The following is a 58,095-nucleotide window of genomic DNA, read 5'->3' on the forward strand; positions in this document are numbered from 1 at the left end:
CAGATTTAAGTGAACAGAATAAATGATACAGAAACTGTATCACAAAAGGAAGGTCTCAAATAGTTATCTCCAAAGAGGAAGAGAAAAACATTTTGAAGTTGGAGTAAAGGGACTGGAGTAAGTAAGGGAAGAGATTTTTAATACTTTCATTCAATGAGTATAATTGAAAGAGGCCACAATGCTTATGACTACTCAAATGCTTCTATAGTTTTACATTTAATTTTTTAAAAAATTTAGTCATGCTAAGATGACAGGAAAAGATGATGATAAATGTTGGAGAGGATATGGGAAAACTGGGATACAAATGCATTGTTAGTGGAGTTGTGAAATGATCCAACCATTCTGGAAAGCAATCTGGAATTGTACCAGAAGAGCTACCAAACCGTGCTTACCCTTTGACCCATCAGTGCCATTATTGAGTCTGTATCCCAAGAAAATCATAAAGGAGGAAAAAGATCTCATAGGTGCAATTTTTGTGGTAGCAAAGGATTGGAAAAGGAGTAGATGTCCATTAATTGGGAAATGGCTGAACAAGTTGTGGTACATGAAAGTAATGGAATATAAAAAATGATGAACAAGCTGATTATAGAAAGGCCTAGAAAGACTTACATGAACTGATGCTGAGCAAAACAAGCAGAACCAGGAATACATTGTACACAATAACAACAAGACTGTGCAATGATCAACAATGAAAGGCTTATTTTTCTCAGTAGTCCAGTGATCCAAAGAAATCCCAATAGACTTTGGATAGAAAATGCTATCTGCAACCAGAAAAAGAACTAAGGAGACGAAAGCTTTTTCATAAACTTATTTATTCTAAGATTCTGCATTTTTTTTATAATCTCTTAAAAAAAATACCTATGGAAAGAATTTAGATGGCTATCCTAATGAATTAATTCATCAGTATATTTTCTTGGGAAAATATTATAAATGGACAATCAATCAGGCTTGTGGCCCTACAATTGATGAGAAAGATAAAATCGACTGGATTGCATTTGGGAAATTATTGCAATTCTTTTAGTAATCCCAAACTGTTTCCTGGGGAAATCTTAAAGTTTTGAGAATTAAAAAACATTTTTTTTTTTTAGTGGGATGAGAAACCTGGCCACTGTTGATGAAATGATAAATTCTAATAAAATAAATTCTAAAAATAAATATGACAAAGCAGAATTATTCTAGAATTATAGAAAATTTTGAATAGAGATGAACTGTTGCAACATGAACATACAGTGCCAAATATCATAAAAAATTAAAAACATTATTGAAATGATCCAGCAATACCACTACTAGGTCTATATCTCAAAAATAACATAAAAAAAGGAAAAAAAGATTTACATATGCAAAAATATTGTCTTAGTTTCTATGTGGCATTTTCCTTATTTTCAAATATCCCATTACCATTGAATGAGAGCATATCTCAGTTGGATCCTAAGGTTTTTCTTTAGAATCTTGATTATAGGCTGTCTGGCTATTAAATCTAGCATGGACTTTGCTCTTAAACCTTCTTGTGGCTCACTCTCCCGATCCTTTAAACCTCACAAACTCATAGACTTCCAATCTTTTATCTAAAATGAGAAGAAAAAACTTCAGAATTAAGAACTAAAGTATATATTCATAAGATTCATGTTGACTTTAATTAAGAAGGTCCCAAGGCCTCTCTGCTTATAGCATTGTCTTTCTTCTCTCACTAAAAGACAGTACTGTCAAGGAGTCAGACCCTCTCAAATTAATTTTTAATTCTTTTTTCAATGTTTCTTATTACATATACTTTTAATACTGTAGTCAGTAAAGATTTTATTAATATTTGTGCTTTTCTGCATTTGTCTGTGAGATTTTTAATGTCCTAATTTCTAGTCAATTTTTATAGAAGTGCCATCAGTGCTGACAGGAATGTATATTTGTTCCATTCAGTAATCACGAAAAGCTATCATATTTAATTTTTCTTTTTTTAAAACATTTTATTAGAAAAAAAAAAAAAGAAAAACAGAAAAGGAATACAAAACAAAATAAAGTAAAACAAAAGAGAACATTGTCATATACCCAACAGAACAATCAAGGAGGATTCAAAATATATAGCAATAAATTACCAGATTAAGAAATATATATTAGTAGAAGAAATTATATTCATGAATGTCCATTTTTTTCTTTACTTCCTTATGAGTTTTTGGTTCTCTGTTTCGTACCTTATTTACTTTATTCTTTTCCCGCCTTTTATCTTCCCCACTCCCAAGCAAGTTGCAGTTAAGAAAAGATGTGTTTATGTATATATGTGTAGATATATACATACATAGACACACACTCTCTTTCGTAATCCCTCCCCCCCACACACATACACACATCTTTCCTATCCCTGCTGACTTTTTAATTAAATTTTGCTCCATCACTTGCCTTGGTTTTACTTACTCTCCCCTTACCCAGGGATCTTTTCATTGTCTTCTTCCCTCTTCCTTTGCTTCCCCATTCACCCATCCCTCCCTTATTTCTTTATAGAATTTGTAGAGTGCTATACCCTTCATGGTATATGTGTAGTGTTGCCTATTTAATCCATTCCTGATGTGAGCAGGTTTTCAGAACTACAAGTCCTCCTCCCCCCTCTAATGCTTCTATGTCTATTCTTCCTCAGCATCTCATTTATATAACATGATTATTATTTTTACCTTAACTCTGCCAATCTTTTGAGCTACCCTATTGTTGATGTGAATCTTAAATATGTAATATATATTTCTCATGTAAAAAAAAATTTGTCCATGTTTAAACAGTTAGTCCATGTTGCGTTCCTTAAAACTGATCTTTCATAAAAAAGCGGCATCACCAGAGGCATGAGGAGTTAAGTGAGGATGAAGGGCCTGATGATTTTTGCTCTCACAAAGCAGCTTCAACCTCACCTACACCGGAACTGGTTCTTGACACACCCCCATCAACTTCACCTTCCAGGAGAGAGGGGGAGGAGTAGTGAGAGAGGCAGTGACACCACCAGCACTGTCCCCCACCCCAAATTACCTACTCCTCTGACTAGATTGCAAAAGGCAGTAGTTAAAGCCAGGGGAAAAGGCCAGAATTTAAGTGATTTGCAACTGGAAATGTGTCCAGTGATTCAAGAGTTTGACTCTTCAGGTCCAGAAAGTAGAAGATCCCCACTTCCCTTTGGTGCTTTTCATTTCCTTTCCTGAGAAGGGAGGGGAGGGCATGATCATCTCCTTTTTAGTGCTTTCACCTCCCTTCCTGAGAAGTCAGGGAGGGCGTGACTACCTGTGTTCTAAAACAAAAGAAAGTGGGAGATGTAGAGGGTTGAAACTGTTGGGTTGATGCACTGAGGTCAGGACTGCTGAGCTCTTGAGATTAACTACTGATTGGACAATATTCTGTGGGCATATGCTTGGAAAATGGTCCTTTCCACTATCCGTACTGGCTCAATGATTGGTATATAGAGGATTGTAGGAGGGACTAGGGGGTGGAGTAAGACGAGTGAGGGATACACTCTTGGCGGTAGACAAGGGAGAAAGAAGGTGGTCGAGGACATTCTGCTTTCATACTGTTCAATCCTGCATCTGGGGACCAAGAATAAAGACGGACTTTTGCTTATCCTGACTCCTGCTGATTCTGGAGTGTGCTGAGTACTAGTGCGGTCATTACAGGCTAACTCTTTTTTCATAATCTTCTAGTTTTTCTTGAATGGTTTTTATTTTATTTTATTTTTTAAGTTTCTCTCAATGTCTCTCATTTGATTTTTAAATTCTTTTTTGAGTTCTTCTATAAATTCTCTCTGGGCAGGGAGCCATTTCACATTAAATCCATTTGGGGTAGATGCGTTTTTTGTTTGTTTGTTTGTTTGTTTTTTTACTAAAGTGTCCTTCTCTGAAAATGAACCCATCTTCCCTGTTCCCAGAATGTTTCATTAGTGGGGTTCTTCTTTGCTGGTTCATTTTTTATTTTCAAATGAGAGGTAGTAGTGTAATTACCTCAAATTATGGGGTAGGAGAATGTGTGCCTCAAGCTTCCCTTCTGAGAAGGTCAGAGCTTCCACTCTGACCAGGAACCCCAAACCAAAAGTCCACCCTCCTGCAAGTCCCCACAGCCAACAGTACCAGTTACCCTGCCTCTGCACTCACCAGATGCTTGTTCCTTTCAAGTTCAGGGTGGCATCTCAGAAGCATAGCTGGGCCTGGCATTCCTAATCAATTGAGGTTCACTAGTCTTAAATTCTGACTCAACAATCTCAGAGGTGAGAGTCTCTGTGGTTCCTGCTGAGGCTCTAACCACAACCAGCTAGCCCCAGGTGTCTCCATTTGGTGTTTTTGTGGAACTAGCCTGGAGGTGTTTGCCCTTCAGACAGGTTAATCCTGGCCTCAGGGTTCTTTCTTCAGATTTTCTCAGGTGGCATCAAGAATACTTCTGTTTTGCCTCAAGTCTTCTTGATTTTTCACTAGTTTATGTTCGCCTTGAGGCACAAATTTTCTCTATTTGTGGAGGAAATCTGGAGAGCTTGAAATTTACCTACCTATTCTGCCAGCTTCCCAGAATTCTCCCATATCTAACTTTTCTAAAATTCAATTTAGATTCTTAAATTTTTTCTTGTTTATTTTTTTGTTAGATTTGTTTAGGTGAGATCCCAACTATTATAGTTTAAATGTCTGTTTCTTATGACAAATTTAGTTTTTTCCATTATGCATTTAGAGTATGTCCATACATATATGTTAAGTATTGATATTAATTCATTGATAGATTTAAGCATAAAGTAGTTTTGTAACTCTATTTTTTCACTATTGCCCTGAGATCATGATTACTACAATTAAAAAAAAAGCATAATAGATTTTGTTCCAGTCCCTTATTCTTATTCTAATAATTTATAAATAATTATTTCAAATATGCTTCTTGTAAACAATTTCTTGTTGTATTTGGTTTTCTTTCTTTCTTTCTTTCTTTTTTAAATGGTCATATTTATTCCATATGTGGTCAAAACTAACATTCTGCCAAAAAAATCATCAATGGAAATTTGTATTGATATAAATACTTGTACATGATCTGTACTTCTGCTGTGAGATTTCCTAGTGTCAAAATTAAATCAATAAAATGAAACATTTGTCTAAATATAAGTTTGTCCTTTTTTTTTGAATGAAGACAATGTACACCAGATGGTAATTTGTGCCAGGAGACTTTAAATACCAGACTCTTTTCTGTGATACCTTCTAAGAATGTGTGCAAATTTCAGCCAGTCTTTGATCATTTCGAAATAGCATTTGCCATCTTAGACCTTGATTAGTCAAGCTCTTGACTTTTTTCCATAATTGTAGAACCCAACAGCTAATTTTTAAATTTTTTTCATTTTCAACACGTTTTATAAAGGTATTTAGCTTGAGGGCTTGAAAATTCATTTCCTTTTGCATGTACAGGATTCATAACTCATCATGGAAATAAAGAAAATCAGCCCCTACAAGTTTTAACACACACATGTATCTACATAGCTTATTTTTTTTTATAACTTTTTATTGACAGAGCCCATGCCTGGGTAATTTTTTTACATTTTTACAACATTATCCCTTGCACTCACTTCTGTTCCTACTTTTCCCCTTCCTCCCTTCAACCCCTCCCCAAGATGGCAAGCAGTCTTATACAAGTTAAATATGTCACAGTGTATCCTAGATACAATATATGTCTGCAGAACCAATCAGTTCTCTTGTTGCACAGAAAAAATTGGATTCAGAAGGTAAAAACCTGGGAAGAAAAACAAAAATGCAAGCAGTTTACATTCATTTCCCAGTGTTCTTTCTTTGGATGTAGCTGCATCCACAATCTATCATTGATCAATTGAAACTGAGTTAGATCTCTTTCTCAAAGAAATCCACTTCCATCAGAATACATACAGTATCGTTGTTGAGGTATATAATGATCTCCTGGTTCTGCTCATTTCACTTAGCATCAGTTCATGTAAATCTCATCAATCCTCTCTGTATTCATCCTGCTGGTCATTTCTTACAGAACAATAATATTCCATAACATTCATATACCACAATTTGCTCAATCATTCTCCAATTGATGGGCATCCATTCATTTTCCAGTCTCTAGCCACTACAAACAGGGCTGCCACAAACATTTTGGCACATACAGATCCCTTTGCCTTCTTTAGTATCTCTTTGGGGTATAAGCCCAGTAGAAACATTGCTGGATCAAAGGGTATGCACAGTTTGATAACTTTTTGAGCATAGTTCCAAATCGCTCTCCAGAATGGCTGGATGTATTTACAATTCCACCAACAATGTATCAGTGTCCCAGTTTTCCCACATCCCTTCCAACATTCCGCATTATCTTTCCCTGTCATTCTAGCCAATCTGACAGGTGTGTAGTGGTATCTCAGAGTTGTTTGAATTTGCATTTCTCTGATTAATAATGACTTGGAGCATATTTTCATATGGCTAGAAATAGTTTCAATTTCTTCATCTGAGAATTGTCTGTTCATATCCTTTGACGATTTATCAATTGGAGAATGGCTTGATTTCTTATAAATTAGAGTCAATTCTCAATATATTTTGGAAATGAGGCCTTTATCAGAACCTTTGACTGTAAAAATGTTTTCCAATTTATTGTTTCCTTTCTAATCTTGCCTGCATTAGTTTTGTTTGTACAAAAACTTTTCAATTTGATATAATCACAATTTTCTATTTTGTAGTCAATAGTGATCTCTAGTTCTTCTTTGGTCATAAATTCCTTCCTCTTCCACAGGTCTGAGAGGTAAACTATACTATGCTCTTCCAATTTATTTATAATCTCATTCTTTATGCCTAGGTCATGAACCCATTTTGACCTTATCTTGGTGTACGGTGTTAAATGTGGGTCAATGCCTAGTTTCTGCATACTAATTAACAATTTTCCCAGCAATTTTTGTCAAATAATGAGTTCTTATCCCAAATACTGGGGTCTTTGGGTTTGTCAAAAACTAAATTATTAAAGTTATTGGCTGTTTTGTCCTTTGAACCTAACCTATTCCCTGATCAACTAGTCTATTTCTTAGCCAATACAAGATGGTTTTGGTAACTGCTGATTTGTAATATAATTTTAGATCTGGTACAGCTAGGCCACCTTCATTTGATTTTTTTGTCATTAATTCCCTTGAAATTCTTGACCTTTTGTTTTTCCATAGGAACTTTGTTGTTATTTTTTCTAAGTCATTAAAATAGTTTTTTGGGAGTCGGATTGGTATAGCACTAAATAAATAGATTAGTTTAGGTAGTACTGTCATCTTTATTATATTTGCTTGCCCAATCCAAGAGCATTTAATATTTTTCCAGTTGGTTAGATCAGACCTAATTTGTGTGGAAAGTGTTTTGTAGTTTTGCTCATAAAGTTTCTGATTTTCCCTTGGCAGATAGATTCCTAAATATTTTATACAATCAATAGTTACTTTAAATGGAATTTCTCTTTGTAACTCTAACTGTTGGGTTTTGTTAGTGATATATAAGAATGCTGACTTAGGTGGGTTTATTTTGTATCCTGCAACTTTGCTAAAGGTGTGGATTGTTTCTAATAACTTTTTAGTAGAATCTCTGGGGTTCTCTAAGTATATCATCATATCATCCGCAGAGTGATAATTTGGTTTCCTCATTGCCTATTCTTATTTCTTTAATCTCTTTCTCAACTCTTATTGCCAAAGCTAGCATTTCTAATTCAATATTGAATAGTAGTGATGATAGTGGGCAACCTCCAACAGTGTAATTTTTGATCAATCTTAACTTTCTGAAGATTGTACCCTAACTATATAATACTACCTTTATGTCATAAGGTTCCAAGGCATAGGACAGAATCTAAGCCTGTACAGTACTGTGCTCCTGAGAAATGATTTACAAATATATATATATATTCTGATTTTTAATCTATTCAGCTTTGCTCTTTCTCTTTTAGGGAAATAGCCTAGTATCATAGTAGATAGGGTTTTAGGCCTGGAGTCAGAAAGAACTGAGTTCAAACATAGTCTTAGATTAGCTATGTGATCCTGAATGAGTCATTTTTTGCTTCTATTTCCTCACCTGTCAAATGAGTTGGAGAAGGAAATGGTGACCCACTCTAGTATCTTTGCCAAGGAAACCCCAGAGTTAGGAAAAGTTAGACACAACTGAAACAACTGAAGAAAAATGACAAGTTCCAGTTAATTTGTACATCACTATATGTCTTTAACAAAGGTACCCACATATGCCATGCAGAATATTCTGCCCAAAATCCAAATGAAAGACAGATTCCCTGTAGTAGGTGAGTTTCTCCAAGTGTTTCTATTTGTAGATGTTATTGTATCAGTCATATTATCCTCCTCATTAAGATCCATAATCAAAGATAGTAGCAATCTACAAAAGGAAGACCAAATAGATGAAGAATATATTCTACCAATGATATTATATATCTTTGGATCATAGAATAGCACCAGAGAAATCCAAAGTACAGATGATCCAAATGACAGTGGAATAACAAATGTGAGAGATAAGTAGCCTGCAGGATATTATCAGTGGTGACTTGCATGAAAGAACTGGCATAAAATACATCATTAGGGCCACTGATGATACTGATGAAGAGGAAGGTAGAAGGAAATTAGTGTTCATTAAGTACCTAGTATGTGTCAGGCACTATAGCACAATGCTTTACAAATATTATTTCATTTAGTCCTCATAACTGAGCTAGATGCTATTATTGCCATTTTCAGCTGAGAAAACTGAGGCAGACAGAAATTAAGCGACTATGCTAGGGTCACAGAGCTAGTCATGTGACTGAGGCTGCATTTAAATTCAGATTATTTCTGATTCTAGATTGCATCCTCTGTTCACTGTACCATCTAGCTGTCCAGTCAAATATCAACAACTAGGGGTAACAGATAAACAATTCGGTGACTTCATAGGTATGCACAAATATTGAAAAAGCATGCTGGGTACATCATCTAGGAAGGATTCTGTTCATTAAATTATTCAATCCCTATGTTAGATAAATCAAATTTCTCTCCTAGAATTTTTTTATCATGAGTTACTGCACTAAGTAACCAGAAGATAGGCTTAGGAAAGTTTGCCTAGCAAATCTAATGCAGAGAACTTGACATGCAATTGTATTGATTCAGCAAATACAAACTCACCTAGAGTACAAAGTTTGCATATAATAATAACTGACATCACTTTAAGATCAATTGTTGTTCAGTCATGTCCAACTTTTCCAGATCTCATTTGGGATTTTCTTGGCAAATATATCCGAGTGGTTTGCCAGTAACTTCTCCAGTTCATTTTACAGATGAAGTGACTGAGGCAAACCACTTCTCCAAGGTCACACAGTAAATATCTCAAGCTACATGTTAATTTAGGGAGACAAGTCTTCCTGACTCCAGACCAGAAGCTCTATCCACTTTGCTACCTAGCTCACTTTAAGTACTACAAACCACTTTTTATGTAGCATCTCATTTTGTCACAATTATTAGGTTAAGTGCTACAAGTATTATCCCCATTATACAAATAACAAAACTGAGACTCAGAGAGGTTGAAAGCCTTTCCTGGAATCACACAGCTATTGGGTATTTGAAATAAGATTTCCATGAATTCCAGACTTCAAGTTAAGCCCTCTATCCACTTTTCAGCAGCAAAGGAAAAAATTTGCATAATGATTTCATATATATTATCTCATTTGATCTTGATGATAACCCTATTTGGAAAGAAGAGTAGCTATGATCTTCATTTTATAAATGGGGGGAGGGAAGAAGTTTGGAGAAAGCCAGCCACACAACAAATAAATGGCAGGGCTGTTGATAAAATGAATATCTCCACAAGATGACATCATAGGTAGCAATAGGAGAGTGGAACATGTCTTGTTTTTTTTCCTATATATACCCTCTACCCCATATTAATATATCTATGGTCACATTTATTTTTTCCACATAAGTTATATGACCAAATTATCTTCTGTGGTTCCCCATTGCCTATGAGTAAAATATCAACTCTTCAGGCTGGTATTCAAGGACTTCTACATGCTCACATTTTCTTTTTGGAAACTTTACACAGGTGCCTACCCAGAAGTATCTTCCATTTTCCTTCCCCCTTCCCCTAGATATCTCCCTGAAACTCCCTTAGTTTTGGAAAAACTCTAAGTTCCCTTAGGTACTTTTTAAAACTTGTATCATACTTAGATTATAAGGTTCATACATCCCTATTCGACCAGAGTCTTAAACTGTTTAGCGTTAAAGATATTCTATCTCTCTTTTATCTTTGTTATTTCCATCCAAGAGCACAGTGCTTTGCATATGATAGATACTTAATAAATGATTGTTACATTGACTTCTAGTTTTAGGATACTGATTTCAAAGTACTTTGTTAACAACTCTATATAGTGAGCCTTATAAGTTTTATCCTTTATTATTATATTTTTTATTGGTGGATAGAAGTAACTAAGAATTTAAATGATTGTTTTCCTTCATGCTCAAAGGGGAACAAAATGACATCACTATATTAGAATCAAGATTGTCTGACTGTGGCTGAGGAGACCAAGAGATCTTCGAATGCTCTACCATAGTGGGCACAAATAATCCACGTGTGGGGGGAGGAATTTAAACAACTTCCTAAAGGAATGGCTACAGAGTGAATGGGTTGAGGATTTCTACTCAGGTTTCCCAATTCCAGAAGCAGCTAGATGGCTCAGTGGACAGAGGGGTAGGCCTGGAGTCAGGAAGTCGAGTATAAATCTGACCTCAGATACTTATTATTTGACTGGGCAAGCCGTTTAACTTCTGTTTGCTTTAATCTACTGGAGATTAACTGGAAAATCACTCTAATACTTCTACCCATGGGCTAGTATGGTCTACAGTATCATGAAGAGTAGGCCATGACTGAACAACAAATTCTCAAGTTATGTTTTTAACAGTGCCACAAGTTAACATCTCTACTGGCAGTTTTTCACATACATATTTTAAATAGATTTTTGATTTTGATATCACTTTTAATAAAATAAAATTTTATTTTTTCAATCAATGACAATCTGCCTTCTCTTCCTATCTCCTCTCTACTCTACTCTCTCCTCAGGAAAGCTCTGACACATAGTCAAGCACAACAAATACTTGCATTGGTCATGGCCAAAAAATCGTTTGTTTCAACTTGCTCCTCTCTTACTTAAGGACTGGGCAACATGTTTCATCATGAGTTTTCTGGAAGCATGGTTGCCTATTCCTATTGATAATATCCCTTCTGATTTGTGAAGACCTTTTTTTTCATATTAATTTCCCCTTTTTACAAATAGCCTATTCAGAGGATTTAAGAGTTCAAAAGGGCTTTAGAATTTATTTAGTAAAACTTCATTTCACGATACATCCAACCATTCTGGAGAGCAATTTGGAACTATGCTCAAAAAGTTATCAAACTGTGCATACCCTTTGATCCAGCAATGTTACTACTGGGCTTATATCCCAAAGAGATCATAAAGAAGGGAAAGGGACCTGTATGTGCACGAATGTTTGTGGCAGCCCTCTTTGTAGTGGCTGGAAACTGGAAACTGAGTGGATGCCCATCAGTTGGAGAATGGCTGAATAAATTGTGGTATATGAATATTATGGAATATTATTGTTCTGTAAGAAATGACCAACAGGATGATTTCAGAAAGGCCTGGATGCCTCGGCCGGCGAGGCAGAGTATGTGGACCCTGGAAGAAAAGAGATAAGGGCAAGAGAGAGGGGACGAGCAAAATGGAGGCAAGTCAAATCCATCTGATCAAGTCTCATTTTAATGGGTGCAATAGTACAGATATATAGAGCAGTAGAAAAGAAGGCAGGGTTATTCAAACACAGTACAGGGTGAGGGTCCTAGACAAAGGGTTGGTATCCCGCCCAAGGATGGGCTGCTCAGATGTTTCTGGTGACAGGAAGCTCTATGATGTGATTAGGGGATGCCTAGATATCTGCCTATTCAAAGTTAGGATGGGATTAGGAGATTCCTATTCAGGAAATCTTTGGTATAATGTGATTAGGAGATTCAGCCTATTCAAGGTTGGCCTTATGTGGCTGTAGATTAGTGCCGGCTCCCCACACCTGGAGAGACTTACACGAACTGATGCTGAGTTGAAATGAGCAGGGCCAAGAGATCATTATACACTTCAACAACAATACTATATGATGACCAATTCTGATGGACCTGGCCATCCTCAGCAATGAGATCAACCAAATCATTTCCAATGGAGCAGTAATGAACTGAACCAGCTACGCCCAGAGAAAGAACTCTGGGAGATGACTAAAAACCATTACATTGAATTCCCAATCCCTATATTTTTGCCCACCTGCATTTTTGATTTCCTTCAATATTTCAGAGTCTGATTCTTTTTGTACAGCAAAATAACGATTTGGTCATGTATACTTATTGGGCATCTAATTTATATTTTAATATATTTAACATCTACTGGTCATCCTGCCACCTGGGGGAGTGGGTGGGGAAAAACTGGAACAAGAGGTCTGGCAATTGTCAGTGCTGTAAAGTTACCCATACATATAATCTGTAAATAAAACCTATTAAATAATAATAATAAAGTAAATACATTACTATGATAATTTCTGCAAAACAAAAAACACAGATGAGGAAAATGAAGCTGAGAAATGAGGACCCAAAGTCATGTTATAAACAGCAAGGCCAAAATTTCAATTTGGGTATTTGATGTTAAGCTTATTCTTTCCATCAGAGTATTTGTTTCAGTCACATGTGACTAACTTTCTGTGACCTCAATTGGGTTTGTCTTGAAGCTGTCAGTCATGCCTTCTGGGTACTCTAGTTTTGATGTTAAAAGACTTGTGTTTGAGTCAGTTAGTTACAAGCTCTGTAACCATGTTATTCAACTTCTCTAAGTCTGCTTCCTTATCTTCTAAAGGTAGATGTGATAGTAGAGAAAAATAAATTCAGCCTCTTAAAATGTAAATATAACTACTTTGGTAAATCAAAAATTGGCTTTTGTTCACAACACTTAATGTCTTTTTTTGCTGAGGCAATTGGGGTTAAGTGACTTGCTCAGGGTCACACAGCTAGGAAGTGTTAAATATCTGAAGCCAGATTTGAACTTGGATCCTCCAGTCTTCAAGGCTAGTGCTCTATCCACTGGGCCATCTAGCTGCCCCTACTTAATGTCTTTTCTAGGTGATTTGCTCCTACTATTATCTGCATTTTACTTTCTAATCTTTATTAATTCATTGTTATTTACAAACATGCCCATCTTCCTTCATCCTTAAAAAACTCTGATAAAACCCTAACAATTCCCTTACGCTGTTCCACACTTCCCCTCCATATCACAACTAAACCCTAGAAAAAGCTGTTAGAATCTATTGCTTCTGCTTCCTTTCTCCTCTTGTTTCTCAACCTTTTGTAATCTGAACTCGACACTCAATGAAACTGTTATGCCCAAAGTTACCAATCATCTCACAATTGCCAAATCTGATAATTCTTTTTTCTAGCACACTTTCTTGTAGATATTGCCTTCCCTAGATTTCCCTAACATGGCTTTTTTTCTATGTCTGTTATTTTAATCACTGTCAGTAGTTCATCATCCATATATCATTCTCTGATGGTGGTTGTATTCTCAAGACTGTTCCATTGACAAAGCAAACATATCCAAAATTGAATTATATTTTTTCCAAAGTCAACCCTCTTTGTAACTTTTCCATTTCTGTCCAGGGCACCAACATCCTTCTAGTTTCTCAAATTTGAAATCTTGGTATTATTGAAATCTTTGGTATTATTGATTTTGGACCATTCATCAGTTTAACATAATCAAGTAGTTATCAAATCTTGTTATTTCTACATTCATAACATTGTTGGAAGTATTAGAATTTCTGCTCATTGTCAGTGCTATATTGTCCCTCTACCTCCCTCACTAAACAATCTCTCATGTTTTGAGTTTCATTCAATCCATATTCATTACTCAATTAAGATTCTGGTACCTACTTTTTTCTGACTTCTAGGACACTCTTTTCTTCCTCAATGAGTTCAGTGTCTGGGTTAGAAAACAACCATTTGTTAAATGCTTTAAACAGATACTATATAAGGAGAAAGTTCCTGTTCTCCAGTTTACACTACACTAGGGGAATACAATGTATAAAAAGTTAACTGAAAAAGTAGGAAAGGGGGAATCACAGTAGCCATCAGGGGGCATGGTAGAGAAGGCAGTGGATAGTGTTGGACCAGAAAACAGAACTCAAATTTCCACATTTCAAATATGAACACTAATGGCTGTGTGACCCTGGGAAAATCACAAACCCTATTTACCTCAATTTCTTCTTTTGTAAAATAAGCTGGAGAAGAAACTGGCAAACTACTCAAACATATTAACCAAGAAAACTCCAAATGGGGACACAAAGAGTTAACTGAACAAGTTAATAGTCGTAATGTTTAGTGTATTTTTGGCTCTATCAGTTCATATAGATCTTTCCATGCTTCTCACATGTTCTCTGGCTGTGCTCCAATGTTTGGAATTCTCTCCCTCCTTACTTTTCGCTTACCCTAAGTCCCAACTAAAATCCTACTTGTTTTCCCCCAATCCTCATTTCTAATATTGTCCCCTTATTTACAACTTATTTGTATTTGTCTGTTTGCTCATCTCTCCCTCATTAGATTGTGAACTCCTTGAGGTCAGGGACCATCTTTTTGCCTTTTTTTATTCTTAGCAAAGGCATATAGCAGGGATATAGTGTTTGACTAACTGACATGAAAATAGCTAACATATAATATCTACTATGTATCAGGCACTATAATAAGCAGTTTATAATTCTCATTTTATGCTTGCAACAAACCTCAGGGATAACGCTTTTTTATCAAACTCATTCTAGAGATAGGGAAACTGAGGTAAACACAGACTGACTTGTTTAAGGTTATGTACTGGCAAGTGACTGAGGCTAAATTTGAATCTTCCTAACTCCTAATCTTCACTATTATTACCTAGCAACCCATATTGAAAATATATGAACTTTCCAAAGCAAACAGTTGACATTTATTTAAAGCTTTAAACTTAATAAGCACTTTACATACACACAAAATTCACAATGTATATTACATATAACTGTATTAAGGCTTTTGGGGTACCCCATCTTCTCACTTCATGAGTTGGATAGTACATACATGTTGACAAGCATAACACCCTACTTTATAAAGAAAAATAATATATATATGGATATTTTACAAGTTCTGGTTTCCTTCATTTTTAAATGTTCAGTTCCAAATTCCATCCTATCCCCTCTTCCAAGAAAACCAAAATCTATTACAAAATATCAGTCATGTAAAAAAAATTCTAAGTATTAACCACGATCCCCTGTGCCAATATCCCTCCCTCCCACCTCAGAAAACCCAAACGAAAACATGCTTTCATTTGTAATAGTTTATCAGCTCTCCACATGGAGGTGAACATACTGTACCATGCTAACATTTTGGGGTTTGTAGTCATTGTTACTCAATTACTAATTCTTTACAAATTCATTATTCTAGCATTCAAAATTACTGAAATGGCTACTTCCCACATTTTACCGAGTGACCAGTTGCTTAAAGGGACTTCCCATCTATTTTCATTTGTATTTTTCCAAATGGTAGCCAAGATCCTTGAGAGAAAAGATCTTTCCTTTGCCAAATTACTGCTTTGATTTATACAAATTATCTACAGCCAAGCAATTTTTCATCTGTAAAATCGAATACCACCAAAGTTGGCATGAAGTGCTAAGTAAGATGTCTTATGGTAGTTAGATATTCCCGAGATGAAAAAATAAACTTATTCCACCTCCAATAATTACCAGGTGTGACCAGATGGGCAAGTCATGTTACTAGCCTTATTGCCATACTTATACTTGGCTTTCTTCAAAAGGTAGTTTTGCAATAACATTCCCAATACTTTGTCCTTCTGAACTCTAGTAAGCAATGTATAATAATTCAAGTCTCCTTTCCCCTGAAATTCAAGGAACCCATTCTAGTATTTAAACTTCCACATAATCAATTAAATAAAATACATATTTTGTAAACTTTCCAAATATATTCTTAATATAGAAGCCATTTGTCTGAAACAAGGTTGATATACCATCCTAAAAATGGAGTACAAACACTATGTACCCACGTACAGGTATTTGGAACGAGACAGGAATTGCAGATGAACTAACATACTCCAGAATGTTGTAAAAGATGAAAGGAAATGGTAGAGCTGGAAAAAAAAAAAAAAAAGCCCAGATTCCAAATGTACTACTTTCTATTATGCCTTCACCTTTCCAATTTAAGCTTTGCTAGAACAATCCAAGCTAATTTAGAGCTGTGAAAACACCTTTGATTCTTCTTGCCAGATATCAATCAAGCTGCTTTGCTAAACAGCAGAGTTCAGTTACTAATTCAGTCTGATATTTAAGGGCCTGTAACAAATTTGTATACATTATCCTCACAACTCCATAACGTAGGCACTATGTGTGGCAGATTTAATCCTTTATAACCCAACTTTTCTTTTTAAGCCATACACACAATTATATATATATTTAAAATCAGATCATATTACTAAATAAGTCTATTTAGAAGCTAGAACCCATCAAAGTAGACAAAAACTTACTAATTCAAATTAGGTGATCAATGGATCAAAAGAAACTGACCACAATTACTTTTTTGATTCAGGACATTTATTTTAACAAAACAGTTGAATCCTTAAGATGAACTAGATGCTGCAACAGCTGCTCTCTTGGGCTTAGGTGTTGTTCCTTCACGGAATCCATTCCTATGGTATTTGAAAGGAGAAAAAAAGGCAAGAAAAGACTTTTTAGTTTTTCAGGGTGCATTTTTAAAAAGTAGTGTACTCTAAAAATATCTTACTCAGCTTATCTCAGTTAAATGCTGAAATCACTATTTATTCATATGTTCAGACATTTTTTAAAAGTGCATCACTGACAAGCTGCAAACAATTCCTAGTTTTCTCTAGTTAAGGACACAAACTCCCAATTGGTATACTAGTTATTCTTTAAAAAGGAAAGGTGGAATATTTTAGGAATACTGTGTTGGATAATAATAACGTACTTTAAAAAATCCAATGACCATCAAAATGCTGTAATGTTAGAATTAATATGAATTAATTTCTATTTCTGAATTATATTGTCAAATTCTTTTAAAATAAGTTAAAATAACCATGCCTGTGATGTTAGCATCCAACATTTTATCAAAAATTCAAGAGACCAGAAATCACAAAGACAAGTTTTATATTAAATAAAACAAAAAGGTGAAGAAAAGCTGCTGAATTCAACCACTTGTCAGATCAAACATCAAACAAAAAAACCCCACATCTTAGTTACCTGTCTTAAGTGAAAGGAATAACTTTTCTTTAAAATAGTCTAGAGTACAGGGTTTTTTGAAAATGTAACCCTGACATTAACAATTTTCAAAAACCCACACTGAATTAACAGATCATGGCTATAACCAGGCATCATTTTGATCCAACATATAAAAACAATTTAAGTGAGACTTAGTTTATACATAACCCTAAATAAATCTTTTTCCATACCCACCTTGATAACTATACCAGTTTTTAGGTGACTCAGTCCTTAACACTGAATACTGAAATTCAAGAATTTGTCTTATATTTATCTAACACTTTAGTGTAACACATTAAGTGGTCTGTGAAGTGCCAGAAACTCATAACAAGGAGACCCATATAGGAAGTTCCTCTTAAGATACCCCCCCACATTCTGGCAAATGCTGTGTTGACAGTTCAAACACAAGTTCTCTGCTTTTCACTGGATATCCTTATTTCATGCAGCTTGGAGGAAAAGCAAAACAAAAACATTTTTAACACTTCACAAATTATACTAAAAGCTACTCCAAAAGCCGTATACCATTGTTGGAGACAATACCCTTAAAATGATTCTACATACAAGATTCTTCATACATACAAGAGAACTAGTCATGATTTTGTTGCTTTTAAAGCTCAGTAACAAAATATAAAATTGTACCTGAATCGGCGATAGACAATCTTTAGGTGCCTCATTCGACCAGTACCAGTGGTGTTTCGTCGCTTAGCCTTTGCACTCCAATTATCTAGGGCAAGCACCCACAAAAATCAAAATTTAAGTCTTCAAGTCTCCAAATAGTCTTATTTCCCTAGTATTATTTTCAATGACATCTAGCTGTAATCAAGTTTTCATCAATACCTTTTTAAAGTTAATAGTCTTAAAGGTAATCTTAGTAATCATTAACGAACCCATCAGATTTATTGACCATTCTATTTTCATTACATTGGTTAATTAAGACAGGAATTCAAATTCTGATTTGTTCACCTTAAAAAAAAAAATCACATTCTTTTGTATTTTTCACATCAGAACAGCCCAAATAACTATCCTAAGTAGTAGACTCATTGGGCCAAACTCACAACTGTTTCCTTATTACCCAAACAACTCTTAAATCAAACAAAAAAACTCATATATAAAAAACATATCACCATTAAGCTCACATGCAAAGTTCCAGGGATACAAAAAGGAAACACCAATTCCTGTAGTCAGGGACAGGATGGGGGTGGGAGGTAGGGAATGATCATGCAGTAACATGTTAAAAAATATATACAGAATAATCTTGTGGATTAAGAGGGAAAAAAACAACTATAAAGGAGTTTTCCCTTAAGAGGTGCTATTTGAGTTGAGCCTTTAAGAAAGCCTACATTTAATGCCAAAACCTGTTATTTTAACTTGCAGGTTTGGTTAGTGGGTTTTTTTTTTTTCCAAGTGATTCATCAACAATTCTTCAGTAACCAGCAGGATCTTAAATAGGAGTTCTAAATTTTCAAGGATTAAAGTTTTCCTAAACCTTTTTTTTTTGCCTGTATAAATTAAAATTTTCTTTTACCTCCATCTTGTCCCAATCCTTTCTCTTTTGGGTGTTTTGACAAAGAAACTTCACACCTCAAAGCTTTTCTTCCAATTAAAAAAATTCAGACCAATAATTTTTCTACTTTTTCTTTTTTAAAGGAGTTTAGCTTCAAAAGTCCCAGAGATATATCACCCATTTAACAGATGAAGAAATTGAGGTTCCAGGCAGTTAAACAATTTATCCAAGACCATATAACAACGACAAAATCGAATTCACCTCTTTTTGACTTAAAAAAAGCCCAACGTTTTTTCTCCTGTACCCTGCTGGCTTCAAGTCAAGGTATTATAATTTCCTAAGAAATGACTCTGTTGAAGCAATTGCCTCTAACTTTTAGAACTTTTAAACTTCATTAACCTCATTTCACACACGTGGTACAGGAACTACTTTTAAAAGGGCCAAATCTAAGACTACTCTCCCCCAAAAAACCATTAAGTCTTCCTTATGAAATTTCCACTTCCACGAGAAACTTACACTTTCTTTTGCGTTTAGCAGGATATCCACACTTGCCGCATGTTGACTTCTGAAGGTGGTACGCCTTAGAACCACATCGACGGCACAAAGTGTGCGTCTTATTCCGGCGCTTACCGAACGAAGATGTTCCCTTAGTCTAGAAAACAAACATCAGACATTTGACGTTGTGATGCTGCAATTGGTCACAACAAAAATGGTAGCACATGCTCCGTTAAAATAAAACGCAAATTCCCGACCAACGGCCACTAGGGAGGGCCCAAACTTTGAAACCTTGTAAGCAACCCCACCTGATCATGCAATGCCTCTCCTCCAATATTCGGAGCTTGGGAAGGTTATTATAAGAAATAAGCAAAGGGTATTCTCTAACTTTGCGACACTGCACATCATCAGAGTCCTTCACACTCTACGTCGGGCCGGGCTGGCCATTTGTTCTCTCCCGGGAGCTCCCGGAATACCGAACAGTCCCAACCCGGACAAGGCCGCGCATTCCGCTCTCTTAAGGACAACGTGGGGCTGAGGGGTGAAGCTCAGTCCCAGGAAAAGCCGCCCCTGGAATAACTCGGGACCCAGCTCTTAATTTCAAGTTCCCCCTTTCGGCTTTCTGCAGGATCCCCCTTCTTGGTGCCTGCAGACTCCACTGCCGCCATCGTTGGGCGTCGCAGTCACCCGGGGAGAGAGGATGGATGCCGATACCACGTACACCAAAAAGAAAGACTCACCATCTTCTTCCAGCCGCCGGGACGAAAAAGAACGGAAGAGGAAGAACACTTCCGCTATATCAAGTTTGAGGGGCTTCCGTCGAGATAGTACTTCCGTCGGTCACGGTGCACCTTGCAAAAGGTTCCGCCGGCGGAGAAAGGACAGGGGAGGAAATGGCCTGGAGTCGGCGCCGATTGGTCCGCATTCTTGTCTTTCAAGCGGGAAGAGAGGACGCCTAGCCTCTCTTCCGGTTCCGTTGTGTCTCCGTGTCTTGCTGTGGCTTTTCTCGTACTCCCCTCGATAGGCGCTAACGTGAGCCTGGTCACATTGGTGACCAACCTCTTTGGAAGCGAAGACGCCGCGGGGGCCTCTAGGAAAAATAGCAACGACGCTGGCTTTAAAAGCGCCGGCTCCAGCCGCGCCGTGACAGGGAGGGAGGGGCCGCTTACAGGCCGCGGCGTTGATGAGCCAAGTCTACGGCTCCCCGGGCCTCAGTGAGCACTGCTGCAAAATGGGGCGCTTGAGCTAGATGCGCTGAGGGAAGGGAAAGCGGAGAGCGAGCGTTCTCGGAGCGCCCGCTGGGTGCTGAGCTCCGCACAAAGCGCTCTAGTTTTCAACTTGGGCTTCTGAGAACCCTGGATCGCTTAGTTTTTTAGAGAAGCTTATTATTAGATCCTAACTCAGAATAAAGTTGTTGTTTTTTAATACATTCAGTAAAATTCACTGGATTACAAAGGAAACCAACGGGGTTGAATTTGAGTTGTAAAAATATTCGGAAAGCAAACATGGGACTAGATGAAGGACCTCTGCACTGCATGAGGTCCCTTCCAACTCTACGTCCGTGATATAAGCAGAAATTTTAAACTCGAGGACTGTGAATTTGTCTTGTTTAGTATTAGTATTTAGTATCGTTACTCATTATAGTATTAGTATAATTCAGTATTAATTAGTATTAGTATATTAGAAGTAGTATGGATTAGTAGTTAGTATTAGAATAAAATAATCAGTCTTATTTTAGTATTAGTGTGATTTAGTATTAGCATATTAGCATTAGTAAAAATTAGTAATTAGTATTAGAATGAAATAATTAGTCTTATTTTAGTATTAGTATATTAGCATTAGTAAAAATTAATAATTAGTATTAGAATAAAATAATCAGTCTTATTTTAGTATTAGCATAATTTAGTATTAATTAGTATTAGTATATTAGCATTAGTAAAAATTAATAATTAGTATTAGAATAAAATAATTAGTCTTATTTTAGTATCAGTATTAATTAGTATTAGTATATTAGCATCAGTAAAAATTAATAATTAGTATTAGAATAAAATAATTAGTCTTATTTTAGTATTAGCATAATTTAGTATTAATTAGTATTAGTATATTAGCATTAGTAAAAATTAGTAATTAGTATTAGAATAAAATAATTAGTCTTATTTTAGTATCAGTATTAATTAGTATTAGTATATTAGCATTAGTAAAAATTAATAATTAGTATTAGAATAAAATAATTAGTCTTATTTTAGTATTAGCATAATTTAGTATTAATTAGTATTAGTATATTAGCATTAGTAAAAATTAGTAATTAGTATTAGAATAAAATAATTAGTCTTATTTTAGTATCAGTATTAATTAGTATTAGTATATTAGCATTAGTAAAAATTAATAATTAGTATTAGAATAAAATAATTAGTCTTATTTTAGTATTAGCATAATTTAGTATTAATTAGTATTAGCATATTAGCATTAGTAAAAATTAGTAATTAGTATTAGAATAAAATAATCAGTCTTATTTTAGTATTAGCATAATTTAGTATTAATTAGTATTAGCATGTTAGCATTAGTAAAAATTAGTAATTAGTATTAGAATAAAATAATCAGTCTTATTTTAGTATTAGCATAATTTAGTATTAGCATATTAGCATTAGTAGATATTAGTAATTAGTATTAGAATAAAATAATCAGTCTTATTTTAGTATTAGCATAATTTAGTATTAATTAGTATTAGTATATTAGCATTAGTAAAAATTAGTAATTAGTATTAGAATAAAATAATTAGTCTTATTTTAGTATTAGTATAATTTAGTATTAGCATATTAGCATTAGTATAAATTAGTAGTTAGCATTAGAATAAAATAATCAGTCTTATTTTAGTATTAGTATAATTTAGTATTAGCATATTAGCATTAGTAGATATTAGTAATTAGTATTAGAATAAAATAATCAGTCTTATTTTAGTATTAGTATAATTTAGTATTAGCATATTAGCATTAGTAAAAATTTGTAGTTAGTATTAGAATAAAATAATCAGTCTTATTTTAGTATTAGTGTAATTTAGTATTAATTAGTATTAGTATATTAGCATTAGTAGAAATTAGTAGTTAGTATTAGAATAAAATAGTCTTATTTTAGTATTAGTATAATTTAGTATTAATTAGTATTAGTGTATTAGCATTAGTAGATATTAGTAATTAGTATTAGAATAAAATAATCAGTCTTATTTTAGTATTAGTATAATTTAGTATTAGCATATTAGCATTAGTAAAAATTAGTAATTAGTATTAGAATGAAATAATTAGTCTTATTTTATTATTAGTATGATTTAGTATTAATTAGTATTAGTATATTAGCATTAGTAAAAATTAGTAATTAGTAGTAGAATAAAATAATTAGTCTTATTTTAGTATTAGCATAATTTAGTATAAATTAGTATTAGTATATTAGCATTAGTAGAAATTAGTAGTTAGTATTAGAATAAAATAGTCTTATTTTAGTATTAGTGTAATTTAGTATTAATTAGTATTAGTATATTAGCATTAGTAGAAATTAGTAGTTAGTATTAGAATAAAATAGTCTTATTTTAGTATTAGTATAATTTAGTATTAATTAGTATTAGTGTATTAGCATTAGTAGATATTAGTAATTAGTATTAGAATAAAATAATCAGTCTTATTTTAGTATTAGTATAATTTAGTATTAGCATATTAGCATTAGTAAAAATTAGTAATTAGTATTAGAATGAAATAATTAGTCTTATTTTAGTATTAGTATGATTTAGTATTAATTAGTATTAGTATATTAGCATTAGTAAAAATTAGTAATTAGTAGTAGAATAAAATAATTAGTCTTATTTTAGTATTATTAGTATTAGTAAATTACTAATTTAGTATTAGTTTAAATATAAATCATTTCCATTATAATATTATGGCTTTTATTTTATGCATTTAAAAACTTATGGGAAGGGATCTATACTCTTGGCCAAATTGCCTAAGGGGTCCATGACAAAAGAAAAAAAAGAGAAGAAAGACTTCCAAGAACCCCAACAGAATGCTTATTGATTACAGTCTTAGGCTTCAACCAAACTTGGTTATTACCGTCTACAAATACCTTTAAGGACATTTCATTTCCTACATTTTGTCTTTAAATTGAAAGACTGTCTTATTTGAAGTGTACTTCCTTTTTATTTGTTCTTGTAGAATCCCCAGTTTCCTTCAAAATTTACTTGATATTTGTGCTAATTTAACCCAGCTCCTAGTGATTCTTCCCCCTCCCCAAAAAAGCAACCCTTAGAGCCACCCCACAAATTGCTTTGTAAATAATTGTTATGTATTTTGCACTTAATTTTCAGTGTGTGACAAGGATTTTAAAAAATTCTATGAAGGTTAGAAATCTCTTATTTTTTGGTGCTTTTAACGCAGTGCCTAATGAAGTACTTGAAACATTTTAAGTCCTTGTTTGTTTTCTTTCCCCTGAGGCATTTGGATTAAGTGACTTGTCCAGTGATTTGGCACAGATAGGAAGCATTAAATGTCGGAAGGGGGATTTGAATTTAGGTCCTCTTGACTAAAGGCCAAGCTTCCTATTCACAGTACCATCTACCTGCTCCTCCTTTCTGAAGTTGTGAAGGTGTTATTACACATTCTTTGTCCTGGTGGTACTTAGATATGGATTTTATATCTATATATATATCTACATATATCTATATATATATGAAATTGGAGAAATATGGCTTCAAATTTATTCTGACTATTCATTTTAGCTTTGTGTGCCACACCCCCCACTTTCTAGAATTTACTGAGTTATAGACATTTAGGTGGAGGATGTGCTGTTATGCCAAAGTTCCCTTTTAATGGAGTGACCAGTTCCTCCATTTGTCCCATTTCGTATTCTGCCTTAGGTTATGACCATCCCCTCTTAAGGGTTGAGATAAAGGTTTTATAGACATTCCTTAATGTCAGTAACCTCCTTCTATTAGGTTATCCTAACCTAGGTCCCTCCATTATGTCATTGTTCTTGTTATTCCATAAAAGGCTTGCTGTCCCGATACTCAGGGCTAGACTCTTTAAGATGATAGTCTCCTCTAGCCCTGGGATCAATATGGATGCATTGGTCCCAGTATTTCTCTCCATTTAATAAATTATTGAATTGATCTCTAATCTCTGTCTTGCTCAGTTTTTTCGGCATTACAGTGCTTGTGGAGGGAATTTCCTAATAACATCCTCAACAAACTATGCACACAAAATCCAAATAAAAACATAAGATACAATAAAATTATACTTATTCAAAAGCCTAATAGAATGGGAGGGCATAAACGGGCTCTTATTATCTTTGATGTTCCATCTTCATCACCATTCTCTTTCCCTCTGATTGGAGGATGGAGCTATAAACTCCCAAAGCTCTTTCTTTTTCTTTTTATAAAATTTTTATTAGCTTTTTATTTACAAATTATGTGCATGAGTAATTTTACAGCATTGACAATTGCCAAATCTTTTGTTCCAATTTTTCCCCTCCTTCCCCTCCCCCCCCTCCCCTAGATATCAGGATAATCAATACATGTTAAATATGTTAAAGTATAAATTAAACAAAATAATTATACATGTCCAAACAGTTATTTTGCTGTACAAAAAGAATCGGACTCTGAAATATTGTACAATTAGCCTGTGAAGGAAATAAAAAATGCAGGTGGGCAAAAATATAGGGATTGGGAATTCAATGTAATGGTTCTTAGTCATCCATCTACCAGAGTTCTTTTGCTGGGTGTAGCTGGTTCAGTTCATTACTGCTCCATTGGAACTGATTTGGTTCATCTCATTGCTGAAGATGGCCACGTCCATCAGAATTGATCATCAATTGATCAACAATACTATTGTTGTTGTTCAACAACAAATAAATATTGTTGTTGAAGTATGTAATGATCTCCTGGTTCTGCTCATTTCACTCAGCATCAGTTCATGTAAGTCTCTCCAGGCCTTTCTGAAATCATCCTGCTGGTCATTTCTTACCAAACAATAATATTCCATAATATTCATATGTCACAGTTTATTCAGCCATTCTCCAATTGACGGGCATCCACTCAGTTTCCAGTTTCTGGCCACTACAAAGAGGGCTGCCACAAACATTTTTGCACATACAGGTCCCTTTCCTTTCTTTAAGTTTTCTTTGGGATATAAGCCCAGTAGAAACACTGCTGGATCAGGGTATTTACAGTTTGATAACTTTTTGAGCATAGTTCCAAATTACTCTCCAGAATCCTGCCTTAGGTTTTTTTTGACATCATCATGTGTTGGGTGATGGAGATAGAGATAAAATTGAAACAGCCCATGTTTTCCAAGAGGTTACAAACTATGTGAGGAAACTATATATATAAATATAAACAAAATATAGTTAATAATAATTGCTAACATGTATGGAGTTCCTTTACAATTATTAACTCTTACATATTGATGAAATTATATTTTTTGACTTATGAGAGTGGTGGTTCCCCTTAACAGAAATGGAAAAGATAGGAAGGAGAAAAAAATGGTAACTCAAAGGTGTTTTAATTTTTCTAATGATTAAAGAATTTAATTAAGTCTTTAGAACTGATTATTAATTTGTATTTCCTCTTTTGAAATTGTCTATTCAAATTCTGTGATAAATTATTCTTTCAAGGCAAGGGAACGGAAACAAAATGAACCTATGAGGATTAGAAAAAACATACACAATGATTGCAATGATATACATTGAAAAAACAATAAAACAATAATGTGAAATTAGAATGGTTAAACGTGAAAAAATATGACCAAAAAAGAGATATGAAAAAGAACTAGGGATTATTGGGCCCAGCAGATAGAATATTGGTCTTAGAGTAAGAAAGACTTGATATCAGATCCTGTCCCAAATACTAGTTGTGTGGTCCTGAGTGAATCATTTAACCTCATCTTCAGTTTCCTGAACCTGTAAAATGGGAATAATAATAGTGTCTCCCTTTCAGTGGTGTTGTGAGAATAAGAAAATTTTTAAGTAATTTAAAAACAGCACTATATAGGTACTAGATGTTACATTAACAGTGTTAGACCTTTATGTTGGTTGGATTTACTCTGGGAAATGTAGATAATACAGAAACAAAAGATAGAAATGAAATTAAAAAAAAAAAAGTCTATAAAAAAGTAATTAGTCATCCATTGAGGAAAAAGAGATTACACTAATACTGATGCTGTTTGAGTGGTCCAGATTCTTGGTGGTCTAAAGGTTAGTGGCTATGATGTGGGAAAGATTCCTATCTTTGATTCCCAAACCCCTCTAGTTAATGTAATTACCCTTTGACTCACAAATCCTGGTCCCTTCGAATTCCAATAGAAGATCCAGACCTGTCCCAGCCCCATCTGGATCTGAGCCAACTTTGGGGCTATACCCAAAAGCCCTCCGAGCTAAGTCTCCTATTATAAAAGGGCCATGCTGGGAACCCCTCTTTGCAGAGATCCCAAACATGCTAGCCATGTGAGGACCCTCTGTCCACTGGACCCTCTGTCCGGTGCCCTCATCTCTACCTTCACCTATCTCCTACTTCCAAACCCAATAATAAACCTCTTTTATCAATCTAGCTCTCGGGCTAATAAATGCTTTTATTGGGGACTTGCGCCCCACTAGACCTCATTTACTGCTGTATCCTTGCACCGAATCCAAGGGGGTTGCAGGGGATCTTTGTTTGACTCCCTGTACCCCAAACCTGCCACTAGACCTCAACTAAACCCTAATTTCATTTAGATACACTAAATCTAGACTTCAACATTTATAAGAGAGTTGTTAAGAATCCCCTTTAAATCAGCCGCAGGTTTTAGGAGTGAAAGAACTCACTCATTCCCCAATTATTAGTTGCAAAGTGAAAATTTGTTAGATAGAAATAAGTTTACCAAGAGACTGATTTGTACAGTGGCAGATCTATGGGAAAATGGAGTTGTTTGCACTGAGAATGCAGTTCTTAGTGGACAGAAAGTCCTGGAAGCTGAGTGAGCTACTGAGGTCCATCTGCAAAATCAGGTCAGATCCTGTGGGGGCTGAGACAGCCGAAATTGGCTCATCTACAAGTTGGGTTTCAGCTTGAGCTGGAATTTGAATAGAATTGAGTTTGTTTAATTCAATAGGGTTGGAATTCTTTTGCTCAGGACTGAACCAACCCCACCTAGACAACAGAATGAAACTGTTTGGCAGGGTCCCTCACTGAGGCAGAGTTGAAGATTTTCTCCTTTAAGGAGTTTTAGAGTTTGGGGATCCCTTCTTCAAGACTGCATTGCCAAGTTGTCAAATTCAAATATACGGATTTCATCCAGCCACACATTGGCTTAGAAAACTACATATTTCCATTATCCATGTTGTACGGTATTTTTTACTTATTTTGTTAAATATTTTTTCAGTTTCATTTTAATCTTATTCAGGGATCTTATTGACTGACATATGATACCTTTGCTCTATAGATCTGTGAATGGATTTGCTACACTCAAAGTTAGCAAAATTCATCATTTATTATTAGCATGGAGATCTAGAGAAAAAAAAAAATGAAACACTATCACTTTAAGGAACTTATTTTTACACACAGCTCTTACTGGCTTATTGCCAACTGATTTCTGAACTCCTGGAAATTGGATTTCTATCCACTAAAGTTAGTTCTTGCTTTTCTCGATTGTTGTGAGGATGGAAAGAAGTGATGATTGCAAAATACTTTGTTGACTTCAAAGTAGTTTAGAAACGTGTTGATTATTATTATTTTTAATTTGTTTTAAGAATGTTGTAGTTGTTGAGAAAATGAAAGTAGTTTGTATAGATATGTGAAATTATTAGTTGGAGGCAGGAGATACTCTGAACGTATGTTGGAAAAATTGCTGGATTTTAATGTCATAGGTAAATGACTATCAACTGGCCAGTTCTATTGAAAGCCTGACTTTCTCATTTCAGATGACTGCCCAAGAACTACTGTCTATCTGTTTCCAGGTCGAATGAAAACAGGAACAATGGCTACTCTGAATATGGCTTCTTCAGTCATTGAAAAAGAAAGACAAAAGTTAGTTAAAATTCTGCAGGAGGATCCTGATTCTGTGTTAGATACATTAACTTCTCGGAATCTAATTTCTGAAGAGGAATATGAGATCTTGGAGACTATCACAGACCCACTGAAAAAAAGTAGGAAGATATTAATTCTGATACAGAAAAAAGGAGAGAGAAGTTGTCAACAATTTCTGGAGTATTTACATAGTACTTTTCCGGACTCAGAAACCAGTTGGTGGTCTGCTCTTGGTGAGTTGAGATTTTACTTTTTTTTTTAGTCAGATTTTCTGAAGAAATAATGCATTATAAATAGTTTGCTTTTACATTTTTCCTCTCTCTTTTCTACAGATAAATTTCTTTGTTGATAAGGTTCAGAGGCACTAATATTTTTTATTTTGAATGAACTGTACATTTTACCTCTCTAAGAACCTTAAAAGAACCTTTTGGATCAGGTTCAGTAGCATAGATGGAAGATAGTATAAAGTTTCAATATAAATAGGGTTCCTAAAATCTTAATTTTAATTACTTCATATGTAGAGATTGTTAAATTTATCACATATATCCTACTCCAGAATTCTGATTGACACATTGATTGTGCAGATTTATATTTATGTTAGAATAAGTTATAGATTTTTTATATTAGGGGAATTTGGGAAGTTTTCAACACTAAGATCAATTGATAAAAGTATGTTACTGATACTTTCAAGGTTAGGAATTTGATTATTAGAAAAAGATATATCTTTTTATACACTGTGCTATCTATACCTATTAGCCATTTTGGAAATGTCTTGGATATGGTGAGCTAGTAGCTACCTATTATATTTGAAAAATTGGTTTTGTGACTATCAGTGTAAGTCCAGTTTCCTAAAGAAATACAATTTATTTTTTTCTCTTAATTTTGTAAGGATACACAAATAATTATTCTTTTTTTTCCCCTCCAGAGGAAGAAATTAACTTGCAGGAGGGAAAGTAGTTGGTAGATATTTCCCTTCAAGATCATTTAATATTTCTCTAGTTTTTCAGTAGATAATAGAGTCTCTATTCCTAGACACCTTTAAAAATACAGCAGGCATTCTATAAATTAAGGTTTTGGAGAAAACAGAGGTAGAACTAGAGAGAGAGAACTTCTAAAGGTCTCTTTTTCAGATTCTATGACAACCAAAGGAGTGTAGACTTTATTTTTGAGATTTGCCATTTTATTTTGGAACTTCTAAACTTGGATCAGTTTTGGGCTATCCCTGGTGCTGTAGCCCAGAGAAATTTAATTGATTTTAGAGACTTTTATATAGTTTATGGGTCAAGACTTCTGATTAACACTAGGTTCCTTAAAGATGGCAACTTTTATATGAATCCAATAAATCTGCTCTGGTTTCCTTGGATAGAAATAAATTTTTGGTCTACCTGAGTGAATGAGGCTTCTTGGTTCTATTCTTTATGGAAAGGTTATTAAAACCTGTAATGCCAGAGAAACTGAGGCAAGATAGAGATTAGAGAGTATCTAATATTTTATTTGAAAGGGAGAGATTTACTGGGACCAAATGGATCCATGGTTTGATCCCAGGGCTGAATGAGTCTATTGTACCAAGAATCCAGCAAACAATCTGAGTTCTCAATGACATATATACATGTGGCTCAGGTACAAGGGGTAGACTGAGGTAGGGGCGGAGTCAGAGCTAAGAGCAGGAATAGGACTCTGACAGGGTGGGGGAGGCACTGGAGATGGGGAGAGGCATCTTGATAAGATGGTATCTGATATTCTGACAGTTTGGGATGGGGAGAGGCATTCTGATATTCTAAAAATAAGATCTTTTATCCTTATCAAATGGGGTAGTTTTGCAGGATTGAGCAGAACAAATGAGGTAGAACAATTCATGGAAACCGAAGCAGGACAATTTAGGGAAATTGAGTCAGGACAATTAGGGAAACTGAGTCAGGACAAAACAAGAGAACTGTGGTGCAACAAACCCAAATCATTAGAAAATTCACTTTTTCAATTTGAGAGAAAAATCCATTTTATTTTCCAGAATTTATTAAACAAGAAAAAGAACATGAGAAAGCAGAAGCTCCTCTATTCATGGAAGAGAACAAGAATTCAGAAGTTACTCTGCTCACTGAAAAGAAAGAGTACAAGAATACTGATGCTCTTATGTCTATAGAAGAGAGCCAAGATCTAAAAATTACTAGGCCTGCAGGGAACAAAGGAGCTAATAATTCACCAGTCACTGGGTTCTCCATGGAGGAGGAAGAGGAAGGAGATGAATTGGAAGACACAGAGAATGGAGACCCCTATGAAAATCCAGACGCTATTGTGTACTTAGGAGAAGAATGGGAAGATGAGAGTCCAGATACTGATTTATACTTAGAAAAAGAGGATTATTTAGAACGTGAGGCATATTTTGAACATTCAGGATCATCAGAGGAAGAGGAAGTCTATGTGGATCTAGAAAACACTGAGTACTGTGGGGAAAATGACATGATTGAGTACTTGGATAGTGAACAGAGCTTTGAAAATTTAGAGGCTGAAGAGTATCTGGAGGAGGATGAAGCAGATTTGGAAGGTAAAAGAATAAAATTAATTCCACAAACATATATATTTCCATAAAATTTAAGGCAATCTAATAGAATTTTGATGTTATCATGAATCATTTAGGAGACAGAGAATAGCAGATTCTCAGCATCCTTTTCTACCTTGTAGATTGTAGGTGAGACTTCATCTCTGAGCTCTTTGCTATACCCCACTGTAAATTATTAACCTTTCCATTTGGGGATTACATTTCATTCTTCAGAATTATTCACACCAAGTGTTTGGGCTCTGATTGGCTCAGAGTGAATGATTGTTTCTGTTTTGGCCAAAAACTTTGAGGGTCTTCCCCTCCCAGATAGATTTTTGCTTTTGACTATGTAAGCATGGGTAATTTTTCAACATTGTCCCTTGCAATCACTTCTGTTCCAACTTTTCCCTTCCTTCCCTCCATCAGAATTGATCATCATATAGTTTTGTTGTTGCCATGTATAATCTTCTGGGTATGCTCGTTTCATTCAGCATCAGTTCATGTAAGTCTCTCCAGGCCTCTCCAGTCTCATCCTGCTGGTCATTTCTTACAGAACAATAATATTCCATAACATTCATATCCCACAATTTACCCAGCCATACTCCAATTGATTGGCATCTCTGCTTCATTTCTTACCTAGCTTTAATCACTGATTGGGCATTGCCTCAGTCAAACTGAGACCTGTTTTATTTTCATTTTTATTTTTTTTATAGCCTTTTATTTACAGGTTATATGTATGGGTAACTTTACAGCATTAACAATTGCCAAACCTCTTGTTCCGATTTTTCACCTCTTCCCCCCCCCCCCCAGATGGCAGGATGACCAGTAAATGTTAAATATATTAAAATATAAATTAGATACACAATAAGTATACATGGCCAAACCGTTATTTTGCTGTACAATAAGAATCAGACTCTGAAATATTGTACAATTAGCTTGTGAAGGAAATCAAAAATGCAGGTGGGCATAAATATAGGGATTGGGAATTCAATGTAATGGTTTTTAGTCATCTCCCAGAGTTCTTTCTCTGAGCGTAGCTGGTTCAGTTCATTACTGCTCCATTAGAAATGATTTGGTTGATCTCGTTGCTGAGGATGGCCTGGTCCATCAGAACTGGTCATCATATAGTATTGTTGTTGAAGTATATAATGATCTCCTGGTCCTGCTCATTTCACTCATCATCAGTTCGTGTAAGTGAGACCTGTTTTAAAGATCTTAGCTTAATAGGCCAAGGTTTCCCACTGCATTCAGGGACATCTCCAATTGTCTTGACCCTTACCTAGTAGTGTTCCTTGCCACTAAATGAAGCAAGTGACCTTGCACAGCTCTTTCTTACTTCAAACCAGTTCACTTATATGTCATGGCATCACCTCCCCGCTATCATGGTCCTTTTTTAAGAATGAAGGACAAGCAACATCAGCAATAACAATCATATTAAGCTTAGACATGGGGATTTTTGATGCATGTGAAGGTTTAGGAGATCAGAGGCCTAATATTTATAAACTGGACCAACTATTGATTATTGGGGCAAGTAGGTATACTTTTAAAATATTACTTCTAGGCTTGTATCATCTACCAGTGGCAATAAAGTATAATAATATTTTGAAGTAGTTAAATACTTTTGTATATTTTTGCCAAATTTCCCCTATTAATACTCAGGGAAGTATAATAGATATTGTATACTTTCAAGTGGAATATAGTATATGATCTAGACTCCACTTTCCTCAGTGATTTTTTTTTTTAAGACAACCTCATACATAAATTCAGTTAAATGTCAGTTCCTTGAAATAACAAACTGTTTAATTTGTATCTTTATTATCCCTAGTGCTTAGCAAAGTACTCTTCATACAGTAGGCACTTAATAAATGCTTGTTGAATGCTTGGGTAAATTGAAGGGTTAATTGTTAAATATTGCATTAGAGCTGGAAGAAATATAAATGATTTTTTTTCCCCCTGAGGCAATTGGGGTTAAGTGATTTGCCTAGGATCACATAGCTAGGAAGTGCTAAGTGTCTGAGGTCAGATTTGAACTCAAGTCCTCCTGATTTCAGGGCTAGTACTCTATCCACTGTACCACCCAGCTTCCTCCAGTCTAAAAGACTTTTACAAATTTGTGGAATATTGAAGGAAAAGGTGACCTTAAATGAAAACATTCGTTTTTCAGATCTGAAAAGGCAGTTCTGTTTATACAAAATGTCATAACCCATCCAGTTCTTGTGAGGAAAGAGAATGACTCTTTTTTCAGCACTTGAACACAAAGTTTATTAATAGACCTTATTTCCCTAACTTCCCATTAAGTTTATCGTTTTGACATCAATTACTATTTCCAAGAGTAGTATATAGGGAATACATTGGAAATCAATTGTTGGAGTTCAAATGAAGTATCAACATTTTGAGAAAAGATTTGTAAGATCTTGTGACAATAAACAGTTCATTTTAAGTTTGGAGCAATATAATGGTTCCGGCTGTGGTCATAGAGACTTTATTTTAAACAAAGCATTCTGAGTTCAATCACAATTGTTCTGAACCCCCATTTAGGAAAATAATCTAACATTTAGAAAGAGATTTGGGTCTCTACCTTTATTTATGAAATTTTAAAAAAGTTTTATTTGCCCAATGAACAGAAATCTATTATCTCTTTACCCTCTGCCACATTGAGAAAGAAAAATCAGTTCTTTTTATTTAAATGTTTATAATCAAGCAAAATAATTTTCCTTAGGTATGTTAAAAAGTGTATATTTTTCTGTCCCTTGGATTCTTCACTTTTCTGTTAGAAGATGAGTAGCATGCTTCAGTATTAGTCCTTTGGAATCATTGATGATCATTCTCGCAGCTCTCAAAATTGCTTATCTTTATTTTATTGTTATTGTACAACATTGTTCTCTTGATTTTGCTTATTTCATTCCTCTTCAGTTTATAAACATCCTCAAAATAATTCCTTTTAATAATACTGATTATTAGAGTATAAGTTGTTCTTGTGCTTCTACTTATTTCACTCTGTATCAGTTCTTAAATTTTTTTTATGTCTTTGAAGTAGTCTATTTCCTCTTTTCTTACAGTACAATAATATTCCATCACATTTATATATCACAATTTATTTATTTATTCTCCAGTTGATGGGTATCTCTTTAGTTTCCACTTTTTTTTTTTTTTAATCACTTTTCCGCTTTATTTTACCTCTTTTGAGTATAGACTCTGAAATGATATAAATGGGTGAAAGGGCATATACTTTTTGGGTATAATTAATTCTAAATTGCTTTCTATAATGATTGTGCCCAGTCATGAGTCCCCCAACAATGCATCAGCTGATTTCCCACAATCCGTTTGATTTTCCTTTTTTGTGTGTGTTATTTTTGCCAATATACCATATATTTATACCTACCTCTTCTTAACCTCTGGCCATTTTGTGGATGAGTTCAGGTTATTGAAAATATCTGGATAATGAGATAGCCGATTATATTGTAGTGTCTGTGGATAGACAGGCACTGGGAGAGGAAAGTTGAAGAAAGAACATACCTTTTTTGTTAACTTCTCCTCAGTTCTTGAGTAGGTGGGTACACTTGTAGCAACAGTCCAAGTGTCCTCTTAGATATCTGTAGAGCTAATGACTCTTCTTAATATCTCTTTTCTGCCACATTTTGATCCTATCTTCTCTTTGTGTCTTGCTTATTACCCGGGAATTGCTAGTTCTTGGCTTAGCTTTGTATGACCCCATCCTGTCCTCTCTGCTTCCAGATCCTTAGAATTCCTTAGTATAAATTATTAAATTAAATAAATTTAATAAATTAATAAAAGTATCTCATACAATAGCTTTGATTGATTCAAGGAGATGTACAGGCTTTATTACAATTTAGTTTTGCTTGATTTATTGATTTAAAAAGTGTTATTATCCAATTTTTGTAATTACTTTTAAGTTGGTAGGATTATCAGCGGACTCTACTCTTACAAACTAAAAAGAGAATGTTTTGTTGTTTGCAAGTCAAATTTAGATTGTCTCTAAATTAGCTAGATTCCATAAATTATTCTCTAAAGTTCACATTGTTTGTAATGATCATTTTACCATTTCCTGTGTTTCTTCTTTTTCTTTAGAGAGAAGAAAAACATTCAGAGAAATCCTGTCATATTTGGAAATGGACAGGAATAAGAAGCTTCTACCAAGTTTTGTTCATCAGTTCCGCTTGGACCATGGATGTCATTGGATCCCTCAGACGTCAGCAGACTTAGCCTGGAATTTCCTATTAAAAATTCAATCTTTAGATTTGACTGCCAGAGATACAATCCTTGGCCAGAGGATTGCAGATGAGGATGGCAAAGAGGGATTGATCAGTAAGGTAGAAAATATGGGTCTTAGAGACAAAGATACCATTAATCCATTGGATGTTCTTTGTGCCATCATGCTTTGTTCAGACATCTCCTTGCAGCAGGAGGTCTTGGGGAACATGTTTAAGTGCCACTTTGCTCTTCCTTTGCTGCTACCAGATGCAGAGAACAATAAGTGCATTTTGATGATGGGGGCCATGAAGAAAATTGTACTAAAGGACTTAGTATATTCTCTAGGAGATGCTGCTGAGGTTGGCGTAAAGTCCTTAGTGTTTATGAAAATGCCCCTTATTTCTTTTGTTCGATTGGGGTGCTGTGATTCATCTAAATCCAGGATCCTTAATGCAATCCTCAGCCTTCCTCAAGGGCAGCCTCCTGACATCTTTCTCCATCGAGACTCTCATACCTCATTACTTCCTCGGCAAATTTCTGATGGTTTGGTAGAGATTACTTGGTGTTTCCCTAATAGTGGCACTGGTAAGGAAAATTCTGACTTTTTCCAAGAGCCTGTGGCTGTGGCCAATCTTAGGGGAGATCTGGAGGGCTTCTGGATGCAATTTGGCTTTTTAATGGAGGTCTCCTCTGCTGTGTTCATTTTTACTGACTGTCCAGGTGAAAGCGAATGGGACCTCCTGGCATTTCTAGGAGAATCTGCTAAGGAAAGATGCTACTTCATTCTCAGTCCCCAGTCTAGGGAAAGTGAGGAAGCCCAATTATTCCAGAGAGTTCTGAAACTGAAGCCATCACAACTGCTGCTTCTAGAGGAAAGTGAAATGGGGGATAGAGGAAAGGATGCAGAGGGCCTTCGAATAGCCCTGAAAAAGGTGATGTGCTCTCCTCTCAGATATGTGTCAGTAGAAGATATGGCATCCTTAGCCAGAGAGTTGGGAATCCAGGTTGATCAGGACTGTGAGAAAACCCAAGGTGTCCAAGGTACCCTTAGTGAAGCTATACCTGAAGCAGGTGAGGTTGAAGTACCCCAGAGCCATACCCTTTTCACAGATCTATCAGAAAGCCAGTGTGAAATGCCTACAGAAGGGAGTGGGATTTTTAGCCGAGTCCACTGCCAACCTCATGCTTTCCATCCTCCTACATCATTTTCCTCTGAGCCATGGGGCTGGAGACTCCCACAGACCATAATTAAGGGTAATCCTTACCACCCCCCTCTGAGACCTCACAGGACCACAGATCCCAATGTGTGGGCAGGGTTTAGTCCCAGATTGTTTGGCTCTATGGCCTTTCACAATAGAAGCACCAATAAACGAGGCAGAAGTCCTGGCAGAGGGGCTTTTCAACCCCAGAGAGTTCATCAAGCTGCAGCATTAGTAAAATCTTCTAGTTCTTCCCAAGTATATCATTTGGCAAGACCATTCAAACCAGTTTCTCAAACTGTGCAGGCCCCATGCCAGGGATCTCAGTCAAAAATTTTAAGAGCCAGTAGATTTGCTTCTCAGGCAGGTCATTTGCAAACCATAAAACCACAAGCAGCGGGAACATCTATTCAACCTATGCAACAAGTTTTTAATTTAATAGATTCCAGGAACTCAGGATTCCAACTTAAAGGAATGACCAAGAAACCCATCAGAGAAGTATCAAAGTCAAGACAGGATCAGATTGAAGAACAGTCCACAGAAATATTTGGGTGGCCAGCCTCCCAATCACGGGGAGCAAAGCTAAAAAGAACATTTGGGACCCAGAAATCTCAGCAATCAGGAGTAACTGGGCAGACAACGAAATCATCCTGTCAGATAGGAAGCTTCATGCCCCAGCAACCTCAAACAGCCAGAGCAACTGGGAGGCCCATAAGACCTGCCTGTCATCCAGCAAGTAAACGGCAACAGGGCCAGACCACAAAACCTGCTTCCCAAACAAGACATTCATACAATCAGAGTGGTAAACCCCCACCCAAGTCTCCGTTTAATCCTCCTCACAATAAGCCATCCTGTTCCACAGGAGGAGCCAAGAGGAGAGGAACATAATCCAATACTTCTGAATCTAGTGAGTCTAATAAATGAGGCAGTTAAGCAGTGCATTGGATTGAATGCTGGAGCTAGAGTAAGGAAAACCTGAATTAAAATCTGTTTCAGATATTTACTGTGAGAACTGGGATTTAACCTCTGTCTGCCTCAGTTTTCTCATTTGTAAAATGGAAATAATACTAGAAGTTACATTCCAGGATTATTTTGGGAATATAAATTGTGATACTATTTGTAAAGGTCTTTATAAACCTTGAAATACATATGAATGCTAGATATTGTTGTTATTATAAACTAAATCTCCTTAATTATTACTCTGTATCTCATATAACCATTCAGTTGCCAGATTAGTTTATTTGATGTGCCACTTGATCTTTTTGATTTATTTCTCCATCGCTAGAGATCCTTAAATAGCTAACCCTTACCCAAGGAATAAATTAAAATTCCTAAGACTCTCTATAATTTGGCTCTAATTTATTTTTTGGATTAGTGAGGATGAGGGGCTTGGATTTAAGGAGCCCATTTTTTTTCTTTATTTTCTCCAGGATAAAGGCAGTCCTGGCATTAGGGTACTTGTAACTTTATAGTGTCAGGATAGAGTAGATTTTTAGGCTCAAATTATTAATAGGAAAGATCCCACAGGGTTTGGAAACAAAAGCATTTTTCTTCTATTCCAGGATTCTTTTCCATTCCACAAATATTTCTTAAATGACTGTTATCTTTATATCCCTGAGCTAGGAATTGGGGATATTAGTTCTGTATATTAGTTATATATTAGTTAACTTGATATGTTAATAAATACTTATTGATTGATTGGTTTTTTTAAAAATATGAAATATACATCTATATATTTGTAGTAAGTTTATTTTTAATACACATTGCTTTATGAATCATGTTGAGTGGGTAAAATCAGAATAAAAGGGAAAAACCAAGGGAGAGATTAAAAAAAAAAACTTTAGAAAAAAGAAGTGAATATAGCATGTGTTGATTTACATTCAGTCTCCTTAGTCTTTTTCTGGATGCAGATGGCATTTTCTGTCCAAGATTGATTAGCTTTTAATCTAATTGATGGTGAAAGGAAGGAAAGAGATATGATAATAGCTTGAAGGAATGTTTGAGTTAAAAGGTCTTTTAAGGTTGAAAGAGATCTAATGTATGTTTACTGCTAGTATAGAAGAAACCAGAAGATAAAAGATTGAAGATGAAAAAGAGCAGGGATGAGATTATGAGTATAAGTAGAGGGGTTATCTTGGTAAGAAGGGCTATTTCATCTCCAGAGAATGGAGAAAAGGATGAAAGAATAGGGAACAATGGACATGGTAGGGTATAGAAAAAGTTCACTTTAAATGAACTTAATTTTCTCAGTGAAATAGGAGATGAGGCCTTTTGCTGAGAATGCAGTGGTAGAATAAGAGAATATTATTTTAGGCCATCACAGTTGATAGAAAGTCAGTGAGGAGGAATATGACATGTTTGGTGAAGTATGGGGAAAAAGCAGGACTGGGAAAACAACATCCCCAATGGTTATAATACTAAATGGAAACACAGTAGAAAAACTGAAACCAAATACTGTGTAATTACAATAAGCAAGCTTTACTTGGAAGAAAAGATGAAAAAAAAATGCACTTGCCCTTTCTTTGCTGAAGTGGGGGCACTATGGGAAAATGGGGGAATGGAAACACGAAACATAAAACATGAAAAAATATAGTTAGGAGGAATGAAGATAAAGAATTTTGAAATTTAATATTTTAATATTGGGTAAATTATATCAATAATCAATGTCTGCATATAAATTCCCATCTCTATATCATTAGAAGACAAGCTATAATCAATGCATAACTGGAAAAACTTAAGGAAATAAATATTTCTTGTATCCCAAATTTCATCAGTGTGGTATTGCCTAAATCAAATTGTTTTCAGTTTTCTAATTCTTTATGATTTTTCATGGCATTTAATATTTCTGTTAAAGACTTTCCTTTAATTGTTTTATATTTCTAGGGGTTAACAATGTACTGCCTAACGTATAATTGTCCATCCGTTATCTCATTATGACTATATGATTAACTTTTCTTTACTGATTTTCTACCTTTTTTTTCATGTAATTTCTTAACTGTCTATTTTTTCATAAGCAGTTCTACTTCGTTTTGATTCCATGGAGCCTCATACTCCCCATACAGGGTACCCTCTGATAGTTCCCTTACCTCTTCAGCTTTCTTCTGTGTGTTATCTTCTCTCATGAGATTTCAAACTCTGAAAGGCAGGGATTCTCTTTTTTTCCTTTTTTCTATATCCAGTGCTTAGTACAGTATCTGGCACATAGTATATATTATTGAATTGAATCCTTGGTAACCTCTTGCAGTCTACCTTTACCCCCTGATGTTATTCCACTGTCCCTTTTATTTGTAATTTAAAAGATTGTTTTAATTTTGTGTTTGTAATTTAAGAAGGTTGTTTCATCTAAGTTTTGGGTGGGATTATCAGGAGCTATAATTAGGACTTTCTTTGTTTCTGCTCAGGGAGGTTAAAGTATTTAAATTGTCTAGATCCAGCTGATCAGTCATAGGATCGATATAAATGATGATGGGTATGGCTTTGGGGAAATTTGGGAAAACTTGTATGAACTGATACAGAATGGAGTTAAAAAAACAACTGGGAGATCAGTTTATGTAATGAAAACAATATTATAAAATTAAACAGCTTTGAAAGGCCTCTCCTCAAGGTATTCTATAAAGCCCTATTAGAAGTCTTTTTATATTGCCATTTCTGCCTGTTTAACTCTGCATCTACTTAATGAGTTACTGTTTTCTACTACCCAACCATTATTTTTGTACTAGTCTGTATTTACACAAGGAAGAATAAAATAACCTTTGAAGCCAATACCCATTCTATCATTATGTAAACACAACAAAAGACTAAATTTTGACTTAAATTCTTCTTTTTGTAACTGAAAAGACTATAATCTATTTTTGTAGCTATTTGGGGGTGAGGGTGGGGAAGATAATTCTTAGTAGAGTAAGTGACAATCTTTGAATTCAGAATGTAATATCTTTTCCTCATTGTCATCTATTTAACTTTCTCATCTTCTGTTAAGGAAATGAGAGTAGAAAACTAACTTAACAAGGTGATACTGAGGAAAGAATTTGCTGGCCAACCGGAATCAAATATCCTCTGTAGATTATTCAATCAACATTACTATTAATCCTCTTTTGGCTTTTTAAATTAAATTAAATCAAGGAGCCCCCTTTTCATTCTTTATGTATTTACCATTTCATTCTCTTTTATCCAATTCCTTTTTCTTTTTTAATTTAGGTGAAACATTTGTTTTTTTCAGTCAATAAAAATTTTTCTTCTCATGCCTTTATTGATAATGAAGGAAAAACAAAACCTGTTACTAACATATAGTCAGGATCCCCATGCCAAGACTATCCCCTTCTCTTTTTACCCTTGTGTGGGACAGGTGCAAGACCCCCTTTCCCAAATTAACTAATCTGAGACATCTTCAGGTACAAAGAGAAAGCACTTATTTAGTTCCTGCAGGGAGAGACCAAGCACACCTGGGAGGCATCTCAGCTCCTAACATGTGCTCTTCAAGCCAGATGCATAATACCATATCAGGACTACGTTATAATATGAGAAAGTACATGGGAGAGGAAGAAGAAAAAAGGGGGATAGAGAAATGTGTATGTGTACCTGATTAAATAGCAAAAGACCCAAGCCTTTTCATTGGATAGACTAAAAGGAAATAACCATCAATGACCAATGGTCATCAATGTTGTCCTCTTCTGTGGGTCCCATCACTTCCTGTAACCAATCCTGTCACTGATTTAGGATCTGCTCTTTAGAGACCTCTAGGCCTTGAGATCATGTAACTTCCTGCAATCTGGGGCTCAAGGCTTGATCATCCGCCTCTAGAGACTCCAGGAATGGGGTTCATGTGACAAGCCTAATGTCATAGATTTCTTGAGAAAGCTTTACCTGTCTTATCTCAATCAGTCCCATTCACTCCTTTCTTTTTACTATTAGGAGACAACCTGTTTTCTGCCAGAAAGCAAGGTGTATCCTGAGCTTGGCATATCAACGATCCTTTACATTCACACTCTGGATGAACTCAGCCATAGCAAGGTCCCAGAATTGTTTCACACCAGCACCAGATGTTCTCTGACTGCATAAGCAACTGCAGTACCCATTTTGTGGTCATGAAGTCCTGTCTATGAATCAAACTTGTGACTGTGTACAGCTAACTGTGTATCCAGTAATATAGAGAGATTTAAGTTAAATGGCTGAAAATGTATTAATTACCTTAGGAGGATTTTGGAGCTGAGAGAGCCTCGCAAACTTTATTTACTTTGAAGAATAAAAAGTGCCTTAGGCAGATAATTCTATTTTATGGCTGAAGCAACTCTGCAGAGAAGCAGGTAATGACAGCTTCTGAGATCAAGAGGAACATGTCTAGGAACAACATATAAGGGGTGGATGAGGAAGACTAAACTGGAAGAGCTCTGATCAATCAAAACTGAAGGGAGGAATAGGATTAACCTTCGAGTATAAAAGCTTGTTCTCCTTCCTGTATTAGTGTATAAACTCATATGGAGGTTTTTTTTTTTTTTTTAATAGCTTTTTATTGACAAAACATAAGCATGGGTAATTTTTCAACATTGACCCTTGCAAACACTTCTGTTTCAACTTTTCCCCTCCTTCCCTCCACCCCCTCCCCTAGATGGTAGGCATCCCATACATGTTAAATATGTTAAAATATCTTAAGGAGTTTTTAAACCCATTTCTGCAGGAGCATATTAAAAATATAAACTGCTTTATTCATCCTGAGGTTGTTCATATATAGCAGCCTTCTGGGAGTTCAGAATTTTATAACAGTACAATTCACCAGTGGAAGCTATTCTTTCCTCTAAAATATGGCCTCCTTTTCTCCCCCTTTTAAAATATTCTCCCCTCCTCCTCACCTATTCTGTAGATTCTTCTGTTTCTGAGACCACAGTAATCATCCTCCCCTCGTTACTAGCCATTCATTTTACCCTAGCACATCATACACATTTCTCTATTCCCCTTTTTTCTTCTCCCTCTCCCATGTACTTCCTCATATTATAACATAGTGCTGATATGGTATAGCTTCTAGAGAAATATAGCAGTGGTATTGGGGTCCCCTGACCTTGGGAGGCTTGTGTTCTAACAATAAATCATTAGTCCTAAATCTTCTGGCTTTGGAAACTCCCATACCCAATCTGCCTGATTTGGAGATCACTCCTCAATTCATTGCTGACTGGTAATCTTGTCAGTAATAATCTGGTCATCTGAGAACTACTCTTCCTGGAGGCCACTCCTTCCTACCTATGAGCCATAGAATTGGAGTATCTATGATTAAAAGCTGTATAAATGTATCTTCTTGCTGGCTGAATTCCCTTAGAAATTAAGCCTGCTTTGTAATGGAATTACTTACAATAAAACTTTTCCCCTTGGCTAAAGAGATGGATTCAAGTCTGCAAATTCTTTTGAGACACATTGTGATACTGGTCTAGGACCCCAAACTTTTGGGGTCCCTCCTTCCCAATCTCAACTATCCCATACAAAAAAAGAAAAGCATTGATTAACCTGAAAGTGAGGTGTGGTTAGGTTCTGTTCATAATGTTCCCTATCTTCCAAATCACTATCGATCAGAGAAATGCAAACTAAGACAACTCTGAGATATCACTACACACCTGTCAGATTGGCTGAATGTTGGAGGGGATGTGGGAAAACTGGGACACTGATACATTGTTGGTGGAGTTGTGAACGAATCCAACCATTCTAGAGAGCAATCTGGAATTATGCTCAAAAAGTTATCAAACTCTGCATACTTTTTGATCCAGCAGTGCTACTACTGGGCTTATACCCCAAAGAAATACTATAGAAGGGAAAGGGACCTGTATGTGCACGAATGTTTGTGGCAGCCCTGTTTGTAGTGGCTAGCAGCTGGAAAATGAATGGATGCCCATCAATTGGAGCATGGTTGGGTAAATTGTGGTATATGAATGTTATGGAATATTATTGTTCTGGAAGAAACGACCAGCAGGATGAATACAGAAAGGCTTGGAGAGACTTACATGAACTGATGCTGAGTGAAATGAACAGAACCAGAAGATCATTCTATACTTCAACAACGATACTGTATGAGGATGTATTCTGATGGAAGTGGATTTCTTCGACAAAGAGAAGATCTAGCTCAGTTTCAATTGATCAAGCTACACCCAAAGAAAGAACACTGGGAAATGAGTATAAACTGTTTGCATTTTTGTTTTTCTTCCTGGGTTATTTTTACCTTCTGAATCCAATTCTCCCTGAGCAACAAGAGAACTGTTTGGTTCTGCACACATATACTGTATCTATGATATACTGTAACCTATTTAACATGTATAAGACTGCTTGTCATCTGGGGGAGGGGGTGGAGGGAGAGAGGGGAAAAGTCGGAACAGAAGTGAGTGCAAGGGATAATGCTGTAAAAAATTACCCTGACATGGGTTCTGTCAATAAAAAGTTATAATAATAAAAAAAAAATAATGCTTCCTATTTGATTTTTCACTTTTCTGCTGGGCTCTGCTTACCCCCTGAAGAGACTGCTAGGGGCCAAGCCAGGTATCTTTTATAAAGGGCTGAAACTCTGAATCAGACAAGAGAGCACTTAAGGCTATTCGTTGTGAGACAATGGCTTTATTAGCATATATTTGGATGATGGCTCTCCTCACCATTGGTGCTGGTTGAATGTTTGGTAGTAAAATAATCGTAGGCAAGGATTGGAGGGCAGAGGGAAAGGAACGAGAGGCACTTGGCTGCAGGATGAGGAAGAGAGAAAGGCTGAAGACTTCAGACTCCAGAATCCAGGACCTAAAGACCAAGGTCTTTGATTTATCCTAACTCTGGTTGACCCTGAGGCCCTTCAAGGAGCTAGCCAACTTTACTTCTTTCACCTGTCCCAAAGCAGGTTTTTACTTCCATTTGTACCAGCACAAACATCTTTCACCACTTGCTGCCAACCCAATCTCCCAATTCGGATTTGAACAACTTCCAGTGCAAATAAGAGCAATCCTCCCTTAACAATAAGGCCTCCAAATCTCCTGCTGTACCTGTCCTTGAAGGGTAGAAGACTGGTACTCTGCATTTAATATTAAACATTCTTACACATGATCATTCCCTTCACATTCTAGTGTCTCTGAACTCTCTAATCATGTAAATCATCTAAAATCTTTTGAAGAGTGGTATTCAATATGTCTAAGCAAATTTCTTTAGCCTAGAGTCAGATCTTCCTGACTCTCAAGTATGGTTCTCTATTACCAGGATTCAAGTTAGGACGGCTGAATATCATGGAACTCAAAGAAACGGTTGGAAAGTAGAGTGGTTAAGGAGAATAAAAACAGGAATTTAGAGAAAAGAATGTCATTGGGTTCCCTACTTTATGTCACCTTTATGTCACAAACAAAGGAATATCCAGCAATGAATAAGAAAAGGTTGACTATTAATGAGAGATAATCTAAAATCTAGAAAAATGTATTCCTTAACAAATTTAAGAAAAACATAAACAGAAGTAAGACTGGGGTAGGGTAGATCTGCCTACTTTTTCTGTGTCTGAATCTGGTTTTTTTTCAAATTCCTGCTCCTAAGTGAACACACAGTCATGAGGTTGTCCATTCAAATGGATGTCATTTCCATGATCTTACAAAAGGAAACTGCAAATATAGAGGTACAAGTTGCTGCTGCAGTTTAGTGTCACTGCTATGGGATAATTGCTACCTCTCCCTTCTATCTTTATTCTTCTTGAAAGTCTCTCTTAACCTGCAATAACCATCCATAAAGTTCCATGATAAAAACTGATCTTCCATTGATTTCTTCTATTCCTAAAATGGGAAGAACTATAAATCCCAGAGAATTTTGCGACCAATCAATGCTTTACCAGGGATTGTTACATTCAAATAGAGGGAATATTTGTCTATGATTAAAGGAAGAAGGTAAAGAGTTTTGTAGGAGAGGTAGAAGATAGAAGGAAAAAGGACTGTACACAGGAGAAATAATGCTATTAAAATGACTTTGATAGATGCAATGAAGCAACTATATTGCTTGGTGGTTTTCCATTCCTTTTTTAAAATGTGCAATCCATTTAAACATATCTCCATGTTTGTTTTGTCGTGCAAGAAAAATCAGACCAAAAGGGAAAAAATCACGAGAAAGAAAAAACAAACAAGGTTATTGTCCATCTTAATGATGACCAAAATGATATTGCTATGTTGAGATCAAGATACAATATGTTCAACTGTGGCTGATTAGATTCTAGCACAGATCAAGTGACGTACACACATAGCACAGGTCCATATGAATATTTGGAATGGAGATGTCTAAACTTATTCATCTCATGTTTCTTTTGAGCTACTGCAATTATGCTTTGCTCATAGAATATAGAGTCTTCTTTGATGTGGGCACATAATGTTTGGGGATTCCTTTCAGTATTTCCTCTTTCAGAGTTGATTCCAGAGTTCTTCAGAGAGATTTTGAGAATGTCCTTATATTACTTCTTTTGATCTCCATGTGAGTGCTTGCTTTGCCTAAGCAAGTTTTCCGTAGAATAATCTTTTAGGCAAATGTGCTTTTAGCATTTGAATAATGTGCCCAGCTCATCTGCTGTTGAATTTGAAAGCTTGGCAATTCAGCTCAAGAAAAGACCTTCAGAAACTGTATCTTATCTTACTAGATGGTCTTTAGAATATTTCTAAACAATTCAGGTGGAAGTGATTCAGTTTCCTGGAATAATGTTGGGTACACTGTCCAGATTTCATGGATATACAACAATAAAGTCAGTACAATGGCTCTGTAGACTTTCAATTTGATAGACTATCTAATATCTCTTCTCTCCCACACTTTCCTTCAGAGCCTTCCACTGAGTTAGTACTACTAATATGTGTTTTAATTTTATCATCTATGTATATATCCCTGAAAAGTATACTGTGAAGATAAGTGAACTTATTCACAGCATTCAAATTTTCTACATTTGCTGAATAGATGGTTCGATGTATGAATGGTACAACTGCACTTGAGTATTGAGCATCAAGCTGCATTGTGAACAAAAAGTTGCACACCAGATCTCCCTCCACTTTAGTCTTGACTCACAGTCTTTTCAAGTTAAATAATTTACCATTAGAGTAGTAGCTAATATGATGCTATTTTCATTTTTGTTGAAGGCATCTCATAATATCACTGAAAACATACTAAAAAGCATGGGAGCAAGCACATAACCTTGCTCTCTTCCACTGGTGACTGGGAAAGCATGAGAGCAATGTCCATTATCTAGAATTTGTGTAAGTATAGCATCATGAAACTGGCATATAATACTGATGAACACCAGGGAATGAAATTCTGCCAAAATTTTCCACAAACCTCATGGCTGACTGTCAAAAGCTGTGGTCAAATCAACAAAAATATATAGACCAGCAAACATACAGAAATGCTCCTGGCATTTCTCCTGAAACTATCATGCAGCAAACACCATATCAGCCATTCTTCAGCCCTTTCTGAAGTCACACTGGGTTTCAGGATCAGGGGATCCTCAAACTACGGCCTGTGAGCTAGATGCGGCAGGTGAGGACGTTTATCCCCCTCACCCAGGGCTATGAAATTTCTTTATTTAAAGGCCCACAAAACAAAGTTTTTGTTTTTACTATAGTCTGGCTCTCCAACAGTCTGAGGGACAGTGAACTGGCCCCCTATTTAAAAAGTTTGAGGACCCCTGACATTGATCATCTTCCAAGTAATGGATTAAGGAGAACTTTGGAAAGAATCTTTCCAGCAATGGTTAAGAAAGAGAGCCCTCTGTGATTGTCATAGGACAATCTATCTCCCTTTCCTTATATATTTAGAGAGGGACATCCTTGAACTTGTGGGGACTAATTGCCTTTTGTCATAATGCCTGAAAAGTTTCAGTTGGATTTTATATGAGCAATGGATCCTGCTTTATAAATTTCAGCTGAAATAAAATCAGTACCAGATGCTTTGCCACATGAGAGGCATCTAATGGCATTCAAAATCTCTTCTTCAGTTGGAATTTCAACTAGAGAAGAAATAACTTCAAGTTGAGGTAAACAGTCAGTACCTTCAGCATTGATTGATGACAGTCCATAGAAAACACTTTGGAATCCCATCTCTCCAGGATCATGTCCCTATCACTAATTAATGCAGTTCTATCAATATTGAGTTACTGAGATGCAGCAAAAGTCTTTGGCCCATACATATATAGTACTCAGGGCACCATAAAAGTGCTTTGGATTATTTCCCTCAGCATAAAACTGAATTTCATCTGCCTTCTCACTGAATCAAGAATCCTGCATCTCTCAAGTTTCAATTGTACATTACTTTTGATGAGTTGAATGCCACTTTCTTTTTTTTTTTATATTATAGCTTTTTATTTACAAGATATATGCATAGGTAATTTTTCAGCATTGACAGTTGCAAAACCTTTTGTTCCAATTTTTCCACTCCTTCCTCCCACCCCCTCCCCCAGATGTCAGGTAGACCAATATATGTTGAATATATTAAATACAATATATGTATATATGTCCATACAGTTATTTTGCTGTACAAGAAGAATTGGACTTTGAAATAGTGTACAATTAACCTGTGAAGGAAATAAAAAATGCAGGCAGACAAAAATAGAGGGATTGGGAATTCTATGTAGTGGTTCACTCTCATTTCCCTGAGTTCTTTTGCTGGGTGTAGCTGGTTCAATTCATTACTGTTCTATTGGAAGTGATTTGTTTCATCTCATTGTTGAAGAGGGCCCCGTCCATCAGAATTGATCATCATATAGTAGTTGATTAAGTATATAATGATCTCCTGGTCCTGCTCATTTCACTCAGCATCAGTTTATGTAAGTCTCTCCAGCCCTTTCTGAAATCATCCTATTGGTCATTTCTTACAGGACAATAATATTCCATAATATTCATATGCCATAATTTATTCAGCCATTCTCCAATTGAGGGGTATCCACTCAGTTTCCAGTTTCTGGCCACTACATAAAGAGCTACCACAAACATTCTTGCACATACAGGACCCTTTCCCTTTTTTAGTATCTCTTTGGGGTATAAGCCCAGTAGTAACACTGCTCGTTCAAAGGGTATGCACAGTTTGATAACTTTTTGGGCATAGTTCCAAATCGCTCTCCAGAATGGCTGGATGTATTTACAATTCCACCAACAATGTATCAGTGTCCCAGTTTTCCCACATCCCTTCCAACATTCCGCATTATCTTTCCCTGTCATTCTAGCCAATCTGACAGGTGTGTAGTGGTATCTCAGAGTTGTTTGAATTTGTATTTCTCTGATTAATAATGACTTGGAGCATATTTTCATATGGCTAGAAATAGTTTCAATTTCTTCATCTGAGAATTGTCTGTTCATATCCTTTGACGATTTATCAATTGGAGAATGGCTTGATTTCTTATAAATTAGAGTCAATTCTCAATATATTTTGGAAATGAGGCCTTTATCAGAACCTTTGACTGCAAAAATATTTTCCCAGTTTATTGCTTCCCTTCTAATCTTGTCTTCATTAGTTTTGTTTGTACAAAAACTTTTCAATTTGATATAATCAAAAATTTCTATTTTTTGATCAATAATGATCTGTAGTTTTTTGGTTATAAATTCCTTCCTCCTCCACAGGTCTGAGAGGTAAACTATCCTATTTCTTCTAATTTATTTATAATCTCACTCTTTATGCCTAGGTCATGAACCCATTTTGACCATATCTTTTTTTTTTTTTAATTTTTATTTATTTTTTTTATTTTGACCATATCTTGTTGTATGGTGTTAAGTGTAGGTCAATGCCTAGTTTCTGCCATACTAATTTCCAATTTTCCCAGCAGTTTTTGTCAAACAGTGAATTCTTATTCTGAAAGCTGGGGTCTTTGGGTTTGTCAAACACTAGATCATTAAAGTTATTGACTATTTTGTCCTTTGAACTTAACCTATTCCACTGATTAACTAGTCTTATTTCTTAGCCAATACCAAATGGTTTTGGTAACCTCTGCTCTATAATATAATTTTAGATCTGGTTCAGCGAGGCCACCTTCATTTGAATGCCATTTTCTTCTTAGAGACAGATGAACTATCCTTCTGGTACGCTGTGAAGTGCTTGTTTTTTGCTTAGCAGCTTCTGAATTTTCCCATTGTTTTCATCAAACCAATCTTGATATTTGTGGGTATTTTGGCCCAAATAAGTAAATGAAATGTTGCATGCCAAATCTCTGAAAACTCTTTACTCTTTTATGTTGCCAATTATATGTTGGCTCAGCTTTCCCTTCAAATTAGCAACAAACTATTCCCACCTGGACAAGTACTTATAATTCTTTTTGCAGTCATTTTGCCTTGGGATCACTGCTTTTGTTTGTAATGTCTGGGCTAGCTTTCTGAAGGATCTCCGGACCAGCTCTGGTCTTAGTGGAGGAGTGAAGGAGGCAGGAGAGTCACCAGGATGGTCAAGGATGGAGTGTCTCATTTCAAATCCTCTCAGTCTTTAAATACCTCAGTATGATTATATCATTACAGCACACTAAGTGTGTGTGAACTAGAGAACCATCATCTCATTAATCACACTGAGTTAACACCCTGCTGTAAGTATCTTTGCTTCAAGTATACTTTTCTTAAGAGTTCCCCAATATCTGTGGTCCTCTACATTTGTTGAATATGAATGTTTAGTTTGGAGAGTATACTACTATGATTGCTTTAGTAATCATAGTAAGTCCTCATCACCTTTGTCATTCTCACTTCTACAGTGGCATAGTCTATTAAATGCCAATGTTTGCTGCAAGGATAAATCCGCAAAATTTTCCTGCATTTGGGTGAAGGAAAGACATTGGAATGGAATACAGTGGAAATAGGTGATGAGAAAGTCATGAGATACACATATTTTTAGTAATAAGTAGCCATTGTTATTGCTTTTTCTGACTCCATTCCTTCCAAGGAATCCCTGACTTGTTTGATAGTTATGTCCATTTTGGCATTAAAATCAGCTGGAATTATAAGATTATCCTCTTTTTATTTATTTATTTATTTTTGAAATAAAAGCCAACCTTTATTTATTTCCTTCCATGGGGGAAAAATATAAACAGCATAAAGAGATCAAGGAGTCAAGAGAAGTGAATTTCTAATTGTCAGTATTATATAAAAGTCACTTAAATGAAATTGCAGTGTCTTGGCTTCTTGCCTTCTTTTTATTTTTATTATCATAGCTTTTTATTGACAAAACATGCATGGGTAATTTTTCAACATTGACCCTTGGAAACACTTCTGTTCCAACTTTTCCCTTCCTTCCCCCCATCCCCTCTCCTAGATGACAGGCAGTCCCATACTTGTTAAATATGTTAAAGTATATGTTAAATGCACTATATGTATACATATTTATACAGTTATCTTGTTGCACAAGAAAAATCGGATTTAGAAAGAAGGTAAAAATAACCTGGGAAGAAAAACAAAAATGCAAATAAACAATAATTGAAAGAGTACAAATGCTATGTTGTTGTCCATACTCATTTCCCAGTGTTCTTACGCAGGGTATAGCTAGTTCTGTTTATTACTGATCAATTGTAACTGATTTGGATCCTCTCATTGCCAAAGAGGGCCACTTCCATCAGAATTGATCATCATACAGTATTGTTGTTGCTGTGTATAATGATCTCCTGGTCTTGCTCATTTCACTCAGCATCAGTTCATGTAAGTCTCTCCAGGCCTTTCTGAAATCATCCTGCTGGTCATTTCTTACAGAACAATAATATTCCATAACATTCATATACTACAGTTTACCCAGCCATTCTCCAATTGATGGGCATCCATTCAATTTCCAGTTTCTAGCCACTATGAAAAGGGCTGCCACAAACATCTTTGCACATACAGGTCCCTTTCCCTTCTTTAATATCTCTTTGGGATACAGACCCAGGAGAAACACAAAGGATATGCACAGTTCGATAGCCCTTTGGGCAAAGTTCCAAATTGCTCTCCAAAATGGTTGGATCAGTTCACAACTCCATGAACCATGTATTAGTGTCCCAGTTTTCCCACATTCCCTCCAACATTTGTCATGATCTTTTCCTTTTTAATATCATTTTGTGTAATAGCATAAATAGTGGTGAATAAGGTTGGGATGCTCCCTAAGCAGAGTATGATGGTTAAAGCTATTTGGTTGTTTTCTATAATGGGGTTGAATTGGATTAGGAGAAAAATGCCTACAACATTCTGACAGGTGTGTAATGGTATGTCAAAGTTATCTTAATTTGCATTTCTCTGATCAATAATGATTTGGAGCACCTTTTCATATGAGTAAAAATAATTTCAATTGCATCATCTGAAAATTGTCTGTTCATATCCTTTGACCATTTATCAATTGGAAAATGGCTTGATTTCTGATAGAGTCAATTCTCTATATATTCTGGAAATGAGGTCTTTATCAGAACTTTTAACTGCAAAAATGTTTTCCCAGTTTATTGCTTCCCTTCTATAAGCGTATCTCCTTTTGGCACATTAATGATGAGGGTTTCATAAAATTTTTCTTTGACTTCATCAGTTTGTCATGGGGGAAACTTATGCACTGATGATGGTGCCATGATGCTTTCCTGCAAAGAGCAATTGCTTTATCTTAACTCTATTTACTTCTTATGTGGCATACAAGTTAAACTAGACTAGTTTGATTTCAAAACATATGGTAGTTTTATAACACTTCCCATCATTGTGGCCACTCCCAAAAAACCAACTCCAACTTGGAGTGAATTAGCCTTCATTTGCCAATTTTGTTTAACTCATTGCTGTTAATTAAATACAATATCTGATGAGATAAAGGAGAGGTCTTCATCTTTCAGGTCTACTGGATTTTGTGTTGTCCATAAGCATACATACATTCCATGTACTGATGGTGAGTGGAATCATCTTTATATAAGTTTTTGTATCTTTTTTGTATGTTTTGAACCACAGAATAGAAAGATAAGCTAGGATTGAGTAAAATAGACAATTTTTAGGGCACCTTTTCTGGTCCCTTTCTTACACTAGGGGGTGAACATTGTAGTCTTTAAAAGGTTTCTTAGACACACCAGAGGGCTACTGAATCTCATGCTGCTTCGGTCCAGTAAGAACATGACATCATGACCTGAGCCACTTGTGTGCAGGGTTATAAGAACAGCTCCTGGTGTATCTGTATCTGCTGCTTCATCACTTGTCTGTCACCATAGGACTTTGAGGTAGGTAAAAATGTTAAAATGGCATGGAAGATGTCTTTTGACTCACATAAATTGAGTTTAAGTAAGAGTTGCATGAAATTGTCAGTTTCACTCTCTTCCACAAGTCTGATTGACAGGTTTGAGACCCCTCAGTTACTCTCAACCTGATTTAGTCTGTTTATTGAAATGATTAATCAGGGTATGAGCTCTGTGTGTGCTGCACCTTCTTGGAGCCACAAGTGTTTGGGTGAACAGCAAAAGTGAAAAGCAGTTCTGATGCAGCTGACAGAAAGCAGCTCAAATGACACAAATTATTTTTTGATGAATTTTTCTCCTTTATGGCAAAAGGCATTCATATAAAAGAATGAAACCTTGTTCTAGAAAGTTGGGCTGAGTCATATCTATTTGTATTTTGCCCATCTTAGTAAAATGTAAAGGTTATCGAGTCAAAGTAGGTTCAAATCCTACTTCTCTGGTTTATCAAAATTGGGCAAGCCACTTAAATTTGTTGGACCTTATTTTTCTAATTTGTAAGAAGGTGTTGTATAGATGGCTTTTAAGGTCCTTTCTAACTCTAGATTCATGATAACAGGTATTCTGACCCCTATTTAGGAGAAACAGATTTTATTATAATAAATACACAAATAACCGACAAATCTATTCACTGTGAGTTACAGATCCAGAGGATCATCATACATGTGTCTCCAAAAGCTAAAATATTAGGGCAGACTTAGTTCTGTCAGACTCCAGCATGTTGCAGATTCTTTTTTGCCATCAAAGACTTTATTAAGTCATTAATCATTGACTCTCTGACTCTGATTCCCTCAGACTTCCTCTGATCACATTTTCCTAAATGATGTTATCTTCCCTTTTTTTTCTTATGCATTTCCTACTTTCTTTTTTCCCCTTTCCCTTTGTGTACACCATTTATTGCTTTATCTACTAGTTGATGCTTTATTGTGACTTTTATTGTTTTAACTAATTAGTGGAATTTACAAATTTATACTCTGTGAAGCTTACTTATATGAGCATGCTTTATCCCTCCAACTAACTTGGCTTAGATATTTTGTTCTCTTAGAAGGGTCATACTTTGCATTAGTAGATACTAAATAAATATTGATTAATCCAGTCAACCTTTGAGTAGCAAGTCTATGACTAATTTATTCATCCTTTCTCATATTTTAGGAAAATTGGGAGAAAAAGAAAGAAAAAGCAAATTAAGAACATTTTAAACTATTTAAAATTGTCAGTCTAAGGAAATATAATTTTTCCCTTCAAGAAAAAGTGCCATTCTACTGCCACCTTCTGGACAATTTAAATATTTACACACCAATGAACAATATGTCATTATTTAGGAAAATTTGTTATTTAGAACCAATTTATATACCTTCTTGATATATATATACCTTCTTTGATATTGTTAAAGAATCTTGATTTCTTAGGTGGTTCTATTATCAGTGAAGATTTTAACTCTTTAGAAAGATAGATAAAGCACTTATTAAGTCCCTGTGTTAAGCATTAGATAATACAAACAATGGCAAGCAAGACTATTCCTGTCCTACAGAGCTTACATTCTAATTGGATAAATTATCATAACAAAGTTGCTGAACAATATGTGGTGTATGGTGTGGAGATGTCTTAGAAGTATCTAGAGATCTAATTCAGAGCAATATAAGGTCAGAGTTGGACTAGTATGTTTCTTATTCATGTCTTTCTATACTTGTACCAGGAAGATTAAATCAACAGGCTTCAGCTAATTTTAACAGTTATTGATCAATAATATGTGCTTGAGCTGTAAGTTCTTCACTTTTCCCACGCAATTTCTACCATGAATTTTTCCATTGTTCTTCAGTTTATTTATTTAGTTTCTTTCAAGATTCAATTCCAATAGACTTGTGATGGAGAGAGCCATCTGCATGCAGAAAGAGTTTTGTCGGGACTGAATGTGGATCACAGTATAGTATTTTCACTTTTTTTGTTGTTGTTGATTGCTTGCTTTTTGTTTTCTTTCTCATTTTTTCCTTTTTTTTAATCTGATTTTTCTTGTGCAGCATGATAAACATGGAAATATATATAAAAGAATTGTTAAGATTGCTTGCTGTCTAGGGGAGGGGTGGGAAGAAGGGAGGGAGAAAAATTTGGAACACAAGGTTTTGCAAGAGTGAATATTGAAAACTATCTTTGCATATATTTTGATAATAAAATATTAAAAAAAAAGAACATGTGGTTTCTAGTTACCAGGTTAAAAAGACAGTGTTAGAACAGGTTTTCTTAACATGGAATGCTTGGGGAGACCTATAAATCTGGATGGAGAAAATTATTTGTATCTTTGTTTTCATTAACCTTTAACTGAAATTTAGCATTTCCTTCAATTATGAATTTTTAAAAAAATATCTTGAAAAGAGGTACAGAGACTTCTCCATACTTTCAGAGGAGTCCATAATACACATAATAAAGATTAGAAGTTTCTGTTTCAGAGAGATGGACTTTTGCCATAATGAATAATTTGGATCAATGAAAATATGATGAATTTATTAAATAGGATATGTCTTCCTACTCAATCATGAGTCTAGTTCAGCACTCATTTTTTAATGACAATCATATATATATATATATATATATGTATACACACACACACACACACACACACACACACACATATATATACTGAGGTTGGGAAAGGGGACCCCAAAAATTCGGGGTCACAGACCGGTATTGCAAGGTATCACAAAAGAATTCACAGGTTTGAACCCATCTCCTTAGCTAAAGGACAAAATTTTATTGCAATTGTAACATTATTACAAGCAGACTGAATTGTTAGGGAATTTAGAGGAAAAACAGAAGCAAGGAGACAGGTTTATCCAGCTTTTATCATTGATATGCTAATTCTATGGTTTACAGGTAGGAAGAAATTTGATTCTTATGGACCAGATTATTACTGACCAGATTATAAATCAGCAATCAGTTGCATAACCAAGACCCTAGTGCCACAAAAGCCTACCTATATTCTAGAGACAAATAAAGGAATAAAGGTCGAGTTTGCCAATGATTTTAGGAAGATTAACAGGAGTGGGTGGGCGAATAGTTTCTGTAATTTTTTTTTTCTCACTGACCATTTAAATTATCTCATAGCCTTTTTGAAACTGATCCTCCTCCCTCTGGAACTCCAGTAAGAAGATTGTCTGATTCTTGCAAGATTTTAAAGCTTCTGTTTTTCACTTTGAGATATCTCTGAGTATTTTTGAATTGGGGTTTGCCATCCCACACAAAAGGAGTGCTAAGTAAATCAACAAGAAGTGAATAATAGAAGTAAAACTTCTCAGAATTATAGGGTTAAAAGATGATCTAGTCCAACCCTTAACCTTATCAGGAATTTCCTCTCTAAAATTCTGATTAAGTGGTCAAACCTTTTGGAAACCTTCAATGAGGGGTGAATCACTCCTTCTCAAAGCTACTTACATGTAGCTTAGATTATTAGGTTGTTTTTCCTTACAAGAATCTTTCCTTTTCTGGAATTTCTAATTCATTACTTCTTGTTTATAAGATTATAATCTAAGAAGGCACTTAGGAGGTCATCTCATCTACTGCCCCCACCCCTAAAAAAAATATAGTGAAATATTAAGATAGTTCTATGGAGGTAGATAACATTTTTCCTCATATGTCCTTTGAAATTGTCTTTAATCATTGAATTACTATGAATAAGTCACTCACAAGAGATCATTGTACAATATTATTATTATTATGTACAATGTTCTCCTGATTCTATCCATTTCACTTGCATCCATTCATATAAGTCTTTCCAGGTTTTTCTGAAATTATCCTACTGCTCATCATTTCTTATAGTACAATTTTTTTTTTTTAACATTTTTTAGACAATTTTAAAATTTTTCTTAACTTTTAAAGACCATATAAGAACTGCATGGTTCTTAATGCCTTCTACTCCGTTTTCTGACATTTTGCAAATTTTATAAATGGTGGAGGACAATACCAGATGGAGAGTATTTTTGTTTCTTCTATGACTTGACACGCCAAAAAAAAAAAAAAAGAGGAAAAAGAAGTTTTCATTCTAGTGTCTAACCTTTTGGTGATCATATTCTCTTTGTATAACTAGAGTGGCCCTTAGACAGTAAGCACATAGTTTATTTTTGGGTCATATGTTTCAAGAGATGAAGTTATCAATCATGACCTAGATTATGGGATTATGAATAATTTGTAGATAATTTAAAATTATTTTAATGATTAATGAAATTTTTAACCTCAATTTTATACTATATATTTAAATATATCTATTGATCTTAGAATGGGAGGAAGAACTCTTTCTTCCGATTTTTTTGGATCAGTCAAAATCATCATTGTTATTTTTTAAAAGCACTTACAGATAGACTTGAAGCATTTCTTTAGGGATAAAGTAGGAATTAAAAAACAAGACCTGGCAGAAGGAAATCATTAAGAAGGAAAGAAGGAGCTGATAAAAGAGCAAGGTTTAGTATTCTGTAGTATACAAAACTGGGATTAAACTTCAAGAACCATTGTAAATCATATATTTATTCTAATTCTTATTGCCTCTTATGAAAAGTAGCTTAGAGGAGCAATGGATAGAGCACTGGCCTTAGAGTCAAGAAAACCTGAATTCAAATCTAGTCTTGATTACTTACTATTTATAAATTACTGAGCAAGTCACTTAATTTCTGTCTTCCTTGGTTTCCTCAAGAGTTACACACGGATAATACTAGAATTTATCTTGCAGGATTGTTGTGAGGATTAAACAAAAAATTAAACATAGCAGACAATCGCTTCTTTTCTTTCCTATACTTTCCCACTGTCAAGATTTCTGTAACAAATCTCTTAAAAACACTAGAGGGCAGTTGGGCACAACTTTTGAGGAGCAGCTGCAGGAAGTTGGAGGGAAATGTCCCTAAAAGAGGTAGGAAGTAGTGGCAGTAAAATTGCACCAGGTTAAAACTAGAAGATGCCAGGAACCAGGTCCTGAGGTTACCACAATACCACAGTGGTTCCACAATATCCGTACAGCAATGAGTTTCTCTTCTTAATACAAGTTTAAAAAGTAATAATAAGAGTAACTCTCATGTTTGTAGCATTTAACTGAGAAGTTTTAGATAATTGTTTAATGCATACAGCACATCTAGAGATTAAAACTAGGCTAATAATATTTATAGAACGCTTTAAGGCTTGCAATATATTTTTTCATTTATGTAATCTGCTCAGGATCACTTGTTTACGAAGTCAAAAGGTGGAATGTTCCCTTAGTTCTTGCTTTATATGCTTTTATTAATTTGTATATATTTCCCTAAATTACTCTGAATTCCTTGTATCTCTTGTTTTGTACAGGGCTATGATATTTCATTACATTCAAATATACTACTTTTTATTATAGCTATTCCCTAATTTATGGGTACCCACTTTATTTCCATTTTTTTGGTACCACAAAAATGTTACTATGAATATTTTAGTACATATGAGGTCTTTGCCTGGTTCTTTTGGGGGATATATATCTTCAGTCTGTTCCCCTCTAAAGATTTCCTTTTCTTTTGCTTATAATTTAATTCAATTTAAAAAACATTTATTTAGCTTCCTGAGTTAAAATAGCTTATGTTTTAATTGAGAGTTATAACAAGAGCACAAATAAGTAAATGTAATATAGTTTGAAGACAGAGAGGTCACTAAAACTGAGATAGATCAGG

The 58,095-nt window shown here is 35.2% G+C and overlaps 2 protein-coding genes and 1 non-coding gene across 5 annotated transcripts; 1 reads left to right on the forward strand and 2 right to left on the reverse strand.

Moving 5' to 3' along the window:
- Window positions 1-16,593: 16,593 nt before the first annotated feature.
- RPL37 (ribosomal protein L37) lies at window positions 16,594-20,139 on the reverse strand. Its single transcript, XM_003759917.3, has 4 exons — window positions 20,036-20,139; window positions 19,317-19,452; window positions 17,936-18,020; window positions 16,594-16,710 (listed from the first exon to the last, which is right to left on the reverse strand). Exons 1-4 carry the CDS (start codon window positions 20,036-20,038, stop codon window positions 16,641-16,643), a joined length of 294 nt encoding a protein of 97 aa, XP_003759965.1. The 5' UTR covers window positions 20,039-20,139; the 3' UTR covers window positions 16,594-16,640.
- Window positions 16,808-16,886, reverse strand: LOC111719059. Its single transcript, XR_002769361.1, has one exon. It is a non-coding gene; the product is annotated as a small nucleolar RNA SNORD72 (small nucleolar RNA).
- Window positions 20,140-27,854: 7,715 nt separating the features above from the next.
- Window positions 27,855-38,026, forward strand: CARD6 (caspase recruitment domain family member 6). Of its 3 annotated transcripts, none has more exons than XM_023496116.2 (4): window positions 27,855-27,933; window positions 28,227-28,565; window positions 30,341-30,874; window positions 34,958-38,026. In XM_023496116.2, the coding sequence occupies exons 2-4, from the start codon at window positions 28,268-28,270 to the stop codon at window positions 37,165-37,167; spliced, it is 3,042 nt and encodes a 1,013-aa protein (XP_023351884.1). In that variant the 5' UTR covers window positions 27,855-27,933; window positions 28,227-28,267; the 3' UTR covers window positions 37,168-38,026. The 3 variants fall into 3 exon arrangements, with proteins under 3 accessions (XP_023351884.1, XP_023351885.1, XP_012396876.1); XM_023496117.1 differs by lacking the exon at window positions 27,855-27,933 and adding an exon at window positions 27,940-28,136; XM_012541422.2 differs by lacking the exon at window positions 27,855-27,933 and having other exon boundaries at window positions 27,940-28,565.
- Window positions 38,027-58,095: the final 20,069 nt, after the last annotated feature.

Source organism: Sarcophilus harrisii, chromosome 1 (genome assembly GCF_902635505.1).
Source record: "Sarcophilus harrisii chromosome 1, mSarHar1.11, whole genome shotgun sequence".
In the NCBI taxonomy this organism is placed as follows: domain Eukaryota; kingdom Metazoa; phylum Chordata; class Mammalia; order Dasyuromorphia; family Dasyuridae; genus Sarcophilus; species Sarcophilus harrisii.

Excerpts from the sequence above, each read along its gene's own strand:
- CARD6 (XM_023496116.2), top strand. The coding sequence starts at position 28,268 with ATGAAAACAGGAACAATGGCTACTCTGAATATGGCTTCTTCAGTCATT. Across the intron at positions 28,566-30,340 it reads CAGTTGGTGGTCTGCTCTTG|AATTTATTAAACAAGAAAAA; the intron begins GTGAGTTGAGAT and ends TTTATTTTCCAG. Across the intron at positions 30,875-34,957 it reads GGATGAAGCAGATTTGGAAG|AGAGAAGAAAAACATTCAGA; the intron begins GTAAAAGAATAA and ends CTTTTTCTTTAG.
- RPL37 (XM_003759917.3), bottom strand. Across the intron at positions 18,021-19,316 it reads TGCTAAACGCAAAAGAAAGT|ATAATTGGAGTGCAAAGGCT; the intron begins GTAAGTTTCTCG and ends TGCTTGCCCTAG. Across the intron at positions 16,711-17,935 it reads ATTGTCTATCGCCGATTCAG|GAATGGATTCCGTGAAGGAA; the intron begins GTACAATTTTAT and ends CAAATACCATAG.